The sequence below is a fragment of the Acipenser ruthenus genome, chromosome 21 (assembly GCF_902713425.1).
Source record: "Acipenser ruthenus chromosome 21, fAciRut3.2 maternal haplotype, whole genome shotgun sequence".
NCBI classification, from domain to species: domain Eukaryota; kingdom Metazoa; phylum Chordata; class Actinopteri; order Acipenseriformes; family Acipenseridae; genus Acipenser; species Acipenser ruthenus.
The window spans coordinates 17041383-17113471 of record NC_081209.1 but is presented as its reverse complement, the minus strand read 5'-3'; the positions used below and the strand labels follow the sequence as shown (position 1 = coordinate 17113471).

Genomic DNA, 72089 nt, shown 5'->3' with positions numbered 1-72089 from the left:
GTGCCTTGCGAAAGTATTCGGCCCCCTTGAACTTTGCGACCTTTTGCCACATTTCAGGCTTCAAACATAAAGATATGAAACTGTAATTTTTTGTGAAGAATCAACAACAAGTGGGACACAATCATGAAGTGGAACGAAATTTATTGGATATTTCAAACTTTTTTAACAAATAAAAAACTGAAACATTGGGCGTGCAAAATTATTCAGCCCCTTTACTTTCAGTGCAGCAAACTCTCCACAGAAGTTCAGTGAGGATCTCTGAATGATCCAATGTTGACCTAAATGACTAATGATGATAAATAGAATCCACCTGTGTGTAATCAAGTCTCCGTATAAATGCACCTGCACTGTGATAGTCTCAGAGGTCCGTTTAAAGCGCACAGAGCATCATGAAGAACAAGGAACACACCAGGCAGGTCCGAGATACTGTTGTGGAGAAGTTTAAAGCTGGATTTGGATACAAAAAGATTTCCCAAGCTTTAAACATCCCAAGGAGCACTGTGCAAGCGATAATATTGAAATGGAAGGAGTATCAGACCACTGCAAATCTACCAAGACCTGGTCGTCCCTCTAAACTTTCAGCTCATACAAGGAGAAGACTGATCAGAGATGCAGCCAAGAGGCCCATGATCACTCTGGATGAACTGCAGAGATCTACAGCTGAGGTGGGAGACTCTGTCCATAGGGCAACAATCAGTCGTATACTGCACAAATCTGGCCTTTATGGAAGAGTGGCAAGAAGAAAGCCATTTCTTAAAGATATCCATAAAAAGTGTCGTTTACAGTTTGCCACAAGCCACCTGGGAGACACACCAAACATGTGGAAGAAGGTGCTCTGGTCAGATGAAACCAAAATCGAACTTTTTGGCAACAATGCAAAACGTTATGTTTGGCGTAAAAGCAACACAGCTCATCACCCTGAACACACCATCCCCACTGTCAAACATGGTGGTGGCAGCATCATGGTTTGGGCCTGCTTTTCTTCAGCAGGGACATGGAAGATGGTTAAAATTGATGGGAAGATGGATGGAGCCAAATACAGGACCATTCTGGAAGAAAACCTGATGGAGTCTGCAAAAGACCTGAGACTGGGACGGAGATTTGTCTTCCAACAAGACAATGATCCAAAACATAAAGCAAAATCTACAATGGAATGGTTCACTAATAAACATATCCACGTGTTAGAATGGCCAAGTCAAAGTCCAGACCTGAATCCAATCGAGAATCTGTGGAAAGAACTGAAAACTGCTGTTCACAAATGCTCTCCATCCAACCTCACTGAGCTCGAGCTGTTTTGCAAGGAGGAATGGGCAAAAATTTCAGTCTCTCGATGTGCAAAACTGATAGAGACATACCCCAAGCGACTTACAGCTGTAATCGCAGCAAAAGGTGGCGCTACAAAGTATTAACTTAAGGGGGCTGAATAATTTTGCACGCCCAATTTTTCAGTTTTTTATTTGTTAAAAAAGTTTGAAATATCCAATAAATTTCGTTCCACTTCATGATTGTGTCCCACTTGTTGTTGATTCTTCACAAAAAATTACAGTTTCATATCTTTATGTTTGAAGCCTGAAATGTGGCAAAAGGTCGCAAAGTTCAAGGGGGCCGAATACTTTCGCAAGGCACTGTGTGTATATATATATATATATATATATATATATATATATATATATATATATATATATATATAACCTTACTTATGTGAGTAAAATAAGCTGATTGTTTATCACAGTCATTTGCATAATGCAAGAACCAACAATATATTTGCACAGTTGCACTTACTGGTAAGACTATCTTTTTAATCAGGGAAATTAGTTTCCAGAGAATCCAGGCTGATATTTGCTTTTTTAACTGGCAGGGGCTGGTGGACGCCCAATTTAACAATGACTGACTGTTTAGTTGTCTGTGTTTCTGTCTCCCAAGTGGAGATAGACTTCAATGAGACAGGATGGGAACCATTTCTACAGAATATTGTACCCTGGTCTGTATCAGGTGAGTAGCAGATTGCTGGGAAGATCAAATGTCTGGTGCTGCTTATCTGTGTCATTATATAAATGAGTAGCAAAGCAGAGAGTACTGGATATTTCACTGTTTTATTAAGATGCTACACAGGATAGAGCATAACCCTTAAAGGGTTGACTAAAGTAAAGGATACAATCCTTATTATCCCCTGGGGTCGTTTTTTCAAAACCTGTAATCTGGATAAAATGATCTGGATTTTGTAATTCTGTATTTTGTAATCGATATTACTTTTTTCGGGATCATTCTGATCTATTCTTTCAGAAAATGTCACTTCTGGATTACATTTATCCAGATTACAAATAATCACGACCACGAAATGTGCTTCTTGAAGTACTTCTAATAGTTGATAGCCAATTTTTTTTTAAATAGGCCATTATTTATGATTAACCTAATTTAAAAAAGAAATAAGGCCGGAGATAATTATGAGTATTAATACACAGGTTTATTTATTTATTATGTTTTACATTAAAAAAAACTCAGACAATTTACTTTGAATGTTAGTGTTTTAATTTGCGTGTCTGAATTACCTGCATATGGAACTGCTACGAGCACAACATAATTCTAGCCTACATGGATTTGCACATTATCACTATCAATCGCAATGTACCAGCCACTGAAGGTGAGGATTTGAGCGTCGACCTGCCGCAGCCTCAGGCAGGACACCATGATGCCCCTTTACAGAACCACAGCAGGATCGACCTGCTGGATGGGCAGTAAGGGATGCCATTATAAAGAACTACAATGACACACGTTGTTCCTAATGTAGATCCTCACTGACCCCCAATTGATCAGGAACTTCTATTCTCTAAACTCTCTAAACTCCTGAGTCAAGCTCTGAATGGAAACACTGAATATATCTTTAAAGCCTGCAGTAGATATTTTGAAAACCTTGGTGCTTTTGGAAGCCGTGATTGCTATTCTTTCTTAATTACACAAAAAGAATGTGAAAAAGAAATGCACACAGTTTGTAAATATTCAGTTCCTAAATTTCAAAACACTAAGAAAACACGAAACATTGGCAAATGATGTTCCTGACTGAATATTGATTTGCATACTCTATATTTCATGTTTTACACATTTGTGTGGGATTATCAACACTACCCCAAACCAGTTCCAAACTTTATACCATACATGTCTTATAATATTGTACATTTCCAGCAATTTTAATCAAAACCAAGCGTCTGTTGTTATCTCTTCCTGTAATTAGAATGTATTTTATTGGAGGTTGTAGAGAAATAGATGTCTGTTTTAGATTATTATTATTTGTTTATTTAGCAGAAGCATTTATCCAAGGTGACTTACAGAGACTAGGGTGTGTGATACATGCATCAGCTTCAGAGTCACTTACAACAACATCTCACCTGAAAGACGGAACACAAGGAGGTTAAGTGACTTGCTCAGGCTCATAGATTGAGTCAGTGAGTTAGCTGGGATTTGAACCAGGGACCTCCTGGTTACAATCCCTTTTCTTTAACCACTGTACCAAGTAACATTAGGTAGTCCAAGATTGTGCTAATCAGGGTCTGTGAAACAAGCCAACAGTGCTTACAACATACTGTATGCTACACATTCTGTACTGTATCTATGAAAAAGATGAACAGTTCTAAAGTCCACAACAATGCAAGCTTTGAAAAATAAAATGAGATTCTGACCCACGATGTATTCACATGAAGACCTGATGCACACCTGATCTCAACCAAAAATCTCAAAACTGATTATGATCAAGCATACGTGAAGAAAAATATCAAAACAATTGTAGAATTAAAAACAGCAGAATTATTATTATATATATATATATATATAAGTTGGGAATTAACAATATAATAAACTTTAGGTTAACGCAGGACTTATTATTACTATACTATTATGACTTATTAAAAGTCATATATTACTATTATGACTTATTAAAACCCTCGAGCGGACTGTACACCGCCAGCTCTCTGCTTTCCTGTCCAACCACTCTCTGCTTGACCCTCTCCAATCTGGCTTCCGCTCTGCTCACTCCACTGAAACCGCCCTTCTGTCTGTCACCAACTCACTTAAGTGTGCCCGAGCTGCCTCTCTCTCCTCTGTCCTAATTCTCCTCGACCTTTCTGCTGCCTTTGACACTGTTGATCACTCTATTCTACTATCATCTCTTGCTGACCTGGGGATCTCTGGCACTGCTCTGGCCTGGTTCTCCTCCTACCTCTCCAACCGCACTTACCAGGTAACCTGGCGTGGAGCAACCTCCACACCTCACCCTCTCTTAACTGGAGTCCCCCAAGGGTCAGTCTTGGGTCCTCTCCTGTTCTCTCTCTACACCCGCTCCCTGGGCCCCCTCATCGCATCCTATGGTTTCTCATACCATTTCTATGCTGATGATGCTCAGATTTTCCTCTCCTTCCCCACCTCTGACTCCACCATCTCCTCCCGTATCTCTACCTGTCTGTCTGCTATTTCCTCCTGGATGCACTCGCATCACCTCAAACTCAACCTCTCTAAATCTGACCTCCTTTTCTTTCCCTCCTCCTCCCCCTCCTCTGATCTCTCTATCTCTGTTCCTCTGGAATCTACCACACTCTCTCCCTCTTCCTCAGCTAAGAACCTTGGAGTCACCCTGGACCCCTGCCTCTCTTATTCCCAGCACATCTCCACTCTGGCACGCACTTGCAGATTCTTCCTGAGCAACATCCGAAGAATCCGACCCTTCCTCACCAACTATGCTACCCAGCTCCTGGTCCAGGCCCTGGTACTCTCCCGTCTAGACTACTGCAACTCCCTCCTGGCTGGCCTCCCTGCGTCCGCCACCCGTCCGCTCCAGCTCATCCAGAACTCTGCTGCTCGCCTGGTGTTCTCTCTACCTCGCTTCGCCCACGCTACTCCACTACTCCGCTCGCTCCACTGGCTCCCGATCACCGCTCGCATCCAGTTCAAGACTCTTGTACTAGCCTACAGATGCCTTGATCAGACTGCACCCAGCTACCTCCAGACCCTCATCTCTCCCTACACCCCCACTCGACCTCTCCGCTCCGCCTGCACTAGAAGACTGGCTCTACCTCCGCTACGCTCCCCTGCCTCCCGAGCCCGCTCCTTCTCCACCCTTGCTCCGCAGTGGTGGAACGACCTTCCTACAGATGTCAGGACTGCCCAGTCCCTGACCACATTCCGGTGCCTCCTTAAGACTCACCTCTTCAAACAGCACCTGTAGAACTCCTCTGTTGTATCCTGGGACACTATCACCCTTCATTTAAATATGCTTTATTTTGCTCTTATCTGCCCCCTATTTTACTGCATTTAATCCTGTACCTCAGAATATTGTAATCTGCCAAGTGTTTAATCTGTAGTATTTTGTACTTAATCATATCCTGATGTAACTATCACTATTCAATCATATCCTGATGTAACTTTCACTATTATCTGCTGTATTATTGAATTGTGGTTTGTCACACTTGAGAATTATTGTATTTCTTGTTCTTATTGTATGACTTATATTGTAACACTTGAATGTATTTGTATTTGCTTGCGATTGTAAGTCGCCCTGGATAAGGGCGTCTGCTAAGAAATAAATAATAATAATAATAATAATATATTTCAGTTCATTTGTGTTTAATTCTATATGTAGCATTTTGGCCGTTTAGAGACTCTAGATTTCGGGGGTAGACGGGAAGTTAGTGAGGAAGAAGATGGTGACATCAGACACTAGTTAACGAGAAGCTCATGCACTCTCGTAATACTGTGAGTTTGAAATAAATAGCCACGGGTTAGGCAGAAACAGTAAACAACAAGAAACCATCATCTTCCTTACCGAAGCCTGTCTACATCAGGAGTTTGTGAGTGTAGTTTGTTTACTAAATAATTATATATATATATATATATATATATATACGCTGTAAGCGAACGAGAGATAAACAAGCGGCCATGTTCTCGGTTTCAAGTCTGCCCTGCTAAATCTACACGACTGCTGTATCAAGAAGAAAAATAAATAAACTTACCTCTCTGAGATTTGACTGTATATATTGCGCCTGATAATTATTCCAAAGACCACGCTACACAATCATCACTGTGTTGAAAGCAATGCATCTAACCCATTCAGCAGCAGGGGTAATCAGTTGTGTTGTAAACTCTTAGCCATTTCCTTGTTACTTTCTCGAGATTTTTTGTTTGACATTATCTAGCTTCTATCAATATGTCTTGTGTAGTACACTACCATTTTAGCGCTCAATAAATGATGTGTACATTACTAACTACCTGGAGGCTTAATCTAGTCCACAGCAGCCCTCCCCACAAACGTTGGAATTGCAGGTAGAGGAAAGGCACCTGGAGCCTCTACTCTTCTCTGCTATCCCAGACAGGGCCTTCAGAGTGCTTCTGAGAGAAACAGGGCTGTTTGGTTTCAATAGTTAGAGCTCAGCTGGCAGCTTCTCCATTAACTTCAAAACTTAAACATTTCCCTTGCAAATGCCACACTTTGCCTGCCATATCCAACATGCTCAAACAGAAATAAAAAATGCTAATTCATGTGCATACAGAAATAGTTGATTAATTAGGCAGGTGAACATTCCGAGTTTGTCTGTATGCATACTGTCTGCAGTGTGTGCAGCATCAGGGCCAGCTCATGAGACTTCAGAGGTGAAAAATCAAAGTAACATTTTTTTAACTTTACCTTAGCTGAATCTTCTATGGCTCTTAATTGAATTAAAAACCTGATGAAATACATTAAGAGCTCATTCACTTAACCCCATGTTTTAAATCTAAAAGATGTTTTAATTTACCGAATCTCTGTCACACAGATGATCAAAAGCGAGTACGATTCTCTATACATGTAGGCCTCAGCACTCCTGACATTTATTATTATTATTTATTTCTTAGCAGACGCCCTTATCCAAGGCGACTTACAGTTGTTACAAGATATCACATTATTTTTACATACAATTACCCATTTGTACAGTTGGGTTTTTACTGGAGCAATCTAGGTAAAGTACCTTGCTCAAGGGTACAACAGCAGTGTCCCCCACTGGGGATTGAACCCACAACCCTCCGGTCAAGAGTCCAGAGCCCTAAACACTACTCCACACTGCTGTCCTCAACCAAAGAGAAAGCTCTGTAGTCGAGAGGCAAGTGTGTGTCCTATGCTGATGTCAGTAGTATTTATTACAAAAAAACTAGTTACTTATTAAGCAAACATGACAAATGAACTTCAATGGTGCAGCTTGAAGCCATAAAAGCCAAGAAATACACATAGACGAGTGCTTTTGGGAGTGAGTGGATGTTCGTAATCACATGACCACTGCCGCAGGGGTTAGACCTTTTTTTTGCCTCATCACATTCCTAAAACTTTAATTAAATGCATAAAGATCAAGGTGTGTTTGGGCCAACAGCTTATTAAAGTGGATTTCGCTGCCATTACTGGTGATTAACAACTATAAGCACTTAGATATTGTGCTTTTCTTCATAATTATACTGTAGCGTGCCCGGGGGAAGGCAGCAGCAGGACTGGTAGGTTACATAATCACACACAAAGACATAAGCCTGATATATGCTCCTTGCGACGAAGCCGTCTCGTCTGTACAGCGGTATCGGTGTTATGCTTTGATGCGGAGGTCCTGGGTTCACGCCTGCCCTCCGCCTGTGTGTGGATTGCCTGCATTAACCGAAATCGCCACAAAATACATTAGTCTACTAACAGTGTCAGAAAGTTGATGTATTGGATACATTTAAAGTGTTAATCAATTTCTTCATTATTATTACAATAATCTCAAAAGCTTGATCTAGACGGTTACGATGAGAACGCCTTTGTGTGCCCCGATCTTTATTACTGAATGCAGCCGATCAGCAGTTTCTATAGCCGGGGCAGAGCGTGGCTGCGTTGGACCTCAACAATGAAGAGATTGCGTATGAAAGAAACTAAACAAAAAACGATTAGGTTAAGGTTTTAAAGTCACTGTAACTATATTAAAATGCAGTAAACTGTTTTGTTTGTGTTGACGATGAGTGACACCCAGCAAGCCAGCAAGCCAGCCTGCCTGCCCTTCTGAGATCTGCTGATGCTCTGTGCTGAATCTGGAGGACTGGTGGTGAGAATAAACGAAGGCTGGGCGCTTAAACTTACTGGAGGGAAACAGTCATTTTAAACATCAGATGTACACACCAAAGCATATAAAACAAGTAGGTAAGCAGTTTTATTGTTACATTTTTGTAGTTTTACTTTACAGAAAAATAATACATTCCACTTGCAGTATAACAATAAATAAGTAAATACATCTGCATATCTACAAAAATAAACAAACAATTCATTCAGCAGTATTAAGTTCTTCAAGCCAATTTTGATTTTCTACAGCCAAGGTACTGGGACTATTTTGCACTGGTGGAAGGATATTTTCATAAAGAAATAATTTCAAGTTTAAAATCTTGTGTGTTTCTGTTTTCTTTTTATAGTTAACATAACATCATTTAATAAGTGCAATAACACTCTCCAGGGTTTGCAGTAGTTATACAGTTGCCTCACTTGCTGGGTGGTTGAAGGCCCTCGGCCTTGCCTTGTCTTGTGACTCACAACACACCCCGGGACGTCTAGTAAAACGAATGTACATCCTCTATTGTGTTGTATTTCTTACATATACAGTACTTGATGGGGGAGCCAATAACAACTGCATTACCTGTGTTATTACCCTGTTCTGTAGAGTCATTTATTCACACTTCTAACTGTTTTAAAATAGGTTGACACTTTCAGTTCATGATTAATTTCTGATCAGCTAAGCAGCCAACACGGCGTGGCAATGCAGAGACACTGGCATCCAAAGCAGCCAACACGGCGTGGCGGTGCGGAGACACCGGCATCCAAAGCAGCCAACACGGCGTGGCGGTGCGGAGACACTGGCATCCAAAGCAGCCAACACGGTGTGGCAGTGCGGAGACACTGGCATCCAAAGCAGCCAACACGGTGTGGCAGTGCGGAGACACTGGCATCCAAAGCAGCCAACACGGTGTGGCAGTGCGGAGACACTGGCATCCAAAGCAGCCAACACGGCGTGGCGGTGCGGAGACACTGGCATCCAAAGCAGCCAACACGGCGTGGCGGTGCAGAGACACTGGCATCCAAAGTCCATAATAGGAAAGTGTCAGGTGTGATTGACAGCTGATTTGGTCAGGTGCTGGTCAGAAGCAAAGGATACATTGCCAATGATCACAAATAGCAAAGCCTCTGTTACCTGTTGCACAACTAACAGGTTTCATGATGTTTCAATAAAAACAAAACATTTCAACCAAACAGATTGACAAAATGAAATAACCTAAAATACTACATTTATTACGATATTTAGTGAATGCTGAAAAGGAGCAAGCATATTTATAACAATGAAGACAATAGAAGAACATATGACAGTGGATACAAAAAAAGATAATTCAACTCAATTTTAGATTCACAAAAAAGTCGTTCAGTTACGGTATGTCAAAGTAGAAGAAGTTTACGACAGTAACACAATAACAGAAAAACAAGAATTACAGGTGGTAGAACACCCAGTTACTGAAACTGAAAAAGAGGTTAAACAGGCTGTGCCTCTTCACATTAGTAGCCAACAGGCAAATGGACAAATTCAGTTTCAGCTTCACCTCATGACACCATTGTCTATATAATTTAAAAACACTCACTCAAACTTCTGAGGTACAACTTACAAGAGACAAAATGAATTAGAAGTAGGGCAGAGGTGTGGAAGATGTGGAAGGGGGAGGGGTGAACACATGGGGGGGTTCCAGTTACTGAGTGTATATTATTTCCACCAGATTACTTTATGCCTCCAGACCTGCTGTACACCTGTTTCACTACATGTTTCACAACATGATCACTCCTTTTGACAGCATGAGGCTGACTGATGAGGGCAGCTGACAATCGCAAACAAAAAGAACAAATACGAATCTTGTGATGGATAATCCCTACAGAATTAACACCCATTTTCTTTTTATAGCCCTGTTAAACCCCCCACCCTTTCCACCCACCGTAAACTGACCAATCACATCGATGGGTGCTGCTTTTGAATAGCTCTCACAGGGTAGGACATGCCCCTCCCTTACTGACTCAATACAACCACCGCAAAAAACTTGTAATCAGAACACTGAATAGTATTCCTGGTATCTCCCGGTATAGCAGCCTAGCACAGCCACCTTTTTTAAAGCTTGATTTTGAACAGTATTATGTTTTTATTTTTAAATTTGCACAATCTGACAATTGTCAGCGCTTGAAACCACAATCCTGCTAAAAACCATTGGTTCCTGAGTGATGCCACTGCTGGGGTCTCAATGGTGGCCCATGATATTGCAAGTCCTTGCAACTGCATTACTGTGTTTGTGTTGCAAATAACTAAAACCAGGGCGCCTGTGCCGACGTGTGCAACCCTCTGTCTCTCCCTCTCACTATCAGCGGATACCTACTCCCTTTTACAGTAGTACTTTGGATCACTGTGAAGCTTAGTGTGCCTCAAATCTTTCCTGAAGCTGGTGTAGAGTTCATATGAGGGCTCCAATCCCAAAGATTTCATCTGCATCACTGGCTGGATGCACCTCTAAATCTTGTCTCGCCAATGCAAATCCCATCTAATGATTAAAACCAGTACAGTAGTCTTCGCGGATAGGAACACCTCCTAAATTGACACTTCGGCTTAGGGAACAACCTTGTGGTGAAACAGAATTGTCCCATTATAAATGCTCCGCCTAAAGAAACAGGATATTCGCTTAAAAGAACACCTTTTTGGCACTGATAGCGATTCCTTGCTAACTGATTGAAAACTGATACAGTGCAGTGTTGTATCCTAATAACTCATCATCATCAAACTCAAATTCAAATGGTTTATCATCGTGAAGGTAATCTACAGCTGCTGCTGGATTATTTTAACGTGTGTAGGGTGGTGCTGTGTTAATGACATTGTGTTAAAATTAATTCTTGTATTCATGATTACTGTTAGAGCCGCTGCTCCATTTTTACCCTATGTAGGGGTGCTTTGTTTATTTAGTTTTTCAGTTAGTTTATTAATATTAGTTTATTATTATGGTTTATTGACATATGTTTGCCTATTGTTTTTCTCTTATTATGTTCATTTCATATGTTGATGGACATGTGTCATGACATAATTAATAAATCTGTTTGTATTTATTGATTCATATCACGATTGGCCTTGACATCTTGTGTCTAGTGGTCAACTCTGTCTTAGAGAACACTTTGACTAAGAGAACACTTTGCTTGCTTCCTGAGGGGTGTTCTCTTAGCCAGAGACTACTGTACTGCATATTGGAACACTGTTTAGAAGTCACAAAAGTATTTTTAAAGAATACATTATGGTAAATGATATGATATGATATATATATATATATATATATATATATATATATATATATATATATATATATATATATATATATATATACAGTGCCTTGCGAAAGTATTCGGCCCCCTTGAACTTTGCGACCTTTTGCCACATTTCAGGCTTCAAACATAAAGATATGAAACTGTAATTTTTTGTGAAGAATCAACAACAAGTGGGACACAATCATGAAGTGGAACGAAATTTATTGGATATTTCAAACTTTTTTAACAAATTAAAAACTGAAAAATTGGGCGTGCAAAATTATTCAGCCCCCTTAAGTTAATACTTTGTAGCGCCACCTTTTGCTGCGATTACAGCTGTAAGTCGCTTGGGGTATGTCTCTATCAGTTTTGCACATCGAGAGACTGACATTTTTGCCCATTCCTCCTTGCAAAACAGCTCGAGCTCAGTGAGGTTGGATGGAGAGCATTTGTGAACAGCAGTTTTCAGTTCTTTCCACAGATTCTCGATTGGATTCAGGTCTGGACTTTGACTTGGCCATTCTAACACCTGGATATGTTTATTTGTGAACCATTCCATTGTAGATTTTGCTTTATGTTTTGGATCATTGTCTTGTTGGAAGACAAATCTCTGTCCCAGTCTCAGGTCTTTTGCAGACTCCATCAGGTTTTCTCCCAGAATGGTCCTGTATTTGGCTCCATCCATCTTCCCATCAATTTGAACCATCTTCCCTGTCCCTGCTGAAGAAAAGCAGGCCCAAACCATGATGCTGCCACCACCATGTTTGACAGTGGGGATGGTGTGTTCAGGGTGATGAGCTGTGTTGCTTTTACACCAAACATAACGTTTTGCATTGTTGCCAAAAAGTCCGATTTTGGTTTCATCTGACCAGAGCACCTTCTTCCACATGTTTGGTGTGTCTCCCAGGTGGCTTGTGGCAAACTGTAAACGACACTTTTTATTGGCTTTCTTCTTGCCACTCTTCCATAAAGGCCAGATTTGTGCAGTATACGACTGATTGTTGTCCTATGGACAGAGTCTCCCACCTCAGCTGTAGATCTCTGCAGTTCATCCAGAGTGATCATGGGCCTCTTGGCTGCATCTCTGATCAGTCTTCTCCTTGTATGAGCTGAAAGTTTAGAGGGACGGCCAGGTCTTGGTAGATTTGCAGTGGTCTGATACTCCTTCCATTTCAATATTATCGCTTGCACAGTGCTCCTTGGGATGTTTAAAGCTTGGGAAATCTTTTTGTATCCAAATCCAGCTTTAAACTTCTCCACAACAGTATCTCGGACCTGCCTGGTGTGTTCCTTGTTCTTCATGATGCTCTCTGCGCTTTAAACGGACCTCTGAGACTATCACAGTGCAGGTGCATTTATACGGAGACTTGATTACACACAGGTGGATTCTATTTATCATCATTAGTCATTTAGGTCAACATTGGATCATTCAGAGATCCTCACTGAACTTCTGGAGAGAGTTTGCTGCACTGAAAGTAAAGGGGCTGAATAATTTTGCACGCCCAATTTTTCAGTTTTTTATTTGTTAAAAAAGTTTGAAATATCCAATAAATTTCGTTCCACTTCATGATTGTGTCCCACTTGTTGTTGATTCTTCACAAAAAATTACAGTTTCATATCTTTATGTTTGAAGCCTGAAATGTGGCAAAAGGTCGCAAAGTTCAAGGGGGCCGAATACTTTCGCAAGGCACTGTATATATATATATATATATATATATATATATATATATATATATATATATATATATATATATATATATATAGTGCCTTTAGAAAGTCTACACCCCCTTGAACTTTTTTCACATTCTGTTGTGTCAGTGCCTCAGAGTTTCATGCATTTAAATGAGGATTTTTTTCCCACTTATCTACACACCATACTCCACACTGTTAAGGGGAAAAAAGTTTTTATTGAGAAAAAAATTATATATATTAAATATACAAAACTGAAAGATCATAAATGGATAAGTCTCCACCCCCCTGAGTTAATACTTGGTGGAAGCACCTTTGGCAGCAATTACAGCTGTGAGTCTGTTGGGATAGGTCTCTACAAACTTTGCACACCTAGATTTGGCAATATTTGACCATTCTTCTTTATAAAACTGTTCAAGCTCTGTCAAATTCCTTGGGGAGTGTTGATGGACAGCAATCTTCATGTCATATCACAAATTTTCGATTGGATTTAGGTCGGGGCATTGACTGGGCCACTCAGGGACATTTACCTTTTAGTTCCTTGGCCACTCCAGTGTAGCTTTGGCTGTGTGCTTTGGGTCGTTGTTATGCTGAAAGGAGAACTTCCGTCCCAGTTTCAGCTTTCTTGCAGAGGGCAGCAGGTTTTCCTTGTACTTTTCTCCATTCATTTTCCCTTCTATCCTGACAAGTGCCCCAGTCCCTGCCCATGAGAAACATCCCCATAACATGATGCTGCCACCACCATGCTTCACAGTAGGGATGGTGTTCTTTGGGTGATGCGCTGTGTTGGGTTTGCGCCAAACATAACGCTTTGCATTTAGGCCAAAAAATTGTAGTTTCGTCAGACCACAAAACTTTTTGCCACATGGCTACAGAATCTCCTGAGTGTTTTTTTTGCATACTTCAAACGGGATTCAAGGTGGGCTTTCTTGAGTAATGGTTTCCTTCTTGCCACCCTACCATACAGGCCAGATTTGTGGAGTGCTTGGGATATTGTTGTCACATGCACACTTTGACCCTAAAAGCCTGTAGCTCTTGCAAAGTTGCCATTGGCCTCTTGGTAGCCTCTCTAATCAGTCTTGCTCAGTCATCCAGTTTGGAGGGACGGCCTGATATAGACAGGGTCTTTCTTGGTGGTGCCATACACCTTCCACTTCTTAATAATCATCTTGACCACGCTCCAAGGGATATTCAAGGCCTTTGATATTTTTTATACCCATCCCCTGATCTGTGCCTTTCAACAACTTTGTCCCGGAGTTCTTTTGAAATGCACTACCCAGCAGAGGGAACCTACAGGAACTGCTGAATTTGTCCTGAAATAATGTGAATCACTACAATTTTTCATACCTGAAGATTGCATGTTTGATTACCTTGCACACCAAACAAATGAAAGAAGCACCAAACTTTGGTGTCATTTTTTCTCTCAGACTCCCTCCATATACTACTACAACCCACAAAAAAATCTATATATATCTAAAACATCGCACCATTATACTAATAAAAAAGTGACTTGGTGTTTAAATGAAAATCATAATGGGTCTCAGTGATATGTCAATGTTGATTACCATGTGGGTGGATTAGAAGCACAGTCACACACTCTTAGTCCTGCCTGCGTTCCATTCATGAGATTGGTTGGTCAGCTACAGCAGTGGTGTGCAAACTACTATTTCAGTTTTTATTTTTAATTAATTTTCTACACATTTCTAGAATACTTTTTTCACTTGGAAGTTGTGGGGTAGGATGTGTAGATAAATGAAAAAAAAGTATTTTAATGCATTTTAATTCCAGGCTATAAGGCAACAAAAGGTGGGTGTAGACTTTCTATAGGCACTGTGTGTGTATATATATATATATATATATATATATATATATATATATATATATATATATATATATATATATATCTAGGAAGTAAGTGAAATAGTAATGTATATAGAGTATGGTAACTAACATGTGCATTACAAATATTCTTTCCATATGGAAAAAAACACTTGACAGTTTAAATGATAGCATTGCAAAGGTTAGATTATATGACACTAGTTCTTTAAATTGTTCTTTAAATGTGCTGTGTTATACCGTTGCGATGAAGTGACCGACAGAACAAACCACACTTTTCAGAGACGCAGGTTTTGAAATGCTGTGGTAGGAAACTGGAAATGGAAACTTACCCTAACTGAAAAGAGATAAATACAGTAAAAACAAAACTTGTAAAACACTAGAAGCAATAAATAAATGAATGGCGACCCTCGGACACACTGCATGCAGAAACACAACTCCACTGAGTACATTCTTCTGTGATGCAAATGATACTGACCCTAAAACAAAAACCTGAGAGGCATAAGAATTCATCCAAACAACATTCCTGAAAGCAACTGTAACATGAAAGATACAATTAGGAAGGAAGTGCTGCCAAAAGCCTCAGAGGTACACTCAATATGTCTGTTCTGTGGGCAGGTTCCTTTTCACCTCTCATACCGAACTATACTAAGCTTTTCAAACTGGGGGCCTAAACAATAATGACATGACGTGGCTGCAGAAGTATGGGTAGTCTTGCATTCAATTCAACCTTCAGTTTAGATAGTAACTCTGTGTATGCAATATGTCTACATCATTTGCATCTGATGGTGGTGGATTCATCCGAAACCTCTTGCATTGAAAAAAAATAAACATCAATGCAAATAACAACCTTTACATTTACAGCAAGATCTATTTGCATATATTGTTTACCTGCACATTCATTTCCTCTACAAGGACTGCATATATATGTGCTGTAGAAGCCATTTCTTCCTGTACAGTCCACAATTGTCAGGTAAGCACCGGTGTTGTAGCTCAGTGGTGCGCAAACTTTTTAAATCCCGCCCCCTTTTTAGCATACATTTTGTTACCCCCCCCCATATAAAATATAAAAACGTCAAAGTTTTTATAATTTTTTTTTCATGATTTCATGTAAGTCGCGTATTTTTCCCTTAATCACTAAAAGCCCAGACTTAGCTAAATACATACGTATATCACAAATTCAACATTTAAATGTCGATTTTTTTTATTTCTGTGGTTATGTCTGCGTGAGCAAGACACTGACAGTGACAGCCACTACCTTTGACCTTATTTCTGATTGGTCCATTGCGATGCGAACAGCGCGTGGCAAAATACAAATAAAACAAATGTATTTCTATATTTGCTCGCTTCATTCGCGCCGCTTGTTTCGCTTGTGTTGTGCATTACTCCATTTAAATCAATAGTTTTAATTATTTTTGCTCACGTCTGGTGTGCATAGGTCTTAACATGCAAGCCCACGCCCATTGACACGTTTGATTTGGCATTGTATGTTGCAGAGCTGCGCTTACACTCCGACTTTTAAGAATGTGTTTGTCAACATTTATGTATTTATTTTTTTATTTTTTTACAAAACTGCCCCATAGTCGCACCCCCCTTAGTGACTCTCCACGGCCCCCCAGGGGGGCGCACCCCCCAGTTTACACACCACTGCTGTAGCTGACCAACCAATCTCATGAATGGAACGCAGGCAGGACTAAGGATGTGTGACTGTGCTTCTAATCCACCCACATGGTAATCAACATTGACATATCACTGAGACCCATTATGATTTCCATTTAAACACCAGGTCACTTTTTTATTAGTATAATGGTGTGATGTTTTATATATATATAGATTTTTTTGTGGGTTGTAGTAGTATATAGAGAGAGTCTGAGAGAAAAAATGACACCAAAGTTTGGTGCTTCTTTCATTTGTTTGGTGTGCAAGGTAATCAAACATGCAATCTTCAGGTGTGAAAAAGTTATTGCCCCCCCTTAGTTAACTCAACCCAATTAAAGGGATAATTAGGGTCAGCTGTTTGAGTACTTTGGTTAACAACCAGGCCTGATTTGGGCCAGCCCTGCCCAATATAAATCTGACTAACTTTGGCCCTTACCATCAGAGTGAAGTTGTCAGCACACAGGTTCTAGAGGCGCATCATGCCACGAACAAAAGAAATTCCTGAAGACCTCCGGAAAAAAGTTGTTGATGCCTATCAGTCTGGAAAGGGTTACAAAGCCATTTTTAAGGCTCTGGGGCTCCACCGAACCACAGTCAGAGCCATATTGTCCAAATGGAGAAAGTTTGGGACAGTAGTGAATCTTCCCAGGAGTGGCCGTCCTGCCCAAATCTCCAAGAGCAAGACGTAAAATCGTCCAGGAAGTCACAAAGAACCCTAGAACAACATCCAGGGATCTTCAGACCTCTCTTGTCTCGGCTAAGGTCAGTGTTCATGACTCCACCATCAGAAAGACACTGGGCAAAAATAGGATTCATGGCAGAGTAGCAAGGCGGAAACCATTGCTCACTAAGAAGAACATGAATGCTTGTCTCAAATTTGCCAAAAAGCACCTGGATGATCCTCAAGAGTTCTGGAACAATGTTCTATGGACAGATGAGTCAAAAGTGGAACTTTTTGGCCGACATGGGCCCCGTTATGTCTGGCGAAAACCAAACATAAGCATTCCACAGTAAGAACCTCATACCAACGGCCAAGCATGTGTCATGGTTTGGGGATGCTTTGCTGCATCAGGACCTGGACGCCTTGCCATCATTGAAGTAACCATGAAATCTGCTCTGTATCAGAGAATTCTACAGGAGAATGTCAGGCCATCCATCCGTGAGCTGAAGCTGAAGCGCAGCTGGGTCATGCAGCAAGACAATGATCCGAAACACACAAGCAAGTCTACATCAGAATGATTGAAGAACAAGAAATATTAAAGTTTTGGAATGGCCTAGTCAAAGTCCAGACCCAAACCCCATTGAGATGTTGTGGCAGGACCTGAAACGAGCAGTTCATGGTTGAAAACCCACAAATGTCACTGTGTTGAAGCAGTTCTCATGGAGGAGTGGGCCAAAATTCCTCCACGGCGCTGTGAGAGACTACTCAATAACTACAGGAAGCGTTTGGTTGCAGTTATTGCTGCTAAAGGTGGCGTAACCAGTTATTGAGTCTAAGGGGGTGATTACTTTTTTATATGGGGGCATTGGGTGTTGCATAACTTTCTTTAATAAATAAATGAAATATGTATAAAATCTTTGTGTTATTTGTTCACTCAGGGTCCCTTTTATCCAATATTAGGTTTTGGTTGAAGATCTGATAACATTCAGTGTCAAAAATATGCAAAAATCAGACAGGGGCAAATACTTTTTCACGGCACTGTATATATACTGTATATATATATATATATATATTAAAGGGCAGTTTGTTAAAATTGCTTTCATCTCCAGGGTGCTGCTCCAGCTGGTAATGCCTGGGAGACGGTAGTGGTTACAGTATGCAGAAGAGGTAGCACAGAAGAATACATTCATATTAACTCTCATCAATACATTACAAGTACTGTGCATTTTACTTTATATATTGCAAATTAACTGGACTTGAAACCTGCATGTCCCATTCTGGTTAAAGGCATTTTTAAACTACAAAAGCAAGGCGTCCTCAACATTATTGAGCAAATCGGAAATGCTGACGACTCGCACCCACAGTTTGCTGTTCATAGGCCTGTATTATTGTCAGTGTCGTTACTTTGGTTTCAAAACTGTGGGGGCGACAGTTTCTGTAGCTGGGGCACATCGTAATAAAATTTGAAATAAATGTTAATTTCAGACTGGCGCCTTTGTGGTTGTGAACTCCCTCCTCAGAGGATAGGAGAGGTATTTCACAGCCACTCTACAACAATAAGATCCTAATGCTCAAATAGAACATGTTCTTTATAATATTGAGACCATAGGCATCAGAGATGGTATCATGACTGAGATATTTTAGGAAATGAGAATTGACTGTATATGGATATTTTTAACATGAAGGGAAAGGGAAGTCAGGTTGAACGTCAGTGCATTCAGAATCAGCAGCCTCTATCTGTGATAAAGTGAAGCCCCAGCTGTGTTCAACAGAAACCTGCTGGTGTATTTCTGCAGTACCACTGTCCATTCAGCTGTGGGACTGATTTTGAGTAGTGTTCATTTTATTCTTGTAGCTAAGCTTGTAAAAGTGTTCTTATCTATTATTTACATTGAATCAGTGGACAAGACATCACAGCAATGAACACTTAACACCTGCCCACTTTAGTTTAACATTATTTAGTACAAATACGAAAATAAAGCTATTCACTCATGTTTTTTTTTAAAAAAGTGTTACTGATAACACTTTTGTGCTTAATGGACAACATTTTGATGCGAATACCAAACAAATATTAATACCATCTATAGCACTCCCAATAGAACTCTTATATCATGGCAATGGAGTCCATTAATACATAGGCAATGGAGTCACATCTACAGCACTCTCAATAGGAACCTGACACCATAGGCAATGGAGTCACATAATCTACTGTATTTAAAAGGGGTAGACCAACACTGATGCAGTTCAAGGGAATGGTGGCACTGCAGATTCCTCATCCAGAAGATCTACACTCTGCATCAGGAATTCGTTTTCGTGCTCTGCTTTCCACTCACCCTGCTAACATAGGTTATCCATCGTGTCTGCACCTTTCTAATGCAAACTAAGGGGAGTGGGGGTTAAAGCCTTTGAGAACAACAAATCAACACATTTATCTCCCTAGCATGTTTACACCTGGCAGTGGCATGCTAGATCAGCTATCTGTGATTATCCTGATTTGATCATTTCTGCTATTTAAAGATGGTATCCTTTCTGTGGAAGGTGAAAATATCAGCCCCCCTGCCTGCAGCACCATCACACCTGTGTCTTTGTGTCTGGCAGGAAGGAAGAACATTGAGCATGCAGATAACTTCCTCGTGAACAGAAAGCGGATGTTCTGTCCACCCATGGCAGGGTCCTATTAGAAGTTCCCAAAGAGGAGAAGAAATGCCACGCTGTTTATTTTAATTAGCATGCATGTGAGAAGAATTCAGTAGAGGAAAATGCCTGTACTGGCTCTAGGTTATACTTGCACAATAATTCAGTTTTTTAGTGGGAGGGTCCAGGATTAATTGTTATTTCTTTCAATGTGACCACTTTTTTACCCAGTTTAAAATGCCCAATTAGAATCATGTTGCCTTATCAATGCAACACCCTTACAGATCAGGAAGGCTTAAGATCAATGTGTCAACCTCTAGTCCTGTTGTCAAGCCAATCTCCTCTTTTCAGCCACCGAACTTTAGCAAAGAATGGTACTAAGCTTCCAAACCCGAGAGTCCAGCCTTGTAAGCCTCGGCCTGGAGCCTGACCAGTAAGGTTCGCCAAAGTGTGATGAGGTGAACTATTCCCAAGTTACGGATCTTTGGTACAACTGGGTTAAAACACATACTGTAAGTAATTGTGGTGGCAAGTTTGGGTAGCACTTCTGAAGTCGTAAAAAATATACTCTTCTACTCTCATAGCTTGTTATAAGCTCATTTATAGGCAAACAAGCTTCTCATTGCAGCTTATCAAGGTCCAGGTGGAGAGCACAGTCTTCCGGTTACAAGACAAGACACTAAATTAGTTTACTTACTTATGTGTAATTATTTGGTAGATTTTTCTTTCTTTGAAAAAAAAATGTGTCAATGATAGTTTTGATTTAAGACATTTGAGAAGTCAGTTCTAAGATGTGTACAAAAAATATATATATTAATTGCAGAGATTATCTCCTTTTTTCTGGAGGGTGTATATCAATCAGTGTGGCAGAAATCCCTTACCAGCTTGGTGGTCATGTGGCCACCACCAACTGTTATCTGGTCAGCAATTCCATTATTTTGGTGGCCAAACAACAAAAGAAAGAAATTCAAATGTAATGTTTCACTACAAACATCTGTCTAACAATATTACTTTCCATTTATCCAAATATTGTACATGTTTTTGCATTTTAAATTTGAATCAGCATTCAAGAAACTACAGAAAACTACATAATGAATTGACCTAAACATCAGTGTATATCCCAAATGTTTCTGTCAGGGGTGGGACAGCGTTCTGCATCAAAGTTTTCCAGGGATGGTCTGTTGATGCTGATCATGATTAGATTATGCTATGCCTAGGTAGGTATTATGCAAAGACTTTCCAAGCACTAAACTTGTTTCTTGCACACCAAGAATAACAGGAGCAATTGTAATGTTCCAGAAATGTGAAAAATTGTACAGGTTTATTATTATTATTATTATTATTATTATTGGGTCATTCTGTGTCAATTCAGCCAGATTTTCATGAAGCTTTATAGAAAAATCTGAATTATCTGAATTTTGAGCTCTCTTTTTCGGGTAGCCAAGGTTGTAAAAGAAAAAAAAAAACACAGTGCTTTTAGCCAATAACTTTCAGAAGGTGGATGACACAGCACCCTAATAATGAGGATGAGGAAGAGGAAGAGGAGGAGGAGGATAATAATAATAATAATAATAATAATAATAATAATAATAATAATAATAATAATAATAATAATAATTTGGCCTAAAATACACCTGCAGGCCTGTACATTTTTTTGTTTTTCACATTTCTGGAACATTACAATTGCCCCTGTTATTCTTGGTGTGCAAGAAACAAGTTTAGTGTTTGGAGAGTTTTGCATAACATATGGTGACATTTTCACATAATTTTGGTTCATTTGAACACAACATGACCCTATTATGAAAGTCTTTCGTCATAAGTCCACTGCAGACAATGTAAGCAGACATTTATTTAATTATAGGTAAAGATTGGAATAAAAAGGGAGTGACAAAGAACATCAGATGTTATTAAATTATTATTTGAATGGCAAGCAAGGAAAAAAGAAATCAGCTGCCCAATGTCCTCTCCCTGTTTAAAAAAAATGAAAGAAATATATATATTTAATATCATCCAATGGAACCCTCCCTTTTCTAATCAATTTGAAAAAAAATCTAATTGGTAATAACTGATTGGCTGTATAGAACTAGCGAGGAGAAATTACGATTTAAGCCCAAGTTTCTTTTAATCTACCAACCGCCTCACTCACTCACAATGCGTTTTAAAGTATATGTAGGCCTAAACACATTTTAGGTGTTTTTTTGGGGTTTCTCAAAAACATAAATAATATTTTATCAATTGTAATATTTATTTGGAGTATGAGAAATGGGAATCACAAAACAAAATAAAAAAAACTTAATTAGTCGTATATTTGTCTATCCGACTAAAAAAGGAGGGAAATGAATCCCCCCTTTCGAAACTAACGTTTATTATATGTATTATGTTTAACTCGATCCATGCAATACTGGAAACACTTTTATAAAGGAAAGAGGGAAATAATACTTTACATAATAACGTCACTTAAGTGTGGATAACACGTTTAACAACTTAGGAAAGGAAATGGACAGGAGAACAAATACTACTTTAGAACAGACAACCCAATTGTGCAGCTCAAGTCTGGTACAAGATGAGGCACTCCAGGTGTGTACCTGTGACTGGACCAGGGGGACAACGATCAGGGGTCTGAAGAATCCTCGAGGAAAAAGAGATGCTCGTGAGAAAAGGGGCAGGGGCCTTGCATTGATCAGTACTTCTTACGATGCCAGTCAAGTCAGACAAGTGAAATCCAGTCACAGGATTCACACCACAGTACCAGCACCCCTGCAGAGTAGTTCCAATAGGAGCACAGCTAGTGATGAAACCAATGGTCCTGGTGAGCCTAGTCACATGAAATAGCTTAAGAGAGAGGAACCTTAATGGGCATGAACATTAATATCATAATCCTGGTTCCCTGGAGGATATTGGAGAGGTGATAGGCACGTTGTTGAAAATCAACTCCCTTGTTTCCCCTACTGTGCAGAGCCAATGGGTGAGGACGCAGCCACCTCTCTACAAGAGGGTGATGGTGAAGAGCGCGGAGCAGAAGTAAGGGGCAGAGCGCTGCGTAGATCTGCGGGATAGCCGCTTCTCAAGTATGCACTTGGAAAAAGTGCCTCGTGGGCATGGTCTGGTCCCAAGCAGGAAGAGCACCTGTCGTGCTTGTCCTCAATAGGTAGACTGGCTTTGCATGTCTCACAGGGATAGAACCCGGGCATGATGCAGGGAGCAAGCAATGTTGTGTACAGATACAGTTGTACAGGTGCCGCCTCAATCGGCTTATAGATATCGATCAGACGGGTCACGACCCGAGTGTGACCGCTTTGGTACCAGGTCAGTTCGGTACCGGTTTGGTGTATTTAACACCGGGTCAGTACTGGTTCAGGACTGGTGTGGTACTGGTTCGGAACCTGGTTGACACCAGGCTGGTTCGGTACCAGTTTGGTGGCTTTGCACCGTCCGTATAGGACCAGGTCGGTAACCGGTTCTGTGACTTTAGCACCGGGTTGGTACAGGTACAGGTTTCAGGTGGTAAATACCCATACGGTAATGGTTACATTTATTACCTGAAAGGGAACCGAGGGCTAAGTAGCTAAGAGCCTACTTAAGTGGAAGTAGAAAGGAAGTTGACCACTATGACTACAACAGTAGCCTGCACCAATTGGTTACTTGCCAAACTAGCAGATAACATCAGAGGGGCACGCATGCAGTTCAAGCCTGCCATCTCAAGAAGCATCTCCATCATCAAAGGCAGAGTAGTTGATAAGGTGTTCTATATTGATGGTGATGCCATTGCAACAGTGTCAGAAAGGCCCATAAAGAGTCTTAGGAGGTGGTATGATGGGTACTTGAAGGACACAGAACTAGTGGGAGAGGTGAGACAGCAGGCAGTGCAAGGGCTGAAGAGAATCGACAGTAGTGCACTACCAAGCAATCTTAAAGTGTGGTGTGGCTGCTTACTGTGTATGAGGTTTCCTTGTCAGCAGTTGAGAAAGGAGGCCGATTAGCTCATTCATTAGAAAATGGCTAGTGGTTCCGCAATGCCTTAACAGTGGAGCACTCTACGGTAAAGGGAAACTGCAGCTGCCAGTCCCAGCTCTAACTGAGGAATTCAAATGACACTGATGGAATTACATGACGAGTGTGTAAGGGAGGTAGCGAATTTGGAGAAAGCACGAGGAGACAATCAGGTGTGTCAAGGCAGTGTCAAGCTAACCAGGGAGAATGAGTGAGGTGGGAGAACGTGGAACAGCGTAAGATTGGTCGCTTCACTTGGCGTCATGACCAGGTGCTCTGATGCTTAACATTAGCACTTGAAGAACGACGTAATAAGATCAACAGCTCGATGCCAGTATTAGCGGTAAATGCACCCAAAGAACAACATTCTTCCATCTGGTAAAGCAACCAACAGGAAAGGTTATTGGAACAAAGATTTGCCTGGGACAATCGGAGGCTGCTAGAGATTGGAGAATGCAGATAGATGTTGGCCAGTGCCTTGTTTTCCCACCCGAGATATCCTTCGACCTACACTGTCCTGTGGTCAGTTTCAGTACGCATTGGTCTCCTGGTGGAGCCAACAGTGCCATAGGAGGATTCTGAGAATGAGGCATATGAGAGGATGAAACTTCGGTATGTTTTTAGCTGCTGAGGTGGAACAGCGGGAGTAGGGAGTCTGGGTTTATCCAGTTGAGGTGGGTGACGGGGATTCCATTCCATGACCCGGCTTCTCAGAGATACTGGATTCAGTGGACAAGAGTTGCAGCATATAGTGAAGGCTCAATCCAAGGAGGCACGGAGAAGTAGCAACTGGCTTTGGTTGCGGAGGAGAGTCCGATTGGGGACCTAAAAAGAGGGGTGATGGAAGAAGTTAACATCAATGGGCCAGTTTCCATGCAGTGCTATTTACATGTGAAGTGGCGTTGCACGTGCACGTTTGGGAGAATTACTCATGTGAATCAGGTTTGTGGCCGAAATAAATGGCCAAAGAGAGGGATAGGTAAATCTCATTTACTCGTGTAAATGACGAAAAACATGGGAAAACCTTGTCCATTTTTACATGGAAACCCGCATTTCACATGAAAATGTAAATGAGCGTGTTTGTCCTGTTTGTGACACAGCTCTAAATATTGCAAGGGAACAGGTCAGTTGTTGCTGTGGGTTCCAAGACGGCAGAAAGTGGGTGGTTTTATGGTTAGCAGTGGTGTATTTCACCTTAATGATAATGCTGGCTTTTTTATAGTTGTTTTTTGCTGTATGTCTGTCCTATCATGCTGTGTATCTCAAGTGGGTTTACAATTCTGTATAAGGCCACTTACAAATATACCATAAACTGCGGTGTACACTTGTTATTGTTATTATTTGTTTATTTATCCAAGGCGACTTACAGAGACTCGGGTGTGTGAACTATGCATCAGCTAGAGTCACTTACAATTACTTCTCACCCGAAAGACGGAGCACAAGGAGGTTAAGTGACTTGCTCAGGGTCACACAATGAGTCAGTGGCTGAGGTGGGATTTGAACCCGGGGACCCCCTGGTTACAAGCCCTTTTCTTTAACCACTGGAGCACACAGCCTCCTATTATTGTTATAGTATTAAAGCAGCTGTTTGAGAATACCCTTGATTCCTGAACCTCATTTTGTTGTTGACAAGAGTTTGTGAGATTGTGACCGAGCAGCTGTTGAGTGGCGCGTGTGGTGATGTCACGGACCAGGAAGTACAAGAAACAAAACAATGGATGGGCGGGTGAAGCTGAACGCAACTGCGCTCAGCGTATTCATTAAAATAATAAAGAAACAGTTTAAACAAAACAAAACCACTTGCACAAAACAAAAGGGAACGTTGGCCAAACAAATAATCAAACAAATAAGCGTGCTGGTTTTAGCACCAGCACGATACTTAGCAGTTTTTTTTGTTTTTTTTTTAAAATAATTTAGTCGTTGCCAATTAGTTTTTATTATTTTCTCCCCAATTTGAAATGCCCAATTATTTTTTTAGGCTCAGCTCACCGCTACCACCCCTGCGCTGACTCGGGAGGGGCGAAGATGAACACACGCTGTCCCCCGAAGCGTGTGCCGTCAGCCGCATGCTTCTTTATACGCTGCAGACTCACCGTGCAGCCGCCTCAGAGCTACAGCGTCGGAGGACAACACAGCTCTGGGCAGCTTACATGCAAGCCCGCAGGCGCCCGGCCAGACTACAGGGGTCGCTGGTGTGCAGTGAGCCGAGGACCTAACCCTCCCTCCCTCCCTCCCCCCGGGTGATGCTCGGCCAATTGAGCGCCGCCCCCTGGAAGCTCCCGTCCACGGTAGGCTGTGGAATAGCCTGGACTCGAACTCACGACGTCCAGGCTATAGAGCGCATCCTGCACTCTAGCGAGTGCTTTTACTGGATGCGCCACGCGGGAGCCCCCCGCAGTTGTTGTCTCTCCGCTCCCCGTACTCTCCGCTGTACACTCTCTGTAATACCTGTTGGTCAGTTTTATTTTATACCACCAAGTTCATTTTAAATTAATGAGTCCTAAGATAAATTAGTTGAAACAGTATTCACTATTAACGACATGACACCCCACTAATGACATTTGAAAAACAATTTGGGCAAGAGCAGTAAAACATATTATTAAACAACCAGGCACTAGGTATTTTGAAATCGCAGCTTAGATTCTCTCGCGTACCAGTTCTCTGTGTGCACATGGAAACAACATTTTCACGAGCTATCTGCGAAAACAGCACAAGAACTTTACGCATAGCTAATTTACATATCAACCCCCACCTTTCCCCTTCATTGAAAAGCCGTGTCTTCTCGAGTAAAATAAATAGAGTGAATGGAAACCTGAAAAAGCATTTTGCACAAGTGTGGCGGAGTGTCCTGCCCTTATGTATTATTATTTGTATTTTTGTTTGCGGCGCAGATGAGAGCAAGGAGACAATACAATTGCTAAAACGTGCTGGATTAGCCAGCACGACACTTACTTGTTTGTCTGTTTATTTGTTTGGCCCTCGTGCCCTTTGGTTTGTGTTTTCTGTTTTGTTTAAATCTTTTGTTTGTTTATTTATTAAATACGCTGAACGCAGTTGCATTCAGCTTCACCCGCCCATCCATTGTTTTGGTTTCAGTTACTTCCTGGTCCGTGACGTCACCACACCTCACCACTGCGAGCCATCCTGTCACAACAAGATATTTTTCTCAAGCAAATGCCTCGAGCTAAAAAAAAACATGCATGGAAACTCCACCAATGAAAATTAACGGATGGCTAAGGTAAGTAAACTGGGCTGGGTTTGGTGGGGGATAGAGGTGGGTGGTGCTGGGACACCCACATCACTGCCAAGTCTTCCTGAGGTGTCCTGAAAACTCAATATACCTTATCAGGGGTTCTCAACCAGGGGTCCGTGGCCCCCTAGGGGGCCTTGAGGAGGTTTCAAGGGATCCTCCAAAATTATACCAGAGAATGTGTTATTTTCCCTGCATGCTTATGGCACACTGAAACCTGTTAGCTTCAGCATGTCATAAGCATGCGCAGAAATGAAAGCTCTCTCAGGTTATGTAAGGAAATACAAAGACAGCTACTTAAATTTTGGTTTTATTTTTACTAGAAGTGGAGATATGCCTCAACCGCAGTGTGTAATTTGTGCACAAGTACTGTCCAATGAATGTCTGAAACCCTCCAAATTACAGAGACATTTAATTACCAAACACGAAATAAATAAAAACAGGCAACATTCATTTTTTGATCGAAAGACTAAGGAACTGCCACAGATAAAAAGCTTGTAGTGTCATCGTACATAGTGGCACAGAAAATCGCTGAGGAGTTGATAATGACGTGTGCCATTGAAACTGTAAAGGAAATGTTTGGAGAGCAGAAGGCCAAGGAACTGGCAAAAATACCAATGTGAAATGACACTGTCAAACGACAGATCGCTTTTATGTTTGAAAATCCTGCCCCCGATGTGTGTGTGCATATATATTATGTATATGTATATGGTGGGTCATGGAATTTTTATCGGGGGGGGGGGGGGGGGTGCCCCAGAAGTATAAATGTTGAGAACCCCTGCCTTATCACTCATGATATCCAAAACCCTATTTTGCAAATTCACAATGCATTACCTTATGATATTTGTTCTTTAAACTGAAATAAAACCCATTAAATGTACAAAACCTAGAATATCCCAATAACAAAAGTTCAGTTGCTTTAATTTTGATACCAATACCATATTAAAGTAGATTGTGACCACTTGTCAAGGTCACAGGAAGAAAACATGAAACATTTTCCATAGTATAGCAAGTTTCACTTCACTGTCTTTGTAGAGAACAACCGTTGTTCCTCAAGTCAGACTAAGTTTGAAGTTGATTAACATACCCACATTATTATTAACAAACAAAACGTAACTCAACACAGTGGTTTCACATCCCCACTGTGCTTAAACTTCCCTTCTTGTGAGCTTTGCAAATTGCACCCCGAAGCAATGTTTGGATCTGCTGGTACTTTAAAGCACAGGAATAATCACAACACTGTGGTATATTTAATTAACATTTTCTAATATTCATGACATCTTTTACACATTGGGAGGATCATCAAAACATATTTTGAAGATATTTCAAACACTTCTATGACATTATCCTTCAATCTTTTGATCAATTATCTATCCAGTTCAAATGAAAACTAATTTACAGAAACTAATCAACAAATCCACATTAACTGATTGTCACCTTGTGACATGAGAGATTAAAAGAGGGTGTATGCCAATGCTAATGAGATGACAAAATCTGCCATATTACAAAGCATTACAGAACTGACGGATCTCTGCTAGGTTAAAAACAATCTCTGTATGCAGGCCTTGCTTTCAGATCTGGGGGCCTGTGGCAATGCGCCCTGCCCGTGTGCATTTGTGTGTTGTGTTGTATGTTGCGTGCGTGTGTTAATGTTGGTGTATAGATTGGTACACGGGATATAAACGGGTCTGTGTTTCACGTGTATTTAAAAAGTGTAGATTTGTATTTAGGCACGAGGAGAGCACAAATCACTTCACGTGCTGGTTAAATGTAATATGTAAGCACGGGTTGCACAGAATTAATTCACGTGCTGGGATTCAAGTGAATAATTAATTAGTAATTGAATCCCAGCACAACAGTATATATAGACACATTTTCTTTCACTCGTGGTTAGGTGTTCGGTGAGTGGAGAACGAGTGTGGAGAAGGAGAAATTAAATAATAAGAAAGAACGTAAATATAAAAGTGAATAACTGTCTCACTCACCGTGTTTTCGTTTGTCTGTCTGTGCACTGTCTGTTTACTGTGTAGTCCGTTTTGTTTGTCTTTTTATTTTGGCGTGTAGTGCCGTGTCCCGTGTTTTTGTGTTTAAAACCTTTTATTTTCTGTTTATTAAATGCTGAGCGCGATCACGCGCCCAGCTTATACCAAACCACATCTCTCTGTTTATTTATTTCCTGCATCTGGTCTGACGCCACCCACTCCGGCCGTCTTTGTGACACGTGGTGTCCTGCGTGGGATCGACAGCGCCTCCAGGACTCAGGCCAGAGCAGGAACCGCAGTTTGGATTTAAAAAAAAGAAAAAAAAAAAAAAAAATGGCAGAAGACGCCATCAAAATGCGGGACTGGATGCTGGAAAATGCTGGGCTGGAGGCCCAGTCTATCCCAGTAGTCGTCCAGTTCCTGGAGTTTATGGATAGGGAGCGATGGGAGGCATATGCGAGGGAACAGACCGTAAGCACCTGGGAGGAAGGTGTGGGGTTGGTCCTCAGCTACCTGGAGGCAGTTATAAGTGGAACAGCAGCCCAGGTAGCAGGTCCACCAGCAGAGGAAGAATGCCTGCTGTCCCCGTCTCCACCAGCAGAGGAAGAATGCCTGCTGGTTTTGCCTCCACAGCCCAAGCGGGAGGAGCCTGAGCGTCCACAGCCCAAGCGGGAGGAGCCCGAACGTCCTACGCCTGAGTGGGAGGAGCCCGAACGTCCTACGCCTGAGTGGGAGGAGCCCGAACGTCCTACGCCTGAGTGGGAGGAGCCCGAACGTCCTACGCCTGAGTGGGAGGAGCCCGAACGTCCTACGCCTGAGTGGGGGGAGCCCGAACGTCCACAGCCCAAAAGGGAGGAGTCGGTGCGTCCACAGCCCAACAGGGAGGAGACGGTGCGTCCACAGCCCAACAGGGAGGAGTCGGTGCGTCCACAGCCCAACAGGGAGGAGTCGGGGCGTCCACAGCCCAAAAGGGAGGAGTCGGTGCGTCCACAGCCCGAAGAGAGGGAAGTCGGGGCTTCCACAGCCCTAGGACCCAAGCTGCCAGCAGAGGGTGAATACCTGCTGGTCCCACCTCCACCAGCAGAGGGTGAATGCCTGCTGGTTCCACCTCCACCGCAGTGGGAGGACTGCTTGCCCCTCCCACCTCCACCAGCAGAGGGTGAATACCTGCTGGTTCCACCTTCACCGCAGTGGGAGGACTGCTTGCCCCTCCCACCTCCACCAGCAGAGGGTGAATACCTGCTGGTTCCACCTCCACCAGGAGCAGAGGAGCTGGAGCTGCCTCTGCCTCCACCACCGCCAGGAGCAGAGGAGCTGGAGCTGCCTCTGCCTCCACCACCTCCAGGAGCAGAGGAGCAGGAGCTGCCTCTGCCTCCGCCACCACCACCGCAAGGAGCAGAGGAGCAGGAGCTGCCTCTGCCTCCGCCACCACCACCGCAAGGAGCAGAGGAGCAGGAGCTGCCTCTGCCTCCGCCACCACCACCGCAAGGAGCAGAGGAGCAGGAGCTGCCTTTGCCTCCGCCACCACCACCGGAAGGAGCAGAGGAGCAGGAGCTGCCTCTGCCACTTCCAGGAGCAGAGGAGCAGGAGCTGCCTCTGCCTCCACCACCGCCAGAAGCAGAACAGCAGGAGCTGTCTCTGCTTCCCGTACTTCCACCACGGGGAGTACGGTGGCCGGAGCCCCAGAAAGGGGAGCTGTCGGCCACAAAGAAGGGGGAGGAGGTCTGGAGACCACCAACCCCAGCAGCAGTTTCGCTGCCAGAGATCGTGGGGGAGGTCCGGAGACCTGCTCCCACTGCAGCTTCTTCGCTGCCGGCAGTACTGTGGTCGGAGCCCCACCAAGGGGAGCTACCGGCTACGAAGGAAGGGGGTGAGGTCAGGAGACCAGCATCCCCTGCAGCAAGTTCGCTGCAAGCATGGACCAGCAGGCTGTCAGCCGTGCCACTACCGGCAGGGGTGCTGACAGCATTGCCAGCCAAGGGCCCACTGAAGCCTCCCTTCCCAGCCCGAGACTTTGTCCTGGACTGCTGGATTTTTAAGGGGGGAGGTGGCCGTTGAGGCCATGTGTGCTGCGCACAAGGGGGGGTATATGTGGCAATGCGCCCTGCCCGTGTGCATTTGTGTGTTGTGTTGTATGTTGCGTGCGTGTGTTAATGTTGGTGTATAGATTGGTACACGGGATATAAACGGGTCTGTGTTTCACGTGTATTTAAAAAGTGTAGATTTGTATTTAGGCACGAGGAGAGCACAAATCACTTCACGTGCTGGTTAAATGTAATATGTAAGCACGGGGTTGCACAGAATTAATTCACGTGCTGGGATTCAAGTGAATAATTAATTAGTAATTGAATCCCAGCACAACAGTATATATAGACACATTTTCTTTCACTCGTGGTTAGGTGTTCGGTGAGTGGAGAACGAGTGTGGAGAAGGAGAAATTAAATAATAAGAAAGAACGTAAATATAAAAGTGAATAACTGTCTCACTCACCGTGTTTTCGTTTGTCTGTCTGTGCACTGTCTGTTTACTGTGTAGTCCGTTTTGTTTGTCTTTTTATTTTGGTGTGTAGTGCCGTGTCCCGTGTTTTTGTGTTTAAAACCTTTTATTTTCTGTTTATTAAATGCTGAGCGCGATCACGCGCCCAGCTTATACCAAACCACATCTCTCTGTTTATTTATTTCCTGCATCTGGTCTGACGCCACCCACTCCGGCCGTCTTTGTGACAGGGCCTTATCTGCTTCCCCTCATGACTGACAAGCTATGCAGCCAGTAAGATGCTTGACCTTTTACACAAATGTTGCTTTTTTAATTATTATTGAAGAACTTCAATAGTGCAAATAATTGGGATTTCAGACTATTAAAAACAATATTTATCAAAAAAAGTCCAAAGATGGACATAATATCCTGTAAACAGCTACCATATTTATACTATATTATAACTGATTTATTTCAAGTGTCTTTGGGATTGTTTCCTGTAATCTAGCAACAGGCAAGGGACTAATTAATTTCCCACTTCCAAAATCCTTCCATTACCGGAAATAGTACCAGTTACACAGAATGATTCCTGAAGAACCTCAGACAATCCCTGAATCTAATCAGCACACTTATCTGAAGTGTACTTACAATACCTCCTGCATTTAGAAGGAAATCCATTCAACTGTTGAGCAGTGGCGCTGGAACAATTTTTATAGTGGGCGTGGAAAAAGCCATTGAACAAAACTCTAACCCCAAAACTCTAACCCCAGCACCCCTAGTTCCAGTGCCCCTGCCGTTCAGATATTGCTACCATGACCAAAACCTACTACAGTATATTAACGTTTCACAAATGTGGCCCCCCAGTAACTCCTCTCTAAAGCCTCTTTCACACTGGCATGCTCTACCCGGGTCGCGACCCATTGCCATGCAGGTTGGCTACACGATTTCACACTGCTTTTTGAAAAGGCAGTCGACCTGGGTGACAGAAGCACGTACACAATGCGCGCACGCAAAGCCCTGGAAGCAGCAACATTCAAATGACCATCCTTTCACATGTCTAGGCTTTCAAGATGAATCATCGACCAACATGTTGATTAGAGTAAATGTTTCTTAATCCCTGCTGCAATCTGGCTCATGGTGTGTCTCAGTCAACAGAAACAGGGCTAAACAGAAATGTTCCTTGCGGAAGTGACACCTTCACGCAGACATGGCTGTTTATTACTTCGCTTACGAACGACCATCATGCATTTTGTCTCGCTCGACCCGGGTTCAAGCGTGTCCTGACTGAGGTAGGTCGCTGCCGGTTGACCCGCTACTTACTCATTAAATCGGTGCCGCTATCCAGCTTTCATTCAGCACAGTCCATGCTGCTTGCATTCTAATTCTTTGTACTGCTTCTGTTTCTGTTATCTGCTACTGGCCAGCATTGACGTCAGTATAATCACTGCATTTTGATTGGTTCAGCTTTCATTATGGTCAGATTTAATTTTGGCATGTGTCACAAATCTCCTCCCATTTCTCTTTGACACTCATCGGTTGATCAATGAGAGAAGTCTTTAGCAGCACGACGTGAAAATCTGAATACTCGAATACTTGCTGCACATGAATTTGAAGGCAACAATCTCTGTGTCCGTGTGACAGAGATATAATGAGTTCTGGTTATAAATCTCCCTCCCGACTGGTGAGGGCGCTAGGCAGCGAGGACAGAGTTCTTTTGACGGGCTGGACTGACAGTTCTTTCCCGGGTCGGGGAGTTGGCCAATCTGGAAGAAGGCGAGTCTCTGTTGCAAGAACGTATTGACCCGGAAGGTAAACAATGTAGCAGCCGCTGATTGTAAGGCAGCTGCATTAGTTTACCAAGGGGTCATGCGTGACAGCATAAAAAGGGGACAGAGACTTGTAATCAGTTCCTTCGCTTGGTTTTCAGAGACGCACGGAACTGGAAGGACCGGGAGAGTTCCCAAAAATAAATAATAAATATTCGTGAGTGTTTTGTTTGTTTGTAGCACTGTTAGTAATTGTCTTTTGTTTGTAAGTTCACTAGACGGCTAACACGTCTCCGGAGCTGTCGCCTTGGGCCAGCACTACCCGGAACAACAACACCACAGTCACTGTTTGTTATCACCCACCCTGAGCACTACTGCACGCACCCGGACCGGTGATTTGTGTTAGTAGTATTGTGGGAGCGGATAACGTGTTATTATTTGTTTGTGTTTACAAATCGTTATTATTTTCCAGGGGTGTATTGCCGGAGGATTATTGTTTGGTCGCCAGACAAGGATTTTTGTAAAAATAAAAAGAACATTTTCCAAATTGGATTACAGTTTTTACATGTGATTGTTTCTGCACTGCATCACCTCTGCATCTGGTCTTAATCAGCAGCCACTTTGCCACAGTCCGCCATAAATGACAGTTGATAGATATTAGAAATATATATCACAACGTGTTTTGCCTTGCACCGATTTACTACCTTGCCAGAATTTGCACGACAGTTAACAAAATGGCAAGGGATGTGTGTGATAAACATAAAAGTCAAATTTGACAGTTTTCATTTGCGTGCACAGCTAAAAAGGGCAAAAGCAAACCTCAGTAATGTTATCATTTTATGAAAATGTGTCTTTTGCCACTTTGTTTATTGTGAAGAATCTACAATGGCAGGGATTTAAAAAAAAGAAAAAAGAAACAAAAATGTTGTATACTTTTGTACTGTAAAAATGTATAACTAACTACTGTGTGACATCCTCTGCTTTATTGTTAATTCAGTGGGGCAAAGTTAGGCCTTCACAACCTATTATTCTAGAATATTTATTTTTTGGTAAAAAAAGCATTGCAAATCGTAAATACTTTTGTTAGATTTAGCTGGGTCGTGTGCAGCATGTGATTGGAACAGGAAAGTACAATATGTTAGTAATCTACTTTAAGTTAGGTATTGTATTAATTTATATCAATTTATATGATTGATTAACCTATTAATGTTGTCAAAGCAATACAATAATACTACTTATACAAATCTAGCAAAACACCACAATTTTGTCTCCAGTTTATTATTAGAAGGCCTGGGAATTAAAATTCAGTAGAGTTGAGAGGGACTACTGTATTAATATTTTTAATGAGAAACACTGGCTTATTGTAGAAAATAAGTGAAAAAAATAGAAGTGCATATGCCTATATTTTTCAGATGATATACTTTGTATTTTTAGGACAAATTTGCAGTGCAGCCACCAGTAAGTGTTTATTTGAGAACCACTGTACTGGAGGTCAGGGGCAAATAGTGAATATTCTTTCAATGTAAATGAATATTCAAAATATTCTTTGGTTTTGAATTGGCTAGAAAACAAAAGTATAATTCATACCTGGATGGGGTAACCACCCCCACCACTGTGTGGATTTTGTTTATTTTGTATGGTTTGGGTTATGTAGCATGGGTGATTTAACTCTTTAAACTCAGCCTCATTCATTTCGGTGTGCCGGCGTACCGAACTTTATGTGCATATTACTCAGGCACCGTAAAGCCACCTACTTTGGGCTTGTTTAGTACAGACCCGGCTCTTTCAAATGACGTATCAGTGTTTGTAAGCGGTACTCCTAGCTGGAGCTACGATCGCCTGAAGGGAAGCCTCTCATTATGTGACAGAGTTCACAGTTTAGGTTTCGTTTTGAGTCGATTGCTTGAGGAAAAAATAAAACATCAAATAAATATGCATTTACAAAGATACAACCTCAATTAAGCATATGGAGGCAGTTTGCGGTTGTCTGCTATCGCACAGAGCATTGCAGTTATGAGCTGTGTTTCATTTCCAGTCGTGATTACTCACACCTGTTTTTCTCCCACTTTGTGAACTCTGTTATTGCTTGGCATGTCTAAAAATGCAGGGGTCTGATCAGCATTTTCCGATCTGTCCAAGCTGGACCTGTTTGTTAGAAACGCTGAAATTGTAAAAGCTTCTCATTGAATTCCTCAGGAAGTTAATGAAGCTTCTTCGAAAATGGCTGCCTGTATGTCATGGGTGACTCGAGATTGGGCAGTAACGTTTTGGTTCGTCTTTTCTCAGCAGTAAGTCACGTTGTTGCTTGTGTATTCTGGCAGTGACGTTTTTGTTCGTCTTTTCTCGGCAGTCAGTCACGTTGCTGTTTGTTTACTTGGGTAGTCATGTCTTTTGTTGACGATTTTAATACACGCATCATTATACTGTACTCGAATTTAAGATGCAGGCTATTTTTAAGAAGCAAAAAATTATTCAAAAAGTGCGTCAAATTCGAAGTAATATGGTAATACGCACTCTTTGGCACCAAATGCAGTACACTTCCAGCAGTGAACCCAACAAATTACTGCAGTGTTTAAAGTCTGTGAAACCAATGTCCCAGAGATAGGAGCAATCCATTGAGTGTCGGCAGACCTAGAAACAGGAGCAATCCATAGAAGCACATCTCATATGGAATCCTGAGGTACATGTGAATTTGTAACATAACTGTGGTAAAGCCCCCCAGGATCAAGGCTGGTCTGCACCCATGAAGTAGAACCCAGATTCAGAACTGAACACACTTTATTATATATATAAACAAATAAAACAAACACAGGAACAAAAGAACACTGGCCTGACAGCCAAAACAAACAAACAAACTCAAAAGTATTTAACTAATTTACTGTCTAACTAAATGAGGGGAGCTAATCTTCTTACCCCAACATAAAAAAACCCATAAAATACCTTTAGCTTTTCTTTTTCTTTCTTTCTTTCTTTCTTTCTTTCTTTCTTTCTTTCTCTCTCTCTCTCTCTCTCTCTCTCTCTCTCTCTGTGTGACACACTCTCCCTGTTCAGGCTTGGTAAAGTGCTTTCACTGAACCATCTTCCTCCACAAACATTTCCTTTGTTCTTTTTATAGGATGTGGTCAGGGGTAACTGACTTCAATGACAATGACCAATTAAATACTTACTAGGCTGTCAGCCACAGAACACACACTTCCCATTGTGCAGGGCCTCTGCCCTGTCACAATAACACATTTGTTTTACACAATGAAAGCACAGTGATAGTAACGTAATTAAAGGAAATCTTTCATTTTTGGCACTTTTTTTCTGTGAAACTAAATGGGTTTTTAAATTGGCCAAGCCTTAAATTTTTAATTTACAAGCAGAGCGTACAAATGAGATTGCAACATGTTTATTCAAGCTATAATGAAAAATAAAGAATTTATGCTGGACACACTTTATTACAATTGTTATGCGTAACTGTATTTACATGAATAAAGTCGCTTCTGCTTTTAAATTATAAAGTATAAAATTATAAAGAAAAAAAAAAATAACAAAAATAATCAATTTTACTATTAACACATTTCTCAGTTGTGATTGAGATACATGAATGACTTAACAGTTATCAGATGATTTTTTAAAGGACAGTAGAAAAGTTGGGGTAAAACACAGCGAATCAGTAATACTTCATATTGCAGATTGTTTGTCCAAACCCTATCTTTATATCCTCTTGAGATAGGAAGTATCTGTGAAAGGACAGAGACTGGCAGCCCTTGGAGACGCAAGCTGCACATCTAGCCCCTGGAGCAGGGGAAGGCATGCAGGCACAGGGATCAGCACACTGCCAATGAAAGGCGAGCTTCACAATAAAAACTGAAGCCATCGATATATTCAGAGGTTTATTAAAAACTGTTCCTCCAGGGATCAAAACAAGATCATCCGAGATGAACCCATCTTGTTTACATGATGTAACCTCAGGCAACAGCGAAACGGTTTCATACTCACATAAGGGACACAATCTGCAAGTCATGGCACACTGCAAGAAACATCTTCCATGTAGACTGGGTGCAAATGAGGGGTCTTAAACTTAACAGTCCAATTATTTTCCCTTTTAAAATGGTGTCCAATTCGTAAAGCAAGAACGTGAAAGTAAACATTATTGACTTATGTATTATTACTATGTCTTAAAACAAATAATAACAATACTTATTCATAATAAACAATAAAAACACACAACAGCAGGGCTGAAGTTAACAGCTGAATGGTTTTGATGTAGTACACATAAACCAAACACATGACAGTGGGGTGAGCAAAGGCAGAACCAATACAACCATGTCAACAGTGAATTACTGTGCTTCCATTAAACTGCTGCAATGTTAATATGTTTGTATTATTTGTTTAATTCAGGTAGTGTCTTAGGTCATAGGATGTCATGCTTGCTTGCTATGGGGTACTGTAAGGTACAATTTCTTTTTTTTTTTTGGACCATTTATTTGAATCACTGTGAAATGTGTAATCATTCCTATTCAAAACAAGTTTAGGCTTATGGATATTAAGAAAAAAATAATATCTTTAGATTTGCCAAAAATCTCTTTCAATCTACAGGAGGTCCAATTATTGCTTACCACTGCTTTAGACCAACAATACTGCATTTAATCTATCATTTAGTCTATCAGCTAGAATCATCCTGCTTCTTAAAGGGGCTTATTCTGGAGTCTAAAATAGCTCCTCGGGTCACAAGTGGTTTCAGCATAGCCCGCAGTGAACATTAGCACAAGCTGCAGGGACTGAGGTACTCTCACTGTCAGAGCTGCGAGGGGGACTCTCATGGGGTTTCATCCTGTAGAGCCAGTGCCATTGTCCCCCAGCCCTCTCGATCAGTGACAGTGACCACAGACTGCCGGATATGTGGATTTGCTATCTGTTTCAAGCTGCCTGTGCTTTTGTAGTTTCCTGTGAAACTGTATATACCCTTACAGTATAAAACAAACAGCTGTGTCTGTATGGCAGCAAGTAACTGGAGGGGGTGGAAGGGGTGGGGGAGGGTGGCTTAACGTACACCCAACGAAGCAAGCTTTGCCATCTCAGGTTATCTGTAATGTATTTACTGAAGGCTGGATTTAAAACTAAAATACAGATTTCTTGTGTAATTCAATACAATTTTTCTATTTAATAAAAATAAAAGAATACAACATTTAGTATGTGTTTGAATTTTTAAGAAATGTGGAAACATTATTTCACAGCAAGTCAAGTCTTTCAACACCCAGGATGGTTCGGGTGGTGGACAGCAGCACTGTGTGTTATGTAGATGTGACCTGCCTCAAACATCAGGTGTAAAACCAGCTCTTGAAGGTCTCATGCTCCTCAATCAAGATTCGGATTTATAACGAAAACACTTCAGGGGCTGGCACTGAATATCTTCTTGTACAGAACCGTCCAGAACGGCTACGCCCAGGCACTTCCAATATCTCCAAGGCTGAGTGTTAAAATAACCCTAAACGCCATGTGTGTACCTCAGGAAGTGGGAGCCAATTGCACACATTCCTTGACAGCCTCTAGAATCGTTAAAACCTCTGCCATGGCTCCTTTACCTGCAACAAGACAAAAGATTTTGACTGAGGCGATTTGTCTGAAAAGAAGTAGAGATCAAGGACAATGCATTTCTCCCCATTAATGCTGATATAATCTAACACATCTTTTATTTACCTGTCGGGACACAAACCATAAACCCTTTACTGATTGGATAGCACATGCCAAACCATGGTCTGAGCAAGACCTAGAGTTGTGTGAAGATCAGACCTGGAGTTATGGGAATTCTGACACTTTACTGTTTGTCCACAAGGTCTCTAAATGTTGTCGGGTTGTGGTATTACTTATTTATAGTTATATCAAATATCCTAAGCCTTGTATTATTCATTCATAGTTATTTAATATGAATTATTAAATATCACTGACATGGCTTGAACAATTTTAAAGTTACACTTTAAAAGATAACATCATGGTTACTGATAGTACAAAAACAACACAGTTATTGCAAATAAAACCCCTATATAGAATATAGTCAGATCAGCTTTAACAGTTACAAAATAATTGATCAATTTTACCTGAACTGGGAGAACCTCTTACAGGCAGAACCTGGAGATGTAGATGGTTCGAGGAACTCAAATGAATTGTATAAACTTCTTATATATAGTTTATATGTATCTTAGCAGAGCGTTATATGCCTTATATTGTATACAGAAAATGGTGACCATATCTCAAAATTACTCCTGTGCTATGCATCTAAAAAATGTTATACTAGTTTTCATTCCTAATATGTATAAAGGAAATGGGTTATGCTACATCTGAGATCATTCTCTTTACCCCACTGTGGCCCTGCATTCACTCATGGAGTAATACCTTATACGGTAAAGACCACCTACTAGAGAACAAAATATTCTCTGCTAACAGGGCATAGAGTCCTGCATCGGGTCTGGTACCCGCGGGTGAACTTTCTCGGTTTGCAGTTCGGGTGCAGGTCAATAAAATATTATTTTCGGGTCTGAATTTGAATCACCAAAAATGTTTTCTGTCCTTTCAGTGTACTCGTCTGTAACCCTTTCCCAAATAACGTATTAGAAGGTAAATGTACCGGTATGTCCTGCACTGAAGCAGGAGGCGATTAGGGAGAAGTCAGCTGACTAAGCAGTGTTGTTCTCGCTTGTTTGATACGTCGCAAGATCTTTTTATCACGTCTGCTTGGTGATATTAAAACTGTTTGTGAACGATGTGAAACAAACGATAGCGCAGGATTTATATCATGAAGTGGATAACAGTTTGAGAGGTAAATCAGAAGTGTGGAATTATTTTGGAATCATAGCAAATGAAAATAATGAACATGTGACTGGATTCGTTGCTTGTAAAACCTGTCATTATGTTTTTGTAAACGACAGCCACAAAACTGGAACATCATCTCTGCGAAAGCACAGGTGTAGTTCCCTTTCAACTGGTGGCACAAAAGGAAGAGACAGGTATTTTTAAGAAGTGATAGTTAATATGTTACAATGTTAAAATATATGCACCACTAGAGAAAGCTACCAAGCTGTGTAGCCTATTGTGTAAACTCAATCTGTGGAGAATGGTAGAGATATCTGTGTATGAATGTGAGAGCGTGCGAGAGTCAGTTGACGCAGGCACCAGGTAAAGGACAAACACTTGCGGATTTGGGTCGGGTTGCAGGTCTTATTAAAGCGGGTTGGGTCGGATCGCGGGTAAGAAGATGGTGTTGCAGCGGGTTGCGGGTTCGGGTCGGGCCCTGTAGTAGCGGGTCAGAGTCGCCCTGTAGTAGCAGGTCGTAAAAATCGGACCCGCGCAGGACTCTAACAGGGCGTTCTAATTTTATCTCAGTGATATTTCCCACAGAATATACCAGTTTCTGCCACATCTCTAGATTCAGAAAAGTTTGCTTACAGCATGCTTTGCTCTGAGTTTTTGCAACTTATTTTAAGTTGGTTCACAGTACAAAGACAGTCTCTTACACAGTCCAGTATGTGTAGATGATCACACCAATACTTTCCTATATGTTCTCGCTTTTACTCTTTTACACAAAACTAACATGAATGTCCATTTTAGCCCTTCAATACCAAAGCTTACATTCTGGCATTCAGGCCATTAAAAGGCAGAAACATGTGGCTTACTTTATGGGGATGGACTTCAACTTCATGCCTTCGTGGAACTGGTTTACACCACTCAGGTTTGCAGAATACTGCAAGCAGAATTCCGAGGAGCATTGGAGCATCTTTTAGCAATGCAATGGAGCAATCCCCATGGAATAAAGGCCTGGAATGGCTCTCAGAGGCAGGGGTGGTGTATCACTGCACTAGAGGCTCATAGAAACAGCCACTCGACAGGGGAAGCTTAACTATACAGGCTGGGTACATATTGGGTTGGGAGATCCATGACCAACTGTGGATGACCATGGCTACCGGCAGGCCTTGCTCAGACAGCTCCACAATTGTCCAGAATCACGCACAAACACTCCAGGGACAGAATCAGATGATCTCTGGTTGCAGCCTCAGCTCAATTAGCCAGGTATCCAAGGTAATTAGGAAAACACTGTTCTCAAAGCCTTTGTAATGATACACCAACTACAGCAAGGGTTTTCAACCGGGAGTACCCTACCCCTGAGGGTACTTCTAAATGTCAGGGGGTATGCAAGATGACTCAGAAATGCAAAAATAAAAATTAAAGTAAAAGAATAGATTTGATAGATTTTATAACAGTATTATTTATTATCTCTAAACCACTGTGCATACATATTTCATAGTTTCAGAATGATCAATCACCTATTTATACACACACGTGATTTTGATTGGGCGGATTTCCACTGTTAGGCGTGGCTGAATTTTAGTGATAGAAATGGCAGCTGGTTGTGTTTGGTGTTTGATAGAATACAGCCAGATACATTCCTTAATTGAAAAAAAGGTAGTTTTATTATAGAACATACAGTGTTCTCTATCAGTTTTAAACAAAGTGGACAATTAATTTCCTTGTGCTTGCTGTATGCAGGTTGGGAATGGCGTCAGTGTGCTCTATCTTTGCTTGCTTTGCATAGAAAAATAATAAGCAAATTCTGACTGGTCCAGATTTTACAAGCAAAGGGGCAAAAAAACAAAACAAAAAAAACCATGCAAATATATGCAAAGGCAATGCAAATTGTGAAATGGACCCAGCAACTTTGTCATGGAAATTTCAGAACGTTTTCCAAAACAGAATGCGATTGTTAAGGCATGAGGCAATCCAGGGATTCTAGCCATGACCATTCCAGAGAGGTGGTTGTCTCTTTCCCCGTAGGCACTCTCAATGAACAGAGCAGGGATTTAATAAAGCCAGCATAAGCCACCATTACACAAGAGGAGCCAATGCTGTGAAAACTATTGATGCATCATAGACAACTAGAGTTAGCTGCTGCTAACAGATGCGCACCAGAAGTGTGTTTTTATGGGCAATATGATCCACTAGTGTTCCAGGCCTTGGTTGCAAGTGACTTTCTAATACGTTCAAGGTTGTTCTGTGAAAATGTACTCAAGGTGTTGCAGTAGTATTGTAGCTTATTCCCATTAATCAGCCCATTAATCAGATGGGATGAACGGCATTGTTGATGTGCCAGTGTCACATGAGGGGGGGGGGGGGGGGGGGAAATGAAACGCACATCACCCAGAAGAGAAGCGAGTTCATTAATAAGAGACTGGGGGTTCGGAGAACAAGCGAACACTGTTAACCTGGCTCCCCCTGGTATTTCCCGTTTGTGTAGGTTCATAATGGAACAAAAACATGACAAGACTGATTTCTAGGTTGACGCTGCACAGCATATTGTTAATGTGTTTTTCACGCATCCATAAATCATTTTCATTTTGGTAAATTAAGTAGTATTAAGTTATTCTGTCATTCTTTTTTTGTTGCTATCAATCAGTCCTTCTGTCCTAGTATCAGTCTGATATATCTGCCTGTTTCAAATTCGACTGAATTTGCCAGGTGAATTCATTGACGCTACTTGCAAACAGTGATGGTGTGTGCTGGGAACGTGTGGAGAATAGAAGCAAAACACAGAATACTTAATCACACAGCGACTTTCTGATATGAATTAAGAAGCTCTAAAAGTATGATTATAACTTATATGATTAGGATTTGTTTTTGTTTTCAGTAAACTCAATTAAATTATGTATTTTTCAAGAACGCAGTTTTAGAAATGTATTCCTACAGTGCTTAAAAAACTTAGAACACGGTTTAAAGTAGTAAAGAGAAATAAGTACTTAATTGTTTACTATGCTGACATAATTTATTCTTTATTGAACGTAATGCAAAAGATGTTTTTTTTGTCAGGGTGTGTTTTATAGCCAGTTGGATTTGAGTGGGGGTGTGTGGATGCTGCAACCTACCTCGCTTCCAATTTCTTTTTTGTACTATGATTGGCTGCAAAGACAACAGGGCTAACCAATGACTTGATAATGTTTTGTTAGGTGGGTTTTTATTGTGCACAGGTTTCCTAGTAAACGTAATATTATTTGTGTAATAGAAAATAAAAAAAAGGACTCTGTTAATATCTCCGAGTCACGGAGCCCAAATGTTCAAGTCCGAGTCACACAAGGTTGAGTCTGGGTCGGGTCCAAGTCTTTTGCGGCCGTGACTCGGGTCTGAGTCATGATAGATAGATCAGAATGCCACAGGAGTGAGCCAGGAGGAGGTACACCTTGTTCCCATTGAAGGTAATGAAACCCTGCATAAAAGGGTTGCGAACCCTGTAGTTAGGGCAATGCCAGGCTGTGTGAAGTGCTTTAGATGTGGGAAGAGAGTCAATTGGGGTCCAATTCTGTCTGCCATATGATACAGATCAGGTACGTCAATCCAAAATGCCTCACCTTTTCCAACACTGGCCCAACTTGCAAAAGAAATGTCTTGTACAGTGATTAATGTTTTGTTTTTCTTTGATCTTGCAATCCTAGTTTTTGTTTATGTAGCATATAATAAAAGAGAAATAAAACAATGAGTAAATATTGTTGTTTTTTCATTTGTACAATGTCCCCTTTTCCACATTTATTTTAATTGAAGTATTAAGTTAAAAAGTAATGTTATTACTTTATGAAAATATGTCTGTGGCCACTCTGTTTATTGTGAAGACACAACAATAGCAGAGCTTATAATGAAAAAGCATTGTCTATTTTATATCCACAAGATTTGATGTATTTCCTTTTACCCGTAACTACTATATACTGTGGCTCTGATTTGTAGTTAATTCACTTGGGTAAAGTAAGACCTTCACGACCTATTCTTACTCTAGGGATAGTTTTATACTTTAATACAGTGTTGAATATAATGGCTTTGATAACGTTTTGCAATTGAACGAATATTCCAATATTTGTCTGAATCCTGAAGGGATATCCGAACACAGCACCACTTAATATCACTGCAAAGGGACTGGGCAGAGATGGTGACACTGTGCAGTTTACATTATCAGGAGCAGCTCACTAATTACCTGGCAAAAAGGCATTCCTGGGTACCAATGATTATAAAAAAAACACCAACATACCACCATTACTATGCTATTTTTTTTTACTGTGGTTAAACTCAGCAAATTATGCTATTTTATTTGGCACCCTCTGCTTTACTGTACATACACATCTCTGTGTTTCATAAAGCTTGTAAAATTGCAAGATGTAAACATTATCCCATTTTTTTAAAAACATTTTGACAAACAGATCTCGCACAGAAAAAATTATGTTACCATAATTTCTCACAAACGTCTCTTCTCTTCCACCCCAATTTGAATTCCCAAATGACTCACTCCAAATTACACATCTGCGCAAGTGCTAGTCAGAGCTTCCGTTTCCCGTGTCTATGGTACTGGCTGAGTCTTGACAACTACGATTGCAAGTATTTAAAGTATTTTTGTATAAACCTCCCAATTTAAAAATGTCATTCTATGTTTGCTTTATAATGATTTTTTGTTTTATGTAGTTTTATATTTGCATTCCGTTTTATTTCCTTTTATATGTTGCATTTTGTTTTATTACATGCTATTTGGTATTTGCGAAAAAAAGGGGCTCTAGTTATCAAGCAGCATGCGGTATACACAGTTTGAAATGATAGTAAGTGTGGTGCAATCAGCTACGCCTGATATTAAGCAGAGCATGACAATAATCAAAGCGATATTATCAGGAGCTTGTTTTCATTGACTCCCATTATATTCTGGCCGTTAGCAGGTTTCACTGTATATGTTTGTGTGTGAGAAGACATTTTCAACATTTTGGACTTGATTGCTGAGGCTGCTTGTTTCCATTTAAAATGAGTTTCAATATTCTACGCAGAACCTGATTGGCTAAGACAATTGAGATTTAAAACGTACCTTCATCCCCACAGACAAGCTTCTTTGCGATGCAGGGAACCTCACGGTATCCAAACCCTTTCAGTATGTCTATCTGCATGCCTGTGAGCGGGTGCTCCCACATTGCAGTGTTCATTGCTGGACAAAAGAGGAGGGGTCGCTTGAGATCCCAGGCTCGCACCACACACGTCTGTAAGAAACAAGCCATAATCACAGCATTAGCAATGCACGGGGCCAGTGCAAACACATACAGGGCGCTCATAATAATGTAATCGGATTAGAGCAAAAGGCAGCACAGTCTAAAGGAGGCTAACAATATATGATAACACGTTTGGTAAAGATGGGTGCAGAATCAAGACAGTTATCATTTTCACCTTGTGTATGACAAACAGATGGAGAGACATGATTAGCGATTAAGGGTCCCCTTTTTATTTTTGTCTGGAGCATGATTTTTAAATGTTTTGTAACACTGCATGCAGTATTACTACTGTGATTTATGTTTATCTTTACCTGCTGTGTACACATGGCAATGCTCAGTGACAATGTACCCAGGGGCGCAATTTCATATCACCTGTTGCTCTTAGGAACGATACATATATCTAAATTGTACAGTTTGTGTTCCTGCTCCTATTTTATGATTTTCCCAGCCTGTGCTACTAATCCTACAATCCACCAACTCAAGCTTCCACCTATTAGCGACGAGAATAAGGTCGCGCTCCAGGAGGACAGTTCCCAGGACGAACAACTGACAGTTGCTGGCACTGGATTTTCCATCGCTCTCCTGCTAAAATCAAAAAAAGTAACTTTTAAAAACTCTATGTATCATTGGCAAATTATTTAACTCCGGCGATGTTTTGGGAACAGAATCAGCCCAAAAAGTTTAGTTAATTTGTTAATAAATGTTTCACAGACAGTATGCCAAAGTTTATTGACTGTTTGCGTCAGGTTTTGATTTCTAAGGTACCACGTTGAATAAAACAGTTAATCTTTGATTTTCAAAAAGTCACAGATGGAAATAAAGTTGACTTCGCTGTTTGGCAAAAGAAAAAAAATACTTTTTTACTGATTAAAATATGTGTGGCACCTCAGCAGGTGAAGCAAGTGAGGCGTATAATAAAGCATGAAACGATTGCATCTAAAGTTTAAATCGCCACTTCTGCATATGGAAACAACCAGTGCCTTCAAATTAAAGCTCTGCATAGTATTGGCCACGTTGCCACAATAAAGATAGGTGCGATAGGCTTATAGGCAAGCTGCCAATGCCTACAGGCTCTGCAGAGACAAGAATCTGCGGAAACCAAAGGAGTTTCCCTTAGAACAATGTCATCGTCAAGTTTGCTCCAAAAAGAGACAGGAAATCATAAAGTAAGGTAAGCTAGTTTCTACGCTTCTGATTTTTTTTTAAATGATCCTTTACACCTCGTAATTAACCAGAATGTCTGTAGGAAATTGCATTGTTTAGCCGAATGATAACATTTTAATGGAGCGGTTATGCAGTTGGTGGAAGGTTCGTAGCAGGTGTCAATCACAGTGTATTGCCTGAACACAGTGCGGCAGGCTTGATGCTTGGAACAATAATAAATAAAGAATATTCTGTTAGGTTCCTTTTGGGAATTGATTAAATTCTAGATGTTATTGTCTTCATTAAAATAAGCAACCAAGTATGTTTGTAAGCTAGCAGTAATTGAAATTGTTTCGCTTTGTGTGTAATCTTTTTAATATGGCCCAAGGTGCATGTAATGCATTTTATTTCTTGATTGATTTCCAATTTCTACTCCCAGATGGCTTTTTGTGCATGCTGAAGTGGTAGGATTAATGCTAGATACTATAATAATAATAATAATAATAATAATAATAATAATAATAATAATAATATATATTTATTTTTATATAGTGCTTTTCATAGTGGACCACCATCACAAAGCGCTTTACAGAGGTAGGCTGTGAACTGCGCATTATAGGTAGAGTCACTTACAATCGGACATTGATTTAACATCTCATCCACAGGATGGAGCACAAGGAGGTTAAGTGACTTGCTCAGGGTCACACAGCGAGTCAGTAGCAGAGGTGGGATTTGAAACGGTGACCTTCTGGTTACAAACCTTGGACTTTAACCACTGAACCACACTGCCTCCTATTATATAAAAGTTGAACATTTAACCTTTTACATTATTAAGGTTGCCCTACTGAAATCTGAACTGGCACCCCTGAATACAGCACGTTATTCTTTCCTCTTTCTAGCAGTGCATGTATGCTTGTTAATTGTGTTAAAGGATGTATCAGAATGCTGCACACTCTTCTTTCCTCTTTCTAGCAGTGCATGTATGCTTGTTAATTGTGTTAAAGGATGTATCAGAATGCTGCACACTCTTCTTTCCTCTTTCTAGCAGTGCATGTATGCTTGTTATTTGTGTTAAAGGATGTATCAGAATGCTGCACACTCTTCTTTCCTCTTTCTAGCAGTGCATGTATGCTTGTTATTTGTGTTAAAGGATGTATCAGAATGCTGCACACTCTTCTTGCCTCTTTCTAGCAGTGCATGTATGCTTGTTATTTGTGCTGCAGGATGCATGTGTCTCAGGAGTGTGTCACATTACCAGGAGGTTGTCACAGATCCCATTCGCCAGCTTGCCCAGAGTGTTGGCATCCAGAGGTGCAATAACCAGGAGGCTGGCCCAGCGTCTCAGCTCAATGTGCAGGACAGGGTCTGAACGCTGTTTCCACAACTACACAGGAATAGATCCAGGAAACAAGCAGGATCAAGGGTGGTAGCGTTACATTTGGGAGAATACTACAGAGTAGAATTTCACTGCTGTATTGGTACTGTATAATAAAACATCTGAACAATTATTTTAAACAAGACTATTAATTCCAGTAATATTTAACCTCACTGAAATAAACAAATGCATAAATAAACAAATAAATAAATAAATAAATAAATAAATAAATACAACATTTTGGGGTTTAAACTTTCATAAGTTTTGCATGGAATGGTAACAGGTTTAGATGCACAGCATTTTTCTCATCCACATTAATATAACAGTGCATCATAAAAACCCAACAGCTTCTCATGACGGGTTTTCATTGGTTACAATCTTACAGTTCATTGGTTAATCCTACAGTTAAAATGTTTTAGAAATTAAACTGAATCTCACATTCCTAACCTGTACACAAAGGGCTTGAACAGAAAATGAGCCACCCTGTCAAAAGAAGGCAGGAGGAAGGACCACTGTCAGCAGCCAGGACAGCAATAGATGCAAGCTGTTTAAATGGTTCTGATGGAATGCAGAACCTCTCTGTGCTATACAAGGAGGCGGACTACTTCTTCATTTACATTTACAAATACAACAGTCATGCAGGGGGCAGCCTCAACTGTGTGATACATACTGCAGGTGTTGTCCACGCTTTGTATATGTGAAGGTATGTGTAGATAACAGTGGAATAACAGTTTCACCAGCAGGCTCTTTAGTTTATACAGTACCTCCCACTCGTCCTTGTCACTGTAGATAGGGACCTGAATCTCTGCCGGGTTGTAAAAATGTTTGCCATGATCAGTGGTAACGACTCTCACTTCAACCTGAAAAGAAACTTAATATATTATATATTGCTCTCTCTCGATGTATAAATGATTAATAAATGATGTTTAAATGATTAATCACATCAGTGAGCTTTGATAGATTAAAAATATTTGATCAATTAATCTTGTCTACCTGCATGCGGCATCAAAAGACGGTGAAAACCAATCTTCAAAAATCGCTCAGGGTACTTACTGGAAGGTATACCCAATATTTCACAATATCTCAGAATGAAGACAAAAAACACTGAAACTTGCAACATTTGCTCATCGGTGCTTTCCTTTCACAGCAGTACTATTCAATGTTATTCAATGTGTTTCTTTGAAACGGTATCAGAATGATTATTATTTGCTTCACTTTTAAAACTTACTTTATTATACTCAGTCAAAAAACGTAATTAAATCAATAATTAAAAACATACAAACAAGAGAGAATCAAATACATCTTGACATTCCAAACAATCAGACACACACCTTCCCCTGTTTTGCTTTTAAAAGACTACACTTTGTAACCCAACCTTCAGCACCACTGATTCAAAAGTTATTGAAAAGGTAGATCACCCTGTGGGTTTAATCTAACTACTGTGTTACCTTTGTAAAGTTGGCCTCAGGCCCCACAATGAAGACCCTATAAGACCCTGTTGCCCTTCATATTTTGCTTTCTGTTTGAACTACACTGCCTTGTCCGCAGCATGTGCTACACATTTTGTTTTGTACTTCTATTGATCCTGCCTTTGTATTACATTTCGCTACAGACCTGCTGATCCAATTGTGCTGAAACTCTTAAATTGTTCTAATGCAGAAGTCCAATGCTGGCACAAATAATAATCACATTCAATGATACTAGTAAAACATGTCAGCATTAGCAAGTCAATATTAGTGTTGTACTTAAAACTAAATAACTTGTTTCTTTTTATAATGCACATTTGGCTACTCTAATTGATTACAGATCCTCTTAAGCTCACTAGACTCAATTAGCAGAGATCAATACAGATAGTTTCCAACAATATCATATGATATAGTAGCATCTTATGCAGCCTGTTCAACAGACTTCAGTCCCTTACATTATACCGTGTAACAAATTATTATTATTTTTTTTGGTTCCTGGGTAGTAAGGGTTATTTCCTAAATGCTTATGCCTCAAAAGTATAGAAAATGGCTATTATTCCCCACAAACTTTGCTTTTGTGACCAGGACAGTGATATTTTGAAATTTACCTATTTTCCAGAACATTCCAGATAGATTCAGTGCTGAGTAAACTTGGAGTAACGTCTAGAACTTTCCAGTAATATAAATAGTAGTATAAATACAGGGGCCTTAAGCCCACCAGTTCAGTTTAGTTCCAGCTGCCTAAGTGGATACATATCTGCATTTTTCTGAGATAGCATCAAGGTCATAGGAGACTTAAAAATGGTGGCATTCCTGATGGGTCTCCAAGGCGGTTTCACCAAGTTTCCCTGCTATCTTTGCCTTTGGGACAGTAGGGACACAAAGGCGCACTACCACAGGCGGGACTGACCACAGCGGACCGAGTTCTCTGTGGGGAGGAACAACGTCAAGTGGGAGCCACTGGTGGACCCCCGGAAGGTGCTGATGCCACCACTGCACATCAAATTGGGCCTTATGAAACAATTTGTCAGAGCTCTAGATAAGGGGTTGGCAGCCTTCAAGTACCTTCAAGACTTCTTCCCTAAGCTGTCTGAGGCAAAGGTGTCTTCGTCGGACCACATATAAAAGAAGATCCTGGAGTGCAATGAATTCCCCAAGAAGCTCACTAGTAACGAGAAAGTGGCTTGGAACAGCTTTGTCGCAGTGGTTCGGGGCTTCCTGGGCAATCACAAGGCCGAAAACTATGTGGAGCTGGTTGAGACTCTGGTGAAGAACTACGGCACAATGGGCTGTAGGATGTCCCTCAAAGTCCATATCCTTGATGCTCATCTTGATAAATTCAAGGAGAACATGGAAGCGTACTCGGAGGAGCAAGGCTTGCGCTTCCACCACGATATACTGGACTTTGAACGCCGCTACCAAGGACAGTATAACGAGAACATGATGGGAGACTACATTTGGGGGCTGATTCGTGAAAGTGATTTACAGTATAATCGTAAATCTCGAAAAACTACTCACTTCTAAATCTTTTGTAGTCATTTTTGTATTACTTTAGTATAAATACATGTTAATTTGGATTCATATGTTGTTTTTTTCTGACTTTGTGAACGAAAGGACACAAATTCGCCCGTTTTCTCATTGGAAATAGGTAAATTTCAAAACATCACTGTCCTGGTCACAAAAGCAAAGTTTGTGGGGAATAATAGCCATTTTCTATACTTTTGAGGCATAAGCAATTAGGAAATAACACTTACTACCCAGGAACAAAAAATGTGTTACATATCAGTGTCACTGTCAGCAACAAAACATTATCTTACATTGTTTTATTGTTTTATATCCTTCACTTGCACTGCACTATGTAACATGTACAGCCACGGGCACACCAAAGTTCACAGACTGATGATTGACAGGGTCTGTTGGGTTTTGGAATCTTCATAATAATTCTAATTTGGGGGCTGTTGATTTGAATGAAATGTGCATGCCCAGACTACATTTTTAAACCCTTAATGTGCCTTTTAATAAAAATAAAAAAGAAATCACTTTGGATTGCCCAAAGTCTTGATTCCTGTTCATGGACTGTGTCTGTGTGATTGATAGATATAGCTATTGTCAAAGTTTTGCTTTACCCTATAGAATTAACTAGTGCTTCATAAAGTCAAATGAAACCTGCTGAATAATGTTACATATTGCTTTGTAGTTTTCTATATACTTAACTGTGGTTTTCGGTAGACTTATGCAATATAATTGTGTAATTTGATTACACAATGTTAAATAAAAGATCTAAATTCTGTTCACATACTTATTTATTTTTAAATGATGTCTCAATCCTAAAAGTCTAGCCGATGCAAAACATTTGGCCATGCTGTGTATGTATGTGTGCATGTATGTATATGTATGTGTAAAATATATTATATATATATATATATATATATATATATATATATATATATATATATATATATATATATATATATATATATATATACAGCTCTGGAAAAAATTAAGAGACCACTGCCTTTCTCTGGTTTTACTACTTATAGGTATGTGTTTGGGGAAAATGAACATTTTTGTCTTATTCTATAAACTACTGACAACATTTCTCCCAAATTCCAAATAAAAATATTGTCATTTAGAGCATTTATTTGCAGAAAATGACAACTGGTTAAAATAAAAAAAGATGGAGTGTTGTCAGACCTCGAATAATGCAAAGAAAATAAGTTCATATTCATTTTTAAACAACACAATACTAATGTTTTAACTTAGGAAGAGTTCAGAAATCAATATTTGGTGGAATAACCCTGATTTTCAAGCACAGCTTTCATGCGTCTTGGCATGCTCTCCACCAGTCTTTCACATTGATGTTGGGTGACTTTATGCCACTCCTGGAGCAAAAATTCAAGCAGCTCGGCTTTGTTTGATGGCTTGTGACCATCCATCTTCCTCTTGATCACATTCCAGAGGTTTTCAATGGGGTTCAGGTCTGGAGATTGGGCTGGCCATGACAGGGTCTTGATCTGGTGGTCCTCCATCCACACCTTGATTGACCTGGCTGTGTGGCATGGAGCATTGTCCTGCTGGAAAAACCAATCCTCAGAGTTGGGGAACATTGTCAGAGCAGAAGGAAGCAAGTTTTCTTCCAGGACAACCTTGTACTTGGCTTGATTCATGCGTCCTTCACAAAGACAAATCTGCCCGATTCCAGCCTTGCTGAAGCACCCCCAGATCATCACCGATCCTCCACCACATTTCACAGTGGGTGTGAGACACTGTGGCTTGTAGGCCTCTCCAGGTCTCCGTCTAACCATTAGATGACCAGGTGTTGGGCAAAGCTGAAAATTGGACTCACCTGGGGGTGCTTCAGCAAGGCTGGAATCGGGCAGATTTGTCTTTGTGAAGGATGCATGAATAATGCAAATAAATGCTCTAAATGACAATATTTTTATTTGGAATTTGGGAGAAATATTGTCAGTAGTTTTAGAATAAAACAAAAATGTTCATTTTCCCCAAACACATACCTATAAATAGTAAAACCAGAGAAACTGATAATTTTGCAGTGGTCTCAATTTTTTCCAGAGCTGTATATATATACAGTACTGTGCAAAAGTTTTGTGAAAAAATGCTGTAAAGTAAGAATGCTTTCAAAAATAGACATGTTAATAGATTATATTTATCAATTAACTAAATGCAAAGTGAGTGAACAGAAGAAAAATCTAAATCAAATCCATATTTGGTGTGACCACCCTTTGCCTTCAAAACAGCATCAATTCTTCTAGGTACACTTGCACAAAGTAAGGGATTTTGTAGGCATATAGTCAGGTGTATGATTAAACAATTATACCAAACAGGTGCTAATGATCATCAATTCAATATGTAGGTTGAAACACAATCATTAACTGAAACAGAAACAGCTGTGTAGGAGGAATAAAACTGGGTGAGGAACAGCCAAACTCAGCTAACAAGGTGAGGTTGCTGAAGACAGTTTACTGTCAAAAGTCATACACCATGGCAAGACTGAGCACAGCAACAAGACACAAGGTAGTTATACTGCATCAGCAAGGTCTCTCCCAGGCAGAAATTTCAAGGCAGACAGGGGTTTCCAGATGTGCTGTCCAAGCTCTTTTGAAGAAGCACAAAGAAACGGGCAACGTTGAGGACCGTAGACGCAGTGGTCGGCGAAGGAAACTTACTGCAGCAGATGAAAGACACATCATGCTTACTTCTCTTCGCAATCGGAAGATGTCCAGCAGTGCCATCAGCTCAGAATTGGCAGAAAACAGTGGGACCCTGGTACACCCATCTACTGTCCGGAGAAGTCTGGTCAGAAGTGGCCTTCATGGAAGACTTGCGGCAAAAAGCCATACCTCCAACGTGGAAACAAGGCCAAGCGACTCAACTATGGACGAAAACACAGGAACTGGGGTGCAGAAAAATGGCAGCAGGTGCTCTGGACTGATGAGTCAAAATTTGAAATATTTGGCTGTAGCAGAAGGCAGTTTGTTCGCCGAAGGGCTGGAGAGCGGTACACGAATGAGTGTCTGCAGGCAACAGTGAAGCATGGTGGAGGTTCCTTGCAAGTTTGGGGCTGCATTTCTGCAAATGGAGTTGGGGATTTGGTCAGAATTAATGGTCTCCTCAATGCTGAGAAGTACAGGCAGATACTTATCCGTCATGCAGTACCATCAGGGAGGCATCTGATTGGCCCCAAATTTATTCTGCAGCATGACAACGACCCCAAACATACAGCGAAAGTCATTAAGAACTATCTTCAGCGTAAAGAAGAACAAGGAGTCCTGGAAGTGATGGTATGGCCCCCACAGAGCCCTGATCTCAACATCATCAAGTCTGTCTGGGATTACATGAAGAGAGAGAAGCAACTGAGGCTGCCTAAATCCACAGAAGAACTGTGGTTAGTTCTCCAAGATGTTTGGGCCAACCTACCTGCCGAGTTCCTTCAAAAACTGTGTGCAAGTGTACCTAGAAGAATTGATGCTGTTTTGAAGGCAAAGGGTGGTCACACCAAATATTGATTTGATGTAGATTTTTCTTCTGTTCACTCACTTTGCATTTAGTTAATTGATAAATATAAACTATTAACATGTCTGTTTTTGAAAGCATTCTTACTTTACAGCATTTTTCACACCTGCCTAAAACATTTGCACAGTACTATATATATATATATATATATATATATATATATATATATATATATATATTAGTGCTGGGACAGATATCCAAATATTCAAACAAATATTATTTGACATGTATTCGGATACAAAAATCAGCTGTTTGTATTTGCTAGAAACGAAAAAAAAAAAATTCCTTGCACTTATTTACTGCCTCACCAGAAGTTGTGCGACAGTTTAAAAAAATGGCAAATGAAAAAGAGCTCTGTGTGATATGTGAGATTTAATATATTAAAATAAAAAAAAAATAAAAGAAACAAAAACACAGGCTCAACACAGCAGATCTTGAGCCTCTATTAAAAGTTTTAGACAACAAAAAGCAAACACACCAGATTATGCGTGTGCACACATAGTGATCTCTATGGAAGTCCATCTGGTTCAAAAACGCGTTGTGCTACTTTAGAGCGAGTTAGAGCGAGTCAGAATCTCATGAACTGCCTTGCTTAAACAGTGCCCAACTTGCTGGAAATGTTGTGTAGTGATTTTTATATGGATTGTATATATTATATATTTTTTGTTGTGACTTTTGTTACGTGGAATGTAACAAACAAAAACCAAAACAGTGAGTTTTTTCCCCTTCATTTTATAACGCCATTTCCACGTTTGTTTTATTTGAAGTGTTTAAAGTTTAAATTTCAGTTGTTTGTTTGTTCAGCTACAAAAAGGCACAAGTAAACATAGGACATTCCTTTAATAGGTTATAAAGTTACATAGTGACTTTAATGAGAAACCTAGCCAGCTAAACAATAAAGATGTTCACAAGAGGCAGTTAAAAGATACTGTATGTCAGTCAAACAGAAAAGTAATGAGCTGTGACCTAACAGGATGTCAATCCTTTAAAAGAACGAGTTTAAAGCTGCATGGAATGCAACAGACCCTGTCACCAAAGGAAGTTAGCTGTGTCGCAGGTACAATAAACTGGCAGGTCTATTCAAATACACTGGGGCTGGAAGCAGGGGCGGATTAACGCACAGCCAGGCCCAGGTGCCCCAGCCTCTTAGGGGGACCCCAGTAAAACTCACTGTAACCGCTGGATCAAAATATAGCAGTAAATAAATATAGCAAATGTAGCAATAAATAAATATTCTTTAATATAATAATGGATGAATACAATAGCCAGGTGTTTGTAAGTATATCAGAATTTTGTCCCTGAAAGATCTCTCCACTATCCAATAAAATACAGTAATACGTCTGTTTTTCACAAACTAAACACATGCACAAGTTTTGGTCAGGAGGCCGGTGTAGAGTGTTTTTTGTATAGGGCGGTGGGCTAACGAATGTGGATTTGTAATTGTTCATGTTTTTCCGAAAGCAGATCTAGGTATTTTTATTTAGTTTTTTGTATGTGACAAAATCAAGCAGTTTCATTTAAGCGTAGTATATTGTGATATGATTTGTTTTATATTAATGCACCAGGTAAACATTCTATGGGCCTATTCATGCATTTTATTGTTGTTTTAATGAACGGGGGGGGGGGGGGGGGGTCCCCAATGTTCTTTGTGCCCCAGGGCCCCAGGAAGTCTTAATCCGCCTCTGGCTGGAAGATCAAAAGGTCTTCCACTTGTCAATGTAACAGACATCTCAGAATAATAATGTGAGACTCTTACATGGAATTGTGCTTGTTTTAAATGATGCAATCAGCATTTTAAAGGAATTGTTTATTTTTATTTTGGGAACAGATTCTACTGGAAAAGGTGATAAATAACAGCGTATAGTTTATTTATTTAATGAAATAGATGAATAACATACCTCCATGATACAATTGAAAACAAAAAAATCCCCATAATCCATTGCTTTGGGTTTTCAAATGCCAAGCAAAAGTTGGCTGGATTGATTTTTAAACATCTATCCATTGGGACCGAAGCCTCATTTACAGGACCCACTGTCTCAATGCGTAAATCTCCTGGTTAAATAAATACATAAGTACCATTTGATTTGTGCTCCATACTGTTCTACGCAAATGAGTCATATGGTTTTCCGAATGCATGAACGCCATAGCAGAAACACCTGTGTGCAAATAACCTTTCTTTAAATAACCTATTTATTATTTCTACCTTACTGGAACAGTGTAATATGTATTGTTTAGTAACTGTTAAGTACTGTTTATTCCCAAATTGTAAAGTTTTATTTTTTTTAATTGAACAAAACACATTGCCCTTTAGTCTAGAGGAGGTAGTTAACATGTTTACAAACACATTTAAACATGGCAGCTTTACCAGGGATTAAGCTGAATCTAACAGAACAACCAAGTCTTTGGCTTAAAGGCCTGGTCACACGGGCGACTTCTATTGATGGCAACAAGAGGAACACATTTCTTGCCTGTGTGTTGCCTTGCATTTTGCGGAGGTCACACGAGAGATAAGTATGCGGTTGACATGGAGAGACGTGAGCTCTCTTCGATATGGAAATTAAATACCATTGTGAAAGAATATTAAAACACTCAGTGGCCCATCTAAACGTAGAGCCCTGATAACAATATGTGCAGTGCAGATTAAGGGTGTAGATAGCAGGTGTGCACATGTATTAATCATTGAAAACTGATTTTCAGAGTTATAGATATTTCAGACTTACGAACAGCCTCCATTCCCAGGGTGTTGGTAACTCTGAACTTCTACTGTAACACAAATTCTACTGTAAAGAACAGCGATTAACTCTCCTTTCTTTAATAGGTATTTTGATGTTTTTTCCACTCCCCAGAGAATATTTGGTTCAGCACTATCTTTTATGAAAAAGGTAGAATGTTTTCCATATTGCAAATTGTACACAATGCTTTCTTTTTCATATATGGAAATCCAAATCCTAGTTTGTTATGTCATACTCTACAAAAAGAGTACTTTGCACATTGTTATTATTTGAGCCGTTCATTTACCAACTATATATCCAGCCATAGACACATGATATATATTAACTGCGCATGCGCTTCTATATAGTGCACACCACCATACAAGCTTGGAAAACAGGGTCCAGACACTTGAATGAATTTCAGTTCAATTAAAACTCAAAAGCTTACAGAAATGTGCCAGTGAAAGAATTCGATTAGTGGATCCTGTCAACATTTATAAACTAAAAATAGTTGCAGCACGAGAATCTAGAATAATAAAGTAAAAAAAAAAAACAATTCTGTTGTGTGTCAAATGTGAAGCAAACTCTTTAAGCTGTTGGTCTCTTACCAAGAAACCAAAGTCACATGACCCGTAATCAAACAAGAGAATGACAGAATATACTTCAGATCATTCCTCGCAGATCCCCTCTGCGTCTGTATTATAATTACACCTCCAATTAAGTGGATCCCTGTCTCACAATTACAACTTCCTAATGAGATCCAAACAGAACCACACATGTTTTGATCACATATCGCTGAAACATGTACTGACTGTGGGGTCTCAGTTGTACTATAAATTAGCTTCTTGTTCAGTTTGTTTAAGTTAATGCATAACTTCCCCAGAAGAGCAGAGTTCAAAACAATAGAATAGCTTTAGTTCATTAAATACAGGCTCTCAATCAGGCTGGCGGAATAATGGGCAACAGGACAAACAATTTTGTGAATGGATGTGTAAAAAATATCTATATCATTGATACTGTATGTCCAGAGATTAAAACAATGTGGCAGTAAAATAATTTCGACTGGACACTACCTCTAATAGAACTTATAGCAATTGAGAGAGTAATATCATACAGTTGTTTGCCACAGACTTCAGGAACAGTGGTACTGTATTTAGACCTGCCACTGTTGGGATCAACTGAAACGACCCCACAGTAAGCGAGTCGTCTGTATCATTGATACAGCCAGAGGTTATAACAAAGTGACACTGAACTGCATTAATATCTGGTTTGAAATAGAAGCTCTTAAAACAAACCCTAACTACTTTCAAGCACTCTTTATTTTGACCCAATTCACACGAATAAATCTTCCTTATTTATATCAAGCAAAATAACAAAAATGATTTTCTGTGATATTAAATTAAATCACATAAGCCTTGCCGTCGTATTCATTAGCTGTGTATTTTTCTTTTACCATTATCTTGGAGTATTGGATTATTACAGAAAATAAAAATAAACATTGATTTTCAATTTTTGAGCGGAATAGACTCCACAAGGTGTTAGAAGGTGCTTGAAGGATGGTAAATCGATCCTGTCTAATATTCCACGTAATTGGTGCAGAGTGATAGATCGCCAGGGTACACCAGTGAAACATGCCCACACCAGTGCAATGCCCAGTCAGGTATACAGGTGACAATTGAGTGGTCTGTTGCTTTGTTGGGAACGTTTAGAAATTCCATAATGATACTGCTCCGGGGTCCGCAAATGAGTGTGAATGTATCCTCTCTGCAATATTAAATATACCTTACTCTTTATTCAGCAATAGCAGCAGCAATGACAACAGCAGTGGCATACACAGCACCACCCATTCAACCAGGTTTCAAATGCAAATTTTCTACACTGAGTGTGAGCTACACAGCGAGTGAGACAATATTCTTCCCTAATGTAATCATGCCAGAACAGTACAGTTATGTCAAGACCTCTGGTCATAGGAATATCAGAAACGCACTGTTCGAACGCACTGAAAGGGTTAAGGGGATGACCTTTGGACTGTAGCACAAACCAAACAGCAAACGTGTCTCTTTCAGGGAGTCACACAGGCAGAACACATTTCCATACAAGATCACGCCATTTTTATGTAAATCTTATTTGCTTCAAAACTGTTGGGTTTGTATTAGAGGTAAAACTACAGTACAATGAAAAATACTGAGAACCCTGCAATGCAATGAGCAATGTATCAGTTGTTGTGAGGGTCTTGGGATTAAATTGGCAGTGTATTGGGGTATTTACCTTTTAGTAGCAGGTGAGAGGAACAAGTGTTCACTGTAAAGGCTTATTCAGACAAGTCGCAATAAATAACCCTATTTCCTGTTTCAAGCCTACCGGTATACTACTGCAACCCTTGTGTATGAATCAGGAAAGAAAACTGTAAAGCAGGTTGTGTTACTTTGTGGCAAATAAATACCATCTCAGCAGCATCAGTTACTTAAAAAGAAACTGGGAATGAGAATCGCATACACTTCTTGCTGTAGTACTCCCTCTAGTGATCTTGATAAATGCTTGTTTCATAAAAAGCGTGCTGAAGAATAAGCTCAATTTTAACATGTTTTCAGCTAATATGAAAACAGGAAAATGAATCAAATACCAGTACAGCTACTCGACAACATACTGGCGAAATGTATCCTGTCAGTGATGCGTCAAAACAGAGAAGAATTTGAGCCGCACACCCTCCGCGGTATACTGGGGAGCACAGACAGGTATTTAAAGAGACGCAAAAACAAAAGAAAGTTTAGATGCAAAACAAAACCATTTTAAAAAACAAGGGAAGGGAAGGGAAGGGAAATGGTCATATGTGCTACTTTTTGTGCTACTACATTCCATTGTAAAAGGCTATAACTAATTATAACAAGTAAAAGAAAAACATTCAGACTTGTCATTCTTGCCACCAGAAGCCCTCGATATTATGCACTTTGGTGTTGTTTATTCCTTATATTATTATCAATGCATGTGTTTCTAAATAAAAAATAATCCAATGCCAACAATAATAATTGCCCATTTGCAATTAATACCCGCCCCCCACCTAAAAACAAAGTCTGTTTTTCAAATATGATTAACTAGCAGATACGGGCAGACACACATCAGAATTCAAATATTGTCTGTTGTCACTGGCTTGTCTTTTTTTGCATATCAACTGCACATAGGTGCCTGCAGATTCAACTAAGGGAACAAAGAGCCACTAACCAAACCGGTGTGTTTTCTGAATGTGCACAGAGCGAGTGCAAACTGAAGATACGGTGCAGACATGTAACTGGATTGCTCAAGCAACAGGAAAACTACTGCAGGTCTCTGGGACTATTCCTCGCTCCTCAAACATGGCACTAACCCTGTACTGTACACCCATTGGGTTGCCACAATGACCACTTCATCAGGACCCCACCCATTCATTTGCATTTTACCATGCACCATTTGCACATGCAAACCAGACTGTGTACAGAGGATTAAATAGCTCAAGGATGTGGAATCATGTATTGTATTTTTTGGTACACCAATACCTTGAAGGAAAGTCTACAATGTTGGGAAGTAGTGTATTATATTAGCGTTACTATAATCTAATCTGATCCCATTTTTCAGTAACATGTTACTGTAATGGTTCCTTTTTCAGACAGGTAATGAAAGTGGTAATGCATTACATTGTATGTGAAAAAATAACATACTTTTAAAAAAAAGGACTACTGGTACCGGTGTATTAAAAATGTGCTAGTGTTTGCATAATACAAAAAAAACTTTATATTTCTTATAACTTGTCATTGAAACAGTTACGTGCTGTACATCAGCCCTACCCATGCTGCAGGCATTCATGACTCATGTTTTATGCAAGGTGAAACACGTTAAACTGTCAATAAAATGTATGTTTTAAATTGTTTACTGCAGTGCTTCAATACAAAAGGCAGGGTAGGGCATCACATAAAACAACCTGCTGCATCTCATTTGTGCTGTATCTCACACCTACCTCTTTAAGTATTTACAATACTTATAATTAAAGTGAGTAGACCTAGAGCAAAAACCATCACGTGTCTACAGCTGATATTTCCCATGGGAAAATGTGCTGTACATTTTGACCAAGTTAAGGTTAAATGTTTTACCCCATTTCTGTTTTGTCCTGTTGATAATCATCAGACCTGCAGACTCATTTGAGACTTCATATTTAGAATTATTGTGGAGGTGGTTGTATGTCCATATTTCACATTTCAGTTTTGCATACAGTATAAGAACGGTTGGTCCAATTGTGATTAAACTTTCCAAGGATGTTCCTAAGAACATGCTATTGAGTATATCAGAACTCGAGTCTGTTTAGCCGTCTGTCTGAATGATTTTTTTTTTCATATTAAGAACGACTTGTCCAAAGCCGTATTTGGACAATAAGCCTGTACTTGGTAGCTGTGTGTGCTCAGATTTTCTTAGAGGGCACATTTAAGCAGCCCAAAATGTGCCATCTGTACCTGTTCAACACTCCACAAACATTTTAAACAGAAAGAGGTAAAGAAGACTTGTGATTTCAATACTGTCAGTCAGATGGCTAGTAACAAAAACTGCTCCAATATCAATGCTAAACTGGCTCTGTGAAACTAGCAACACGTCAAGTGGACAAACGTTTAATTATTCTATAGTCCATTCATTTTAATTCCGTACATGGTCTTGCTGTACTAGTGCTCAAATACACACTCTCTTTTTTCTTTATATATTTACCCGAAACCTCGCTTAATATAATTTTAGGAAATGATATGTCAGCACTGTGCTTGTATCTAGAGCGCGTGTGCCGATGAAAATAAAAATACGGCTAAAAACAAAACAGTATTCTGTTCAACAGAAACAGTCAGTAGCTTAAACACACATAAGCAAAATGCTTCGTGTCTGTCTGTACAGTTTGAAATTTGAATGCGCCGCCTCTGCTAGCTCTGCGACGCTCAGCCAATAGGCAGGGACGGGACGCTGAAAAGAATTGTTGGAAATGTGGGATTAGGCATAGAAGCAAAGGTATATTTCAAGGTCTTAAAACGACATTTCCCACAATTCTTTTCAACGTCCTGCCTATTGGCTTTGTGCCCTTTTTTTTGCAGTTGGTTCTAAGTTAGTATGCAGCTGGGGATAATCCTGAGAAAGTACTGTGTTATCTAGTCCACAACTTGGTGCTAAATCTACAGGTTTGTTGCAATTGGCCCATCGGGTCCCCAGGATCAGGTTTGGGAAGCCTTGGCATAGACCAAACAAAATAACCCCAGTAAATCATACCTAATAATATGAACTACCATCACAAATACAAGACAACCTGAAACCTACAAATTCACAATAAATCATACAAGAATCATTTTGTTGCTAATATTTACTGGAATATTTGTATCCATTCAAGTATTTTAAAATAATGTTCTTACCCTCATTTCACTGCAGTGGAAATGTAATTCCACGTCTTTATCACTTTGAAATGACTTCTGTACTGCAACGTTGTTGCGCAACCCCCTCTTATGGTGTTTTTTTTTGTTTTGTTTTTTAGCACAGTATCTTTCCAGTTAGAATGTCATCATATACTGATTGTGTCATCACAGCTTTCATAACTGTGGGGCAGGTAATGAATGCAAAAAAGTGCATTATTAGGGCACTCCAATATCTACGAAACAGCATGGTATTGGGGAATGCTTTTCAGAGCTGTATAATTCAAAGTTAACAACATGTATTATCATTGAAAAGCTGCTTTATTGGGTATGGGGGACATTGCACTTTCAAGAAGAGTAGGATAAATAATAATAATAATATTTTATCCGCCAGACAATATATGGAATAAAGAACAATAGCATATCAATTTAAAGGCACGGCTGGAGGCAATGTAAAGGAACTGTAAGAACACAAGCGAAGGCCAAAAGTACGCAGAACTTCACTTCGGCCTCTCTGGTACTCACCCCGGGTATTTCAAGCAGTTTGCTGACCAGTAGGGGCAATTTTAGGGCTGCCACACTGCCAGTTACCCCGACAAGGACACGGTATTTATTGCTTGACAAGTCACTTGTACCTACACCCTCTTTCTCTGCGTTACAAGCCGCTACCTGCATGTCTGCAGTTTTTTTCTTGTCAACACTGCGGCTCTTCCGCACGTTGGGAACGCCTACTCCGTGACTAGGAGCGAGGGTGATAGGTCAGTTTAAAAATAATACATATTTTACTATCAGTAACGCATTACTAAAATTGGTAAAATGCAATATGTACTACGGGATATATAGCATTATCAATACTATTCACAAAATGCAGACTAATGTTTACTATGTCTACAGATATACCACAGCTCCCCTCTGGCTGACAGTTGGTTTAAACCAAATGCCTTTTCTCTGATTGTGTGCATTAACACACACAGCCGGGGGAATTCGTAAATGTATGCATTGCTGTCCGGGTATTATCGTAGTGCTGCATAATCGATTCGTGGGTTAGTTTATATGATCGGAAATATTATCAGAACTAAAACAAAAAATATGGGTCACTGATAAATATGTGCTTGGTTGAGTCCAGCTTCCATTTCAAAATCAACAGAAACACGTTGTATTTTCAAAAGTTTTTTTTTTTTTTCATGAAATAGATTAATAATGTCTAAATACAAACTGCAAAATATTCATAACAACAAATGTCTTACTAAAGTGACGAAAATAGTCGAACCTTGTCCTAAAATAACAGTTACCGTCACAGTTTGCGGGGCATTGTGGGAGTTGTAGTTCATTTCCTATGAAATAACAGGCTGTGTTTTTTAATGGGCTTTTTTTGTTTGTTTGTTTGTTTGTTTTGTTTTACTGTGTCCATATTTACACTTGTTTCTGACTATACTAATATGGAAGCGTTTCATATAAAGTGTTAATACTTCACGACCACTATCCAACACAATTTCCCCTCAGGTTATTAAATGTGTAGCATCCAAAACGACCGTCTCTAACATCAAGCGCCGACTGCGGGCCATTTAGTATTACAGGAAAAATCAACAGGTGATCAAACGCCATCTAGTGTTCAGTAAATATAAATTCCAAAAAAGTTAAACCTGCAGGACCAGTTGCCCAGTGAAATAAAGATGACACTTTAAGAAGCCAAGCAGATAAACTGCAAAGGTTAATTGTAAATGAAAGCAGTGTTGTTTTGTTGATCCTCTGCTGTTACCCTTATTATTTGCTCTGTGTTTGGAGCCCTTGGCACAGGCTATTAGGCACAGTACAGTTATCACTCCAATTGAAATGAAAGGCTAAAAACACGGCATTTCTCTCTCTGCCTATGCTATTCTTTCATATACACTATATCTAACATACAAATCTATCCCCCATGTCTTGACCCTATTTGATAAATTTGGAAGGATGTCAGGTTACAAAGTCAACTGGACTAAATTGATTTTGATGCCCATGAACACTACTGCTAGGGTCACTGTGTTAGCCCCTGTTGTGCCTATATAGAGGAATGTTACTTATCTAGTCATACTGGTTTATTCCTCTCTACACCAGATTTGTAGCAACTTCTTCTGCAAAAGGTCAAGGCTGATCTCTAAGGATGGTCCTCTTTGCAATCCTCTTTGTAAGGTAAGAGAGGAACGATTACAATGAATGTATTACCACGCTTCCATTTTGTGTCCTTCATGTTGCCCCTAGCACCCCCTCCTAAATATTTTGATGAAGCCCATTCTATGATTTCCAAGCCAAGCACTGAGAACTTGACCGAATCATGATTCGCAGGCTTTGGTGCTGCCTCCCTTGCACTGGCTTCAGTTGTAAATATTTACTTAATATGTGGTCCTATTATAGCCAACTCATTGAGGATGAGGGATAGCATTGAGAAACACACGGGTGGCACTTGTAACTTTCATAGATAATTTTTAATTTGGACTGGCACTGTTTAACAGGACACCAGCCCTTTGTTTATCCAGCCTGGTTATCCAGGGACATTTTTACTTTTCATGACATCTGTGATGATGGAGGCCTTCATATGTTCCAGGACCTCAAGGAGACCTGCTCCCTTCCTAGCTCTTATTGTATGTACTTGAGGCTCAGATCAGCTATGCTGGCCTATGGTGTGCCGTGGGATACAGCTCTGCCGTTCCATCCTTTGGCAGGTTGGATCAATCTTACCAGTTCTTCCTGGGGGATGGTATCTACGGTATCTGGTAATGAAATCTTATAAACCCCTAGCTGTCACAAAAATTTGGTAGCAGGAGTTGGGGAGTCTAGGTACTAATTGGGAAACTGTATAGCTAAATACATTTGTGGTTTTTAAAAACCCTGCCCATGAACTAATACATTTGTACTTATTCACAGCTTATGCAACCCAGAGCAGTCATTTCCAAATGAAAATGATCTCTGACCTGCATGTAACATCTGTAAACTTGACACGCCTGGCACCACTATGCATATGCTCTGGGACTGTCCCATCATTGCCACTTTTTTGGAGCTAAGTAGCTTATAGAAAATATTTAATCAAGGGGTTATGATCATAAACCATGAGTGAAGCTTGAGTGGTTTATGAAATGGTGCAGAACACTGAGATGAAATATTTTCTTTTTTTTATATTACATGGATTTTAAAATGATGATAAAATATGTTGTTGTTCAAGATATCTATCAATACTACTCAGAATAGAGCGTGCCTTTCCGGATTCATTCTCACTGCCATCTCTTTTCGAGCTAATCTTGATTGACAGAGAAAGTCTTGTTTTCCAAATCTTTGCAGGGCTACTTCTTGTTCCCCATAAAGTTAACACAAACAGTTAAAAAAATCTAAACATGCATATTAATATTATGCAAGTATGATGAACTAAAAATGAGAATAAAATGGGAATGTTTAAGAACGAGAGGAGGCCATTCGGCACATCTATGCTTGCCCGGTTCCTAGTATCTGATTGATCACAAAACTTTGTCAAGTTGGGTCTTAAAGGATCCCAGTGATTCAGCATTAACAACATGACTAGGAAACTATTCCCTCACCACTATCTGTGTAAAGAAGCGTCTCCTACTAAGTCTGTCTAAAATAATTAGCTGGGGTTAACTTTGTCAACACCTTTTAAGATTTGTAATTGCTCTGGAGGGTTAACAGTTTCTCATTGATTAGCACCTCCTGGATGCACACATACATCATGGGATTTTGTCTGCCAAGTTATTTCAAAATATGATTTGTATAAGGCTAAACAAGGCATACCATATTCCTTTGAATTTAAGACACCCTCAAATTTAAGACCCCCAATTTCAGTGAAAAATAAAACATCAAATAAACAAGCATTTACAAAGATGTAACCTCAGTTACACATATGGAGGCAGTTTGCTGCCATCTGCTGTCACACAGAGCATTACAGTTATGTGTGTGAAAGATTTCACTATTTGTAAAGATTCGATAACACTTTTTAAGCAGACCCAGGCACAAAAACAGTACTTTTAAAGCACTTTCGTGCACTTTTATTAATTACAAAAAATAAAAAACTCCCACATGGAGTACTAAACTAAACTGTTTTTCCAGAATCTATCTAAAATAGGACGGCTAAGTCGTTTACCGATTAAAAAGAACTATTGCACGCACGCAGCCTCTTTCCTTCTCACAGACTGCAGACAAACTTTTGGCCCTGTTTAAATACCTGCCTGCTAATCCCAGGCAGGTGGCACAAATTAAATGAATTAACTAAATAATTACTCCTGTGGCATTTATCTGGCAGGAACATACATTAACCCTATCCCTGACAACCCCCAACACATTTCTTTCAGACAGGGATCTGCCCTGCCACAGTGCTACTTCTCATCTCCAGTCGTGATTACTCACACCTGTTTTGTGAACTGTGGTATTGCTTGGCATGTCGAGAAATACGGGGGTCTGATCAGCATTTCTGATCTGTCTAAGCTGGTACTGTTTATTAGAAACACTGAAAAACCTTCTCTTTGAATTCCTCAGGAAGCTAATGGCGCTTCTTTGAAAATGGCTGCCTGTATGTCATGGATGATTCGAGATCAGGCAGTAACATTTTGGTTCGTCTCTTCTCAGCAGTCAGTCACGTTGCTGTTTGTGTACTTGGGGAATCACGTCTTTTGCTGCCGATTTTAATACACGCATCATTATACTGTACTCGAATTTAAGACATAGGCTATTTTTGAGAGGCAAAAAATGGTTCAAAAGGGCATCATAAATTCGAAGGAATACGGTATTTCATTTTTTTGAAATATATTTATTTTTACTCTGACAGTTTCATTTAGTAGTCTACAGATTTTTAAGACCAAATTGGGTATTATTTCGATGATTGTTTGACACATATTTCTTAGTATTTTTCTTTCTTGGGTGTGTGAAGAAACACTTTTCTAAGTTGGGTCAGATAAGTCAATGAAATCTGGTAACATACTGAGTAATTGTATTTACTTAAGTAAATTAACATTTGTTAATGTTTTTTTTGTTTGTTTGTTTGTTATGTTTTTTTTTACTGCTTTAAACTCAAGCAAGCTGCATATTCTTGATTGGTAAATAAATGTGCTTTTGTTGAAATGGCTCTGTGTCAGTTGATTAAAAGTTATTTAAGTCATTAAGACATTACTGTGTCAATTTGTTCCAGCAAGAGGGGCACTACTTATTCTATGCAATGTTATGTAGCCAATGACCTGACAGACCTTGTGTTAAAAGTCCTCAGCATGAAACCCTGCAGTTTTCTATCACGGCACTTCCGAAGTTACTGGGTGGACCAATTTTGACATTATATCAGTTGAACAATTTGTGGCTATAATTTTAACAATATTTGCCCATTCTGGGCCCAAGATGGCTCAAAATGATTGAAACATATCAGAACATCTATTGAAATGATTCGTGAAAGCATCATCTATTTATACATGACACATAGGGATCTATGTGGTGGAAATGAACATCATCCTTGCATTTTATTTTTGAATAATCTTTGAAAATTGTTTATAGAGCCCAGACTTGTTTCCTGTCTAGTGAGTATTACACACTAACATGTTCCTCAGTGATCATGTCAACAGATAATGTGCAACAAACAGCCATGTCTCTATTTAGGGAAAATTGGTGGGGCAAAACCTTAGCCTACCCGTCTAATTTATCTATCATCGGCAATACTCACTGTTCATTATAGCTATAAATATTTTCAATTTTAACTCCATGCAAAGTATTTGGAAATCTTTGTACCTGCATAAAATGATAAATGCATGATATTTTAAATGAATTTCTTTCTAAATATTCATAGTAGTGTGTGTTTTCATGGCAAGCAGCATATTTTCCTTAGTGGCAGCATCTTACATGGATGTTTTGATGATCATTTCAAACAAAAAGAAGATAGGGTAGGAACACAATAAAAAGTGCTTGTCCCAAGCAACTACATGTAATATTCATGGGATATTGCAAGCACAGCAGTTACATTGTCAACCATGTAGATTTTCATGAAGTGACATTACTTAGGTCTCTTAAATGGTGACCCTGCCCATCACACACCCAGAATATTAAACAGAACTCAGCCCTCGAGAACAGTGGACAGTCCAGCGTCAAAGTGGACATGTATTCTCTTCAATCACATGCGGCCATGCAATTGAACAAACCTACAATAAAGATACAAAAACAAAAGGTGGTTTGATTGGATTGACAAAAAAAAAAAAACATGCAGCATGTTATTGCTGGATCTTGTCACAACATGAGAGAGCTGCTATAACGAGACAGTGTGGAAGTGATGGCAGGCATGACTCCACAGGTATGCAAGCGGAATGATGAGACAGTCAAAATGAGCATTCTGTTTACTACTGAATGCATGATCAATCCTTTTGATGCTCCTCAAGATGGACTACTGTGTTTGAGTTTGGGTATTGTTGCTGCCAGTGAGATTACAAATGGCTTGCTAACTGTCAAGAGAAAGGTGAAATTGCACTGAAGAACTCCTTGAACCAGCAACTGCTACTCAGGACATTTATTATCCCCTCAAAAGCCAGAAACTGAAAACATTCAGTGATAAAGGTAAACCAAAAACAAAAGCAACAGCAGCTGGCTTTTTGTGCTGTTATGATCTATTACTGTTTTTATGTATATATGTATTTGTTCCTTTTATTATTAATATGATTTAATATGGGGTTAAATTCCTCCCTGCTAAAATACATGTAGCTGGAGCCTTAATTGAGTAATTGCTAATTATTGATTAATTGGGCTCCAACCACAAACTATACAAGTCAGGAGAGATCCTTTATCTGGGGAGAGAGGTGGAGTGTAAAACAATAATGTGAGTATGAGAAAGACGATTGCTACCAACTGTGAGACCTTTAGGTACTCGTTCTAGTTTAAAAATTACTTGTTTTGTTGTGTTTTACTTTGGCCCACGTGCCATTTGTTTTCTGTGTTTAACAGTATTTTGTTTGTGTTCATTTTTCGTAGTTAAATAAATATACTGCGCTGCCATGCAGTTTCAGCCCCATACCTGTTTCCTGAACATTGCTTCCTGGTCTGTGATGTCACCACACACGCCACTCACAAGGCCACGCCTTGTGACAGACTTAGGTCAAAGTAGGAAAATGGAGGTCAAATAAATCTTGTCCTACTCTTTGGGAGCAGTTTCCTACCCTCTTGCTAGTGCTGACAGTATAGCAAAAACCAACAAATCAGCTCTGCTAGATCTTTTGCAGTCCAAAGGTGGAGACTGCCTTGTTGACCATGTTCCAGAGAATGGAGTAATAATCTCTTATGGAATGGCTGTCATTTGCTCGTTTGGACTTTGGCACAGATCAGTACCCCTGTGTGAGTATAAATGTGGAACGGTCCCGCCAAACAGCTGGTGGCTCACAAATTATACAAATCTACAGAAAGGGGCAGAAAACCCCCAACCAGTGGAAAAACCAAGGAAGCACCAGAAATGATTGTACACTGTGTGGAGGGATCCAGATTTGCAAGCTGTAGGCAAGGACATCACTCTCTGCATTGCTCATGGAGAGGAGTGTCACTGCCTGGCTGTGCAGGAGGGTTCAGTGACAGTCTGTGCTGTTGATGAATTAAGATGTGACCATAAAGAATGTGACACGCATATATTTCTTCTTGTGAAACATGCTGCCAAGGACTGCCAGAATGTGATAATTAGGATCCCAGGTACAGATGTTTCAATCATAGCCATCAGTCTGAACCACAACTGCCAGTCAATTTGTATTTCTTCACTGGTGTTGGGAATCAAAGTGGCATTATTGATTTGCAGAAAGTCACTTCAGCTCTAGGCCTTAATGTATGTACCTCCTATATGGGACTCCACAAATTCACAGGATGTGATTCTATAAGTACCTTCTATAGGAAGGGAAAGAGAAAGGCATTTGCTGTGGCCTCAGAGAGTTAATAGTTCCTTGATGCTTTCTTATGTAATTATTATTATTATTATTATTATTATTATTATTATTATTATTATTATTATTATTATTATTATTATTTGTGTCAGCAGAATTAGCAGAGCTGCACACACAGGAACAATGTATTTTTTTATTTTATTTAATTGATTTCTTTTTTTTTGGGGGGGGGGGGGGGGGGGTTACCAAATGAGGCAGGCTGTGTTTTAAGACAACCTAAAAACTTAATGGAAACCTGGTTAAGAAAGCTGTACGATATCAGTAAGTCAAGGCAAGGCCAAATTGGAACTCAGGCACAAACATAGCCTCCCGTATTTTACTATGAATTAGTTTATTTGCATTTGGAATGAGAATTGCTCAGTCTAAAAGAAAACTACATAGAAACACACACACAACCCGAAACTAATACAAAAACAGATTGAGAAAAAGGTGAAACTTATTTTTTTTTTCCATGGAGATTGCTCCACTGTAATCCATATAAACCTAGGTCGTTTCCTCCTGTTGATTTCTCTCCAATGTATTTTCAGAAGTACTGGTACCTTAACCTACATTTGTTGGTATTGTATTAAAATAGCGGGTCAGCGTTGGTGTTTTGTTTAACATATCTTCCTCGCGCTGTACTACTTGTGTTTCTGCTTTTCAGCGTCGCTCTCATACTTCCTAAGTGCTGCTTTGTCAGACATTGACAGGTTCTGATCTGCAGAAGGAGGCTGTGTGGTCCAGTGGTTAAAGAAAATGGCTTGTAACCAGGAGGTCCCTGGTTCAAATTTCACCTCAGCCACTGACTCATTGTGTGACCCTGAGCAAGTCACTTAACCTCCTTGTGCTCCGTCTTTCGGGTGAGACGTAATTGTAAGTGACTCTGCAGCTGATGCATAGTTCACACACCCTAGTCTCTATAAGTCGCCTTGGATAAAGGCGTCTGCTAAATAAACAAATAATAATCACATTCGCGCCGCAGCACACCTCATAGAAGTGGCACGTGACTTGATCGCTGGTCAAGTCATATGATCACGCTGTCCCTGCTCCTGCAACGCAATACGGCTTGGTAAAACATATGTGTTGTTCTGATCCATACAGTCACGCTTCGTATTCCTTTTTTAGATATTGTATTATAAATTATATCTATTATTTGGGGCCCCTCAAAATCTGAGGCTTTGGGCTGCAGCCACTAAAGCCCCTGCGTTAATTCAGCCCTGCATGACAGATGTCTAGTCAAATAGAACAGAAGAGCAGGTTCTAACTGCCAAATGTACCGCTTCTGGCAAGGTGAGTACAGACTGCAGTCCTTCAGCACCACGGAGAGCGCCATCCCCCCATTTAACTCCGGCGAGATATCTCGCGAGAAGGCGCCTATAGGCGGTTGTATTGCCGCGAGAACTCAGCCTAGCCTCTCCGCTGAAGATTGGGACAGTCAAGGGGAGGAAAGGGATTCGTCTGCGAACAGTGCTGCTTCTTACACCCACGACCTTAGAAAATACATTGCAAGCTGTCGTTCAAAACAATTTCCTCCACACATAACACAGTTTAGCGATTTCCATGTCGAGACAGCATGCAGTAATAAGCGACACACATTGACTCCCGGTACCTTTCACTGCTGTTGGACACACGAGAAGGTAAGGAGGTTATTTTAATTATCCAATGGAAGCTGGAAGCAGAGGAAGACGACGTGCATCCTGCTTATTTAGGCCCGAATTCCTTAGGGCATT

At 40.2% G+C, this 72089-nt stretch overlaps 2 protein-coding genes across 2 annotated transcripts in view; one reads left to right on the top strand and one right to left on the bottom strand.

Moving 5' to 3' along the window:
- Positions 1-36040: 36040 nt before the first annotated feature.
- ppcdc (phosphopantothenoylcysteine decarboxylase) lies at positions 36041-63204 on the bottom strand. The gene is made up of 5 exons (XM_034045723.3): positions 62978-63204; positions 48601-48696; positions 47717-47845; positions 45141-45309; positions 36041-38850 (listed from the first exon to the last, which is right to left on the bottom strand). Exons 1-5 carry the CDS (start codon positions 63125-63127, stop codon positions 38774-38776), a joined length of 621 nt encoding a protein of 206 aa, XP_033901614.1. The 5' UTR covers positions 63128-63204; the 3' UTR covers positions 36041-38773.
- Positions 63205-71741: 8537 nt separating this feature from the next.
- LOC117428453 (secretory carrier-associated membrane protein 5-like) overlaps positions 71742-72089 on the top strand; it is a 24280-nt gene continuing 23932 nt past the window's right edge. Inside the window, exon 1 of the mRNA XM_058994871.1 lies at positions 71742-71996. The gene's annotated coding sequence lies outside the window, so the exon portion shown is untranslated. The remainder of the gene's footprint in view (positions 71997-72089) is intronic.

Coding starts and splice junctions, on each gene's coding strand:
- ppcdc (XM_034045723.3), bottom strand. CDS start 63,127: ATGCAGGTAGCGGCTTGTAACGCAGAGAAAGAGGGTGTAGGTACAAGT. Junction 48,697..62,977: donor AACTGCTTGAAATACCCGGG/GTGAGTACCAGA, acceptor GTTTCTTTTCAG/GTTGAAGTGAGAGTCGTTAC. Junction 47,846..48,600: donor GTGACAAGGACGAGTGGGAG/GTACTGTATAAA, acceptor ATTCCTGTGTAG/TTGTGGAAACAGCGTTCAGA.